General features: G+C 35.8%; 5 protein-coding genes and 1 pseudogene across 7 annotated transcripts; 1 reads left to right on the top strand and 5 right to left on the bottom strand.

Annotated features, from left to right (window-relative positions):
* Positions 1 to 9,210: 9,210 nt before the first annotated feature.
* Positions 9,211 to 11,922, bottom strand: LOC121775469 (protein DETOXIFICATION 14-like). Its single transcript, XM_042172547.1, has 7 exons — positions 11,484 to 11,922; positions 10,583 to 11,127; positions 10,417 to 10,503; positions 10,267 to 10,323; positions 9,954 to 10,192; positions 9,585 to 9,790; positions 9,211 to 9,512 (listed from the first exon to the last, which is right to left on the bottom strand). Exons 1-7 carry the CDS (start codon positions 11,715 to 11,717, stop codon positions 9,444 to 9,446), a joined length of 1,437 nt encoding a protein of 478 aa, XP_042028481.1. The 5' UTR covers positions 11,718 to 11,922; the 3' UTR covers positions 9,211 to 9,443.
* A 6,254-nt stretch (positions 11,923 to 18,176) lies between these two features.
* LOC121774230 (protein DETOXIFICATION 12-like) lies at positions 18,177 to 20,711 on the bottom strand. Its single transcript, XM_042171138.1, has 7 exons — positions 20,478 to 20,711; positions 19,513 to 20,057; positions 19,334 to 19,420; positions 19,202 to 19,258; positions 18,868 to 19,106; positions 18,577 to 18,782; positions 18,177 to 18,461 (listed from the first exon to the last, which is right to left on the bottom strand). Exons 1-7 carry the CDS (start codon positions 20,709 to 20,711, stop codon positions 18,363 to 18,365), a joined length of 1,467 nt encoding a protein of 488 aa, XP_042027072.1. The 3' UTR covers positions 18,177 to 18,362.
* Positions 20,712 to 22,022: 1,311 nt separating this feature from the next.
* Positions 22,023 to 24,805, bottom strand: LOC121775605 (annotated as a pseudogene).
* Positions 24,806 to 30,328: 5,523 nt separating this feature from the next.
* LOC121773882 (aspartic and glutamic acid-rich protein-like) lies at positions 30,329 to 33,022 on the top strand. Of its 2 annotated transcripts, none has more exons than XM_042170806.1 (7): positions 30,329 to 30,446; positions 30,935 to 31,141; positions 31,397 to 31,447; positions 31,914 to 32,155; positions 32,394 to 32,516; positions 32,596 to 32,658; positions 32,750 to 33,022. In XM_042170806.1, exons 2-7 carry the CDS (start codon positions 30,946 to 30,948, stop codon positions 32,816 to 32,818), a joined length of 744 nt encoding a protein of 247 aa, XP_042026740.1. In that variant the 5' UTR covers positions 30,329 to 30,446; positions 30,935 to 30,945; the 3' UTR covers positions 32,819 to 33,022. The 2 variants fall into 2 exon arrangements, with proteins under 2 accessions (XP_042026740.1, XP_042026739.1); XM_042170805.1 differs by having other exon boundaries at positions 30,335 to 30,470.
* A 189-nt stretch (positions 33,023 to 33,211) lies between these two features.
* LOC121773883 (probable histone chaperone ASF1A) lies at positions 33,212 to 35,563 on the bottom strand. The gene is made up of 3 exons (XM_042170807.1): positions 35,251 to 35,563; positions 34,006 to 34,121; positions 33,212 to 33,914 (listed from the first exon to the last, which is right to left on the bottom strand). Exons 1-3 carry the CDS (start codon positions 35,357 to 35,359, stop codon positions 33,552 to 33,554), a joined length of 588 nt encoding a protein of 195 aa, XP_042026741.1. The 5' UTR covers positions 35,360 to 35,563; the 3' UTR covers positions 33,212 to 33,551.
* Positions 35,564 to 38,673: 3,110 nt separating this feature from the next.
* On the bottom strand, positions 38,674 to 47,945 carry LOC121774722 (DNA ligase 6). Of its 2 annotated transcripts, XM_042171595.1 has the most exons (19): positions 45,638 to 47,945; positions 45,414 to 45,531; positions 45,199 to 45,280; positions 44,868 to 44,970; positions 44,673 to 44,769; positions 43,827 to 43,929; positions 43,383 to 43,493; positions 43,168 to 43,215; positions 42,350 to 42,447; positions 42,202 to 42,267; positions 41,562 to 41,721; positions 41,294 to 41,401; positions 40,414 to 40,463; positions 40,093 to 40,127; positions 39,942 to 40,003; positions 39,705 to 39,866; positions 39,520 to 39,608; positions 39,256 to 39,355; positions 38,674 to 39,106 (listed from the first exon to the last, which is right to left on the bottom strand). In XM_042171595.1, the coding sequence occupies exons 1-19, from the start codon at positions 47,925 to 47,927 to the stop codon at positions 38,798 to 38,800; spliced, it is 4,191 nt and encodes a 1,396-aa protein (XP_042027529.1). In that variant the 5' UTR covers positions 47,928 to 47,945; the 3' UTR covers positions 38,674 to 38,797. The 2 variants fall into 2 exon arrangements, with proteins under 2 accessions (XP_042027529.1, XP_042027530.1); XM_042171596.1 differs by lacking the exon at positions 42,202 to 42,267.
* Between the last annotated feature and the right edge of the window lie 24,144 nt (positions 47,946 to 72,089).

Raw genomic sequence — 72,089 nt, 5'->3', positions numbered from 1 at the left:
GGGTATTGACTACGGGGGTTAAGCAACTCCGGCAAAGTATAAATATGATTATTGTTTGGTGTGGGAAGTGCATAATAAATCTGTAATTATGCATTTGTTGGAGTTTATGGTTCAGCCTGAGTTGTATTCTTGATATTGGTTACTAGTCTTTGGGTGTAATACATGTGCGTTTTAGTGTTTAGACAATGCATTATGTCCTATTTTTTTTATTTAATAAACTCAGGCATAATTGTATACTTGCATTATTTATTTTGGACTGTGCATTATGTATCATGTATTTTGCATTATAATGTCTATATTAGGCATAAATACGGGTATTGTCTATGATGTTTAAGCAACTCAGTCTAGATTGAATATGGTTAATACTTGGTTTGGGAATTGGAGTATGAATCTGTAATTATGCATATTTTGTAGTTTATGGCTCATTATGAGTTGTATTCTTGATATTGGTTACTAGTCTTTGGGTGTAATACGTGTGCATGTTTGGGTTTAGACAATGCATTATGTCCTTTGAAATTTACATTATGTGAAGTATATTATGCATTATAACAGGGTATTATTAGTATCTGTCATGCCATTGTGCAACCGGTGTAGGAAACTATTAGGAGTATAGTAAGCACATCAGAGGTGTTGATTGTATTTTTTAATTGCCTCATATTAGAAACTAAGTTTCAGGTTGTTGATTAAATTGACATATATGTTATTTGATGGTAATAAGTGCATTATTTGCTTTGGCATACGCATTATGGGTACTGATTTATACATTATGTGTTCTGACTGAGGCAATATTTGTTGTGATTAATACATGTGAATTATTTTCTTTGTCTAACGCATTATTTGCTCTGTCAAATGCATTATTGATTCTGTTTTATGCATTAAGGAACAAAAAGCTTGGAGATGTTTAGAATCAAGTTTGCACGGATGCTCCTAACTTGTGCGCACAACACTCGAGGTGCCGCAAACCAATCTAAAGCAACAAGGTTTTGGAGGGAGAGATCGGCCAAGTTCAACTTTGAACAGTGGGTCGAGAATTATGGTCTGTAGCGAGTGATGGTTTCTACTATAGGTTGATGGAGGTTAATGAATTCGTTGATTGCATGGTTGACTTTTCGTTTTGAAATTAAAAGTTTTCACAACTATTTAGTAGCTTGTAGATATTGGACAATGATTTTGGGAATATGGATTATGAATGGAGTACATGCCCCTTTTCAGCCGCATATTGTGTGCCTTACGTTTATGATGTTGTGCATTTATTTAAAAGATCCTTATCATATTCCACGTAATGTAAATGACACAGTAAATAATGCAATGTGTAAACCAAATAATGCACTTATTCAGAAACGTATTATGTGCAGTACGTTTATTTATGCAGTGCATTACGTATACATACAAAGGCATTATTTACATAAAACGTGAACCAAACATCGAAACACGACACAACTTAAATTAAATGGGTCAGGATAAATGTTCATTACATATCACAAATAATGCATTACAGAAACTAAACTACGCATTATACTATACAATATGTACATTATGTGTATCAGTAAAAAAAAACATACGCGCTATGAATGTGCAACCCAGATGAATTACTGCAGCTCGTGTATTTGGACAACGTTTTTTAGACTTAGAACATACTACACCCTAGCCCCTAGGCTTGTTAAACCCTTATGGAAAATAAAAAACGTGAGCCAAACATCGAAACACGGCACAACTTAAATTAAACGGGTCAGGATAAATGTTCATTACATATCACAAATAATGCATTACAGAAACTAAACTACGCAGTATACTATAAAATATGTACATTATGTGTATTAGTAAAAAAAACCTACGCGCTATGAATGTTCAACCCCAAATGAATTACTGCAGCTCGTGTATTTGGACAACGTTTTTAAGACTTAGAACATACTACACCCTAGCCCCTAGGCTTGTTAAACCCTTAGGGAAAACAAGAAACGTGCGTCAAACATCGAAACACGGCACAACTTAAATTAAACGGTTCAGGATAAATGTTCATTACATATCACAAATAATGCATTACAGAAACTAAACTACGCATTATACTATACAATATGTACATTATGTGTATCAGTAAAAAAACCAACGCGCTATGAATGTGCAACCCCAGATGAATTACTGCAGCTCGTGTATTTGGACAACGTTTTTTAAACTTAGAACATACTACACCATAGCCCCTAGGCTTGTTAAACCCTTAGGGAAAACAAGAAACGTGAGCCAAACATCAAAACACGGCATAACTTAAATTAAACGGGTCAGGATAAATGTTCATTACATATCACAAATAATGCATTACAGAAACTAAACTACGCATTATACTATACAATATGTACATTATGTGTATCAGTAAAAAAAAATGTACATTATGTAAATCAGGTATGTTTACAGATTAATATATGTAATCGGGGGCGGGTCCGTCGCGGCGCTGGCAGCGATGCTCTCCCTGTCCGACCCCGAGAAGCGGCGGCAGATGCAGGCGGAGGAGGTGGGCGGCGGCGACAAGGAGGTGGTGAGGGAGTATTTTAACAACGTCGGGTTCCAGCGGTGGCGGAGGATTTACGGAGACGACGACGACGTGAACAAGGTGCAGAGGGATATCAGGCTCGGCCACTCCCTGACTGTGGAAAAAGTGCAGAGATGGAGTAGTACGTGAATCACGTCTGGAGCGTGTGACATTAACAAATAACCACCAAGATCTTCAAATGAGGAAATCATGGAAGTTTCCATAACCACCAATTTAGAAATTGCCTATTTTGTCATTTTCAGATTTTAATAGAATTAAATTTAATGATTAAAGCCAATAATTTAGGCCATCGGATGGAGGAAATAAACGGCTGAGATCAAGAAGGAAATAGGAGAAAATATGGAAAAAGGAATATATATATATATATATATATATATATATATATATAGGATTGTATTCAAATCCTTTTTACCTATTAAATTCAATTTCCTTCTTAATCTCCACCCCTTATTTCAGCCGATCTAATGGACAAAATAAGTTGATCCAATTATCAGATTGCATGCGTTTTTTACGTGTGAAGGGTAAAATTGAAATTCTCTCTTCTAGTTAGTTATGGTATGAGGCGTGAATTCCTCCCTCCACGCTGATTGCAGTTTATCAGCAAATCTTTTCCAGATTTAGTTCATTGCGTCCATATCCCGCGTGTAGCCGAGTTCCTTTTGCAAATCGAAGTTTCTATCATTGGTGAACAACTGTTTTGAATCTAAATCTAACGAATACGGTTCATCCCCGGTGTTTCGAGTATCAATGGAAGAAGGTAATATTGCAATTTTCGCCCATGTGTATTGATTTGGTTGCTGTCAATTGTTTTTTGGAAATTCAGCCGCACGACCCAATATGTTTAAATCAGCGAATTCGTGTTTCATGTTTGTGTGATTGGGTACTGATTTATTGAATCATTTTAGTTGTTTAATGGTTTTGTTGTTGCTACGGTTCATTCAAGCTTATAGGTGTTGTTATTTCATGTTAAATTGGTTTTCAATCATTCCCGTAGTGTTGCAGATTTCTTGGCCCAGGTTTGTGGTATAATATGCGATTCCAAACATTTACGTATGTCCGTGAATTGGTGCCATCCGTTTAGTGTTTGATTTAATGTTGAATGACTAGGTATAAATAATTATACATGTAATGTATAAGTATGCTTATGTAATGCACTCGTTTAGGTTATATAATGTAAAGTATATTCTCTATAATTTATCTTTACCTGAACATGTATACTGTGTCGTGTTTGTAAACAGAACGCGTTGTACCTGCATGTTCTGAGCAATTAAAGCCTGTAGTTGGTCAGAGGTTCGAAACATTAGAGTTTGCACTCGCGTTTTATGATGTGTATGCTAGGGCCGTCGGGTTTGACACGAGCAAACAAGGTGAGAGGAAGGTGGACGAAGTTACAACGTGGTATTACGTCGTATGCAATAGGGAGGGCCATAAGAAGTCCATCGACGATGATCAGTTAAATGCACGAGTACGATGTGATGTATTCTATGGATTTAGGTAGCCGGTTTATTTTTTTATATGCGTCTATTTTCCTATTCTTTTCGTCTGTTACATCTTTGTGTTGCATCAAAATTAACTAAACCCAGGAATTACAATTTTATTGAAAGACACTGTTTCACCAACAAATCTACTTTTGGATCAAAATAATGCTGTAATATTAAGCACACGATGAACCAACATAACATAATAATGCATATGATAAGTTCTTATATTCAGTTCTCAGTACAGAAGTCCCATTATGAATAAAAAACATAATGCATTAAAAGGTGCCTATAATGTACATATCAATCAAAATAATGCACACAATATAATGCATGTAAAATAGAAAATAATGCATTATAGTAACACATATAATGTACAATCGAATGTTTCGTGAAGAATGCAGAACGTTATTCATGATGTTTGGTTTACTTTGACGTCCATACATTGCGTATATGTGGAATGCTTGGTTGTTATTTACCGAGTAAATCATCTTGTAACCTAGGTGTCTTATATTCCAATTACTGTTCATTTTTTACAAAATTTTACGACTTTGAATTCATTAATATGTATTCATTTGATATTTTTAAGTAGTGATGTCTGGTAATTTTGTACACGATGTAAAAAACACATAACACTGGCAAAGGCCTTTTGGTCCCAAGAATCATACTAATAGATGTTCGAAGAACTGTACTTTACAAAAAAAAAAGATAACGATAAAATTCACTAGTTTGCTTAAACGTTGCCATTAATTGTCCTACCACCAATCGTATAATGCATACCACACCTCACTCAAGACCGTATTGGTCGACCCAGTTCTCAAATTTGAAGTTTTTCGGGTTCTCTTTCCAAAAACGAGTCGCCTTCTTCTGGTTGTCACCACCTCTTTTGTTGTAAATACACGTTAGGAGAGTCCTTGCATATTTGATGCGGAACATCTCCACGCTTTTAGTTTCACTCGCACTGAGGCCACATTCCCAGTCCTTTTCCCTTTCTCCGAAATAGGTTTCCATGTGCCGCATGACATAGATCCCTCCCTCGTCAATGACGTTGTTGTTCCTCCATGGCATGGTGACCACGTGTGTTTTGCACTTTCGGACTTGGGTTGCCATCTTAGGAACTTTGCACCTCGTGAGTGCTTCCGCAAAGAATTTTTTCTGGACCACCAAACAAAATTGTTAAGTTCTTTTTTCTAACATGAATTATTTAAACCATAAGCCAGCCTATTGTAGTAAGATTATTACTTACCAGAAGAGATGGTGTCTTGCCGTACTTGGCTTCGAAGGAAGCTTGCGGTGTTAGACTCTTCAAGCATGCCAAGAACTCGGCTGGTGTACGCCGACAGTATAAATAGTCATCCTTCCTTCCCTTGTTCTTTTCATCGTCAGACTCGGTTTGCGCACTACTTGTGGATGCATCCGCCAGTCGCTCCCGGAATTTTTGTGCAATTCCAACGGGGAGTAACTCATCTACCGCATCCTCTATGTTCATTCTTAGTTGCTTGGTCCCTGTCAAGCAGCAGCAACTTGCATCATCAATTAGAAACATAATCCAAGGATATGGAAAATAATGCACTGAGATATGAAAATAATGCAGCGTTTACTTGAATTATTGAATATACAAATATCACATTTGTTATCTGCCAATTTATAACAGAAATGACCATAATGGTTTCACATATTAAAATAATGTTGTCACATTGGCAATTAATGAAGACATTACATCTAGTAATGAACAAACAACATTCATAATGTACTCATACGGGTAATTCAATGATACAGGAAAATAATGCATTGACATATAAAAATAATGCAGACTTTATATGAATTAATGAATATACAAATATCTCATTTGTTATCTGTCAATTTGAAACAGAAATGACCATAATGCAATCACAAATTAAAATAATGTTGTCACATTGGCAAATAATGAAGACTTTACATCAAGTAATGAACAAACAGATTTTCTATTTACTTTTTCCAAAATCTAAAACCCCACCACCAACATTCACAATGTACTCATTCAGGTAATTCAAGGATATATGAAAATAATGAATTGACATATAAAAATAATGCAGAGTTTATATGAATTAATGAATGTACAAATATTTCATTTGTTATCTGTCAATTTAAAACAGAAATGACCATATGAAAATAATGAATTGACATATAAAAATAATGCAGAGTTTATATGAATTAATGAATGTACAAATATTTCATTTGTTATCTGTCAATTTAAAACAGAAATGACCATATTGCATTCAAAGATTAAAATAATGTTGTCACATTGGCAAATAAAGCAGACATCACCTCAAGTAATGAACAAACAGATTTTCGATTTACTTTTTCCAAAATCTAAAACCCCACCACCAACATTCACAATGTACTCATTCAGGTAATTCAAGGATATATGAAAATAATGAATTGACATATGAATATGCGAATATTACATTTGTTAACTGGCAATTTAAAACAGAAATGACCATAATGCATTCACAGATTAAAATAATGTTGTCACATTGGCAAATAATGAAGACATCACATCAAGTAATGAACAAACGTATTTTCTATTTACTTTTTTCAAAATCAGAATCCCCACCACCAACATTCACAATGTACTCATACAGGTAATTCAAGGATATAGGAAAATAATGCATTGACATATAAAAATAATGTAGAGTATATATGAATTAATGAATATACAAATATCACATTTGTCATCTGCCAATTTAAAACAGAAACGACCATAATTCATTCAGAATCTGAAATAATGTTGTCTCATTGGCAAATAATGAAGCGTTTAAATAACGTAACGAACAAACAGTTTCTGAATTTACTCTTTCACAATCTAAAATCCAACCAACAACATTCACAATGTACTCACACATTAACAATAATGGATTGAGATTCTAAAAACACAAATATTACACTTGTTATCTGACAAATTAAAAAAGATATGAGCAAACTGCATTTACATGTTAAAATAATGTAGTCACATTGACAAATAATGTACAGTTTATATCAAGTAATGAACAAACAGATTTTATAAACCATTTATCATAACAGGGAATGCACATATACAGATTACACCAACTCCGCGACAACTTCAAACCATCAAAATACACATATAATGTCCATATCCATCACAGTAATGAACACGCCAACATTAAATAATTTTATACAAATACAATCAACCAGCATACGACTAATGGATACAGTAGTTAAATTAATGCACACAATTATGCAAATAATGTACAAATTATGTTTTTCCATGTGGGATTACAAACCAAACATACAAAGCAATTCGAATTGAACCTACAGACAAAAGCTCACCCTCTTGCTGGGATTGCTGTGAATTGGTTGGTCGTCCTCTTTTTGTCATTTTAAGATCTGCGAAGGAATCCAACCAAACAAAAACGGAGATTGATTTTATTAACAAATACGTCGGATTGGTGGTAATCGGCTGAATGGTGGTGTGGGTGTTGTGTTACTAGCGAATCTTGAAGAAAGGGTTATTGAAACACGAAATTAACAATCGGAAAACCCTACCTCTTCTTAAAACTCGGTGGAGTATTGTTAGAACAGAACCGAAGCCTGCAAATCGACTGTAAAACGGCTTGAATTTCAGTTTAACCGGCGAATACAATGGCGGTGGCGGCTAGGGTTTGCTAGTTGAATGGAATTTGAGAAGACGCTTTGGAGAGAGAAGCGGGAGTAAATAGGGTTTCTGATGAATGAGGCGGTAAATGGAAAGTAGTGGGGGTATCCCGCTAAAATCGCGGCTCCTCATTTTCTTCAGATTTTAGAACGTAAAATTACTAATTCACCCTCATAATGCACGAAATAAACGAAATAATGAACTACGGAATGTTTAAGTAGGACTTAAATCAGCGTCGTTCATCTAGCAGATCCAACGATCCAAATCAAATTGGAACTTAAATCTAAGCATAGAAAAGGACTTTAACATGACCCTATATATATATATATATATATATATATATTATTTAGTTTGGAGGTGTAATGTCTAAGTTTGGTGGACATAGCAAATACACCCTCCGTCCCACAATAATTGTCATAGTTAAAACTTTTTCATATTCCGAACCCATTGTGCCCTCGAAAATTCTTTGTCGAGCCATTGATGCCGACACTAAAGTTTTCGATATAAATTTTGTCTACCTGAAATGTCAATACTAATTTTCGAACACACATATCATCATCAGTTTCATCTTCCCTACAAGATGAAATGTAACTCCAATTATTACACGTAGGTTTTTTTATATTCCACGTAGGCAAAATTTATACTGTAAATTTTAGTATGGGAAATTCGCACGATTCGGAAACTTTGTGATATTAAAAACGGATGCAGAAAAGTGACCGGGACTCCTAAAGTGGGACGAAGGGAGTATTTCGTAAAACCTTTAAAAGTGGTTTTAAAAATCACCAACTTTTCGAATCGTGCATATTTCCCGCACAAAAGTTTTCAACATAAATTTAGCCTACCTAGAATGTCGACACTAATTTTAGAGCATATATATCATCATCAGTTTCATCTTCCCCACAAGATGAAATGTAGCTCCAACTATTACACGTAGATTTTTGGCATTCCACGTAGGTAAAATTTATGCCGTAGATTTTAGTGTGGGAAATCCGCACAATTCAAAAACTTGGTACTACTCCCCCGTCCCACTTTAGGAGCCCATTCGAGTTCGGCACAGGTTTTACGAGATGCAAAGGAAAATTGGTGAAAAAATATAGTGGAATGTGGGCCTATAACCATTTATGGAATATTCCAGCTGAGACTCCTAAAATAGGACACCCAAAAATGATAAATTGGACTCCTAAAATTAGACTGAGGGATTAATATTTAAGACCAGTTTTAAAAATTGATGGAAATTATTCAGATTTTATGAAATTCATGATTTTTCTGATGAATTTCTTTTTTTTTAATGTGTTTTTGTTGAGATACCGAGATTTCTACAAATGCGTAAAATAACTTTATTATACTCCCTATTGTTTTGTAATTTCGTTAGGGCGATTAGATTGAATTATTATATCTATATTTAATTATTTTAATAAAGATATATCATATGTATTGAAAATAAAGAAGAATCCAGAAGAAAATCAATACAATCATACCATCTCACATAATTTTTCTCTTAAATATTTAAAACGTGGATTTTCATCAACACATGCACAATTGAAGAGTAACATAAAAATATTTAAAAAATTGAATATCAGTACAGAAATTATAATCGATCTTTTAGTAAAAACTAATGGAAACTGATAACCAATCTAGAAACCCTTTTTATAGAAACCTGAACCCCCAATGCCTAAAAATATACTTCCATATATCTTACTCCATTTACTTTGGAGGTGTAACAATGTCCAAGTTTGGTGGACATAGCAAATAGTAATGAAGACTTTCATACTAAAACCTTTTCATGTCCCGGAGCCGTTGTGCCCTCAAAAATTCGTTGTCGAGCCATTGATGCCTGCAATGTTTTGCAGAAATATTGGGGTACAAAAAAACAGATTGTAAAGGGAGAAAATATAATGTACTAAACCTGTTTCCTCCAGTTGGTTGAACATGTCACCAAGCATAACAACGTTGATTGCACTATCGATCCCATGTTCAGCCCGAGCCATAGACCCTTTCCCCGCCAATGAAACACGAAACCCAAAGTAACCGCTGCTGGTAGTCCGACCAGATAATACGCTCCAAGATTCACGTAAGCGCCCAGATGCTGCCATCCACAACCTCTTGCCACTCCTAGTAAATGCAACACATAATCTAGTGTTATTGTTCATCTCAAATGTGTGTGTGTGTGTGTGTGTGATTTTGGCTATGTTTATCGTACTCGTTGAGTTTCACCATATGTTGCATCGACACGAAAGAGGAGAAAATGCCAAAAACAGAGGAGTTGGGGCTAAACCTGAAAGCACTGCTTGGATACAGTCCATTGCAAGTAAGAGGCAAATGAATGGAACAAGCTCTCTGAGATAATCGACAACTTCTTTCTCGTTACTGAATGCGTACCCCACAATATTACTCAGGCTGAGGAGGAATGTGCAAGCAAGTATCGCCTCAGCTGTCGAAAGAAAGCCTGCAGCATAAACTGAAGCTCGAGCCCTCTCTGGGCGCCCTGCCCCAAGTTCATTTGAAACTCTCGTGCTATAAAAGCATGTACAGTCAGATAGTGCAGCAAACCAGTGAAAATTGCACAGAGTTAGATTCCAAGCGCTAACCTTGCAGCAGCACCAACGGAATACGGGATGAAGTAGTGCAACGAAGCAATCATGAGGCTGTGCAAAGATCAAATGAGATATATATCAGATGTTTAGATGAATCAACTGTCACTCGTTTATTTTCGAATTTTCAATGGATGATAACAGTACCATAACGAAAGAACTGAAGTCTCAAGTTGCGGATTAGGCAAAAGACCAGAGAGCAATACCAATATTTCACAAGACCACCATTCAAGGCTGTATTGATTGCCATTTTCAAGATGTTAGATGCTATCAGATAAAGATATTCTAGACGAAAAACCAATGTTTTTATTACCAGACCATGACAGCGGAAGGGACAGCAAAGCGCGAAAACTCCCTCATACCCGATAAGATGCTTTTATCAAATGGTGCACGGGTTCTCTTGCAAGTCGAAGAGTAGTTGACATACAAAAGAAGTAAAATCACATTGAACCAATAACATAAGCCGATCGCTAACGCTGCCCCTGCAGTGCCTAGGTTAGCCTTGAACACTAAAACCCAGCAAACAGGTACATGGAAAAAAAGCGCTGCGATAGAGCTCCAAACCATTGGAACGATCAAACTTTGTGTTTGCAGGTATCGTATCAGTGCTTGGAGAATAGCATAACCAAATAACGCGGGGATAAGCCATATAGCGTAATGGCCGGCTTCATGAGAAATCGAAGGATCTTGACCGATAAATATCAGCAGTTTTTCCATAAAGATCCACAAAAGAGAGAGTGGTAAACAGACTAGAAGAAGACATACAATTGAAGCATTGGTGTAAAGTCCTAGCTTCTCATAATGCCCTGCTCCAAAGGCCTGCCCGCATAAGGTTTCGAGTGCACTAGCCATCCCAAACTGTTTACAAACACGAAATCAATTCGCTGCGAAATAGCTCTGGTATCCACTATGCTGAAACAAACACTTGAACAATCTATCCAAAAACTTGTAACTCGATCTTCTTATTCAAGAGATCAATCTATTTGAAAATTATGAAGGATTATTGTGATGATCAAGTAGAAAAGGAAGAAGAGCTACAAAGGATTATTTGTTTGATGATTTTCAATTGGAGCCAAATTAACAATTAATACAAAAAAATGAGGTCAACATCAAACATTCCCAAATTTAAGATACTAAATCCAATCATAAATAGGGATGTTAAATGTATAAAAAGGTGAAATTAAATGGAGAATTGAAGAGAAAAAATCTCAAACCAGGGGGCTGAGGCCGGTGACGTTGGCGAGGGAGGTGGCGACGGCGACGGCGGAGAGGGCGAGCTCGCCGAGGTGGCCGACCATCATCATGGAGACGACGCGAGGCAGAATCTGAGAGACGGTGACCACCACCATTGGCAGCGCTATGTAGCTCACCTTCTTCAGCTCGTCCACGAAAACCTCCCGCGCAGGGCATTCGCGGCCGAGTAGCAGCGGCGCCTCCTCCTCTTCCATGGCAGTAAGAAATGAATGATGATCAGATCGAGTGAGAAGTGATGATAAGTAGTAGTCGTGAATGCGGCGTTGGTCTATCAATATCCAAAATCATCAAGCCGCGGCCGTACTATTTATAAATTTTAAATGCCAATTCTAATTTACAGTATGTTATAGAGATTACAAAAACCCAGTTTAAATGGAGTAGATACTCCCTCTATCTTCTGCATAAAGCTAAGCATTTTAGATCTAAAAGTTAGTAGTATTAGTTTGTGAGTTCAATAAATAAAGGGATGTTGATCCTTAAAATTATAAACTTTAGCTAAAATTTGATATTTCTAGTGAATTTTAAAACTGTTCTAGAATATCACAAACTTTGCACTTTGTTTGATATTTCACAAATTTTGTACTTTGTTTGTGAATAGCACATCTTTTTGGGATGTTATTCATTCCAATCATGAAATTTGGTCTGTCTAATAAATTCTTAAATTAGAATTTAAATTATGAAATTCTAATTTTTACTATAGTTTTGTTTATGTATAAATTAATATTTTTTGGTGATGTTAAAAATGGCAATATTCAATAAACTAAGAAAATAAAAGAATAGAAAAAAATATTTATTTTAATGAAATACTCGTTTTGAATAATATTAAAAGACAAACATTTTATATATGTGTGTGACAGTTGAAAAAAGTTAAAATTTTGTGAATTGAATATTCTAATTTTAAAGGCCTATATGATAAACTTCATGATTTAAATAAATATTACTATATTATTTATAAGATATTCCATTCAAAATGATATTTTTACAAATAAAATATTACAACTAGCTGTATTTTATTTTTTTTCATTATTTCTTATTATTTTCTATTTAACATATAAAATAATAGTAATATACACGTACCGGAAAATAATTTTTCGTTTTATTTAGGATGGAGGATATTATATTACCACATACTCCTTCCGTTGCACTCAAGATGGCCACATTCTTGAGTGACACGGGATTTTAGAAATTGTTGTTAGGTAGAATAAAGTAGAGAGGAAAAAGGTAGATAAATATTTTAATAAGGAGGGAGGAGGTTATTTCCAAAATTGGAAAGTGACCATATTGATTGGGAAAAAAAAAGGAAAGATGATCATCTTAAATGGGACAAGGGGAGTACTGTATTTTACTCTCTCTATTCCATATTAATAGTGTCATTTTTCTATTTTTGAGAAGTTCTAAATTAATTGAGTCATTTCTATTTTTGGCAAAAAAGTAATTCTCCATTTTACTTTATTCTCTCTTCATCTTTCTTACTTTTTTTCACTATTCATTTGAAACGCTATTCTTAAACTCCGTGAAAAGAAATGTCGGTGCAAGAACAGCATAGCAAATTAATGGAAGAATGTACTCCCTCTGTCTCGTTAGAAATGAAACGTTTTCCTTTTTAGTCTGTCCCATTAAAAATGAAACGTTTCTAAAAATGGAAACAATGCTCACTCTACTTTTTCTTCTCTCTTACTTTACTCTCTCTTTATTAACTCACAAAACAACATTACATAAAATTTCGTGCTGAAAAGCAAATGTTGCATATTTAATGGGACGGATGGAGTATATAATATTGGTATATATATCTGAAGTGACTGACTCCAATTAAATGATACACATTGAATTTAATGAATGTGGAATACACGTGTCCTCACTACTCCACGCATGTATGTTTGGTAAAAGTGAGCACCATACACATAAACAAATATGGAAATGTAATGCGATATGCTGCTATTCTATTTTGGATGACTTGATTAATTTGCTATGCTGTTCTTGCACCGACATTCTTTGTCTTCACCCTAAAACAATTAATTCAGCCAACTACACTTTCTAAATTCGATCCTTCAATAGCATCTATTTTATCTATTTTTGTATAATCTACTAAGTCTTACATTTAATTCTTGTGTCAACTGTCAAGTGTCACTTTTCTATGTGCCAAATTCCAATCCCAAGGGCATTAGACCATCCACAACGATGTTCCTATACCGTTCCTTAAACTACTATTTGCGGGCCCCACTGTACTTTTTTACTTCATTCCTTAACTAAGAAACGGAACCTACAACCCTCCGTTCCTTAGCCGTTCCTTAACCGTTCCTTAAATTACTATTCATTCAATTTCATTTCTTATTTTTATTTCCAACCCAGCTCAATTAAAATAAACACACTTTATTAAAAAACACACAACATTAAAAAAAATTACAACTTAAACTTAAAAAAAATAAAAAACACACAATTAAAATCCTAAAAAAATAAAAAAACATACAATAAAAAACACACAATTAAACGTGGGAAAATAAAAAAACTACTCCGCCGGCTAATCATCCTCCGGAGGCGGTCGAGGCTGAGGGGGAGTCGGAAGGCCAAGTTGTGCTGCCATATGCACAATTCAGTTCCACCAGGCCGCGAATTGGGCGTACGAGAAGCGGGAAGTGTCCGCCATTGTGGCGGTCATGTACGCCACCATAAGTGTGTCCGAGCCTCCCCGCGAGCCCGATCCCGAGGCCGGCTGGCTTGATTCGCCTCGACCCTTCCTCGCTCTAGCCGCCTTCGCCGCCTTCGTCCCTTGCGGCCGACGGCGCCCACGGCTAGATCCCCCGTATTCGCTGGCCGTACCCGCAAACACCTGCGGTTCACCCTCGCTGCCCTCCCCAATGTCACCAGACGAGTAGTTGCCGCTCGCCGTGTGCTTCGTGCGCTTTGAGGTTGAGCCCGAGCTGGAGCGGACACCGCCGGCCCACCTTTCCTCGTCCTTGACGAGCTGCCAAATATCAACAAATTTGAACTGTAGACCGGTGTCCTGGTGGAAGGCGCGCAAAGCCGCCCTCAGAAGCACTTGGCGGCTGTTGATTCCCGACGATGAGATCGTACGAGACGGTGAGCCAGGCGTTGTACACCGCCTTTGTTTCTTCGTTGCTGTACGGATGCCGGCCCAGATCCTCCGGTTCCTCCTCCTCCTCCTCGGCCGCCTCAGACGCAGCCCTGGAGCTTCCACCGCCTCGGCCTCCTCCCTGGGTGGGTTCAACGGGGATATCCTCCCGAATCTGGGACAATCCCTGAGAAGGCCGCGAGGCGGAGGGTCGAGTGTATGCATCCACATCGAAAGTGGGTGGTTGGTACCCTCCCGGGGGTCGCCGACCCCTGGGTGCCCGGCGTCGACGAACTGGAACCACCAAGTGTGTTGTACATGGTCTCCCAATCGCCGAACGCGTTGAGATCCCACCCACCGGAGCCGCCACCGCCGTAGTTGCCGTGGCCGGACATTTTGTGAAGAGATTGAATATGAAAATTGGAGAGGAAATGAAGTTGATTTAGGAAGAATAGATGTGTAGTTGTGTGTGAAATGAGGATAAATTAGGAGTATTTATAGAATAAGAATTTAAAAATAATTATTGCGTCAGCACGTGACGTCGCCCACTCGCGGGCATGCGAGTGGGCGACACGCACAGACCGTGCCGCGGGTCGTGCCGTCGGCACCCGGCACGGCTTGGGAACGGCTCCTCGACGACACCATGCACCGCAACGCATTCCGCTGCGAAGTCGTTCCGGCGGAACGGCTCGCGGAACGCCGGCGGCCCGCGTTGCCGGTGCTCTTAGCAATGGGGCACCCTAAGGCGCGCCCTATGGCGCGCCACGTCAGCAGTTTTATCCTCCTACCTCCCCACCTGCAGTGGGGCGCCCTAAGGCGCGCCCTATGGCGCACCACGTCATCATTTTTTTAATATTTACAAAATCCATACAAATTTAAAAAAAATTAATACCGCGTGCCATCGTCCGCGTCGATCGTCCGCGACCTCCGCAATGGGGCGGACGATGGCGCGGACGATGACTATCGTCCGCGGCCATCGTCCGCGACAGCCGCAATGGGGTGGACGATGGCCATCGTCCGCGCTATCCTCCGCAACCGAAGTATAAGGCGCAACTATCGTCCGCGCCCTATGGCACGCACCCGCAATGGGTGCGGACGATGGATGGCGCGGACGATGCGCGCCATCGGGCGTGCCATCGTCCGTCCATTGCGGATGCTCTAATTAACAATGTATTTAACATAATAATGTACTCTGATAAAGAAAATTACATTTGTACGGCCTATATGTCCTATAATTTCCAAAAGATTTTTGAAGAGAAATTAGTCAGAAAAAAAAAATCATCAATTTTAGCAAATATTTGGTAATCTTTAAAAGTGGTTTGAAATATTATCTACTTTTCGAATCATGTGTATTTGACAAACTTAGTGATATTTAAGACCATGTTTAAAGGTTGTGGGAAATATAAGATTTTTATGAAAATTATTTCCCTTTTTTGAAATGTGTTTAATATCATATGTATTAAAAGTAAAGAAGAATCCAGAGAAAAATCAATAAAATTCAAACCACCTAACATAATTTTTCTCAAAAAAGCTCATGCGTATTGCGATGGTCAATTGTGTTTTTTCATGAAATACGTACATATTTTGCATTTAACCCCTCGATTAACTTTATCAAAACTTTAGTATTAATTTATTATAGATTAAAAGATCAATTATCTGAAATTCCAGAATTCAAATGTCCATTTTATAATTCTTAAAATTTTATTCATTCATTAGGTGAAAACCTTACGAGTTAATTAAGACAATAAAATAGACTAGTAAATACATCGTTTTAAACTAGCTTATTATAAAAAATTGTAGCTCAATTATATTACATCTCTCTTTTTAAATTACGAAAATACCGAGAAAGGTTATTCAAGATTAATCGATGTATGCTCAAAGATAGTACTTCTCATGTCCTAACTAAGTTGAGTCATATTTTTTTTCTGGGATAACTAAATTGAGTCATGTTTTTTTGACAAAAAATAAAATTTTCAATCACTCTTATTTTATCACATCACATACTTTACTTTGTCTTTATATAATTTCCTACTTTATTCCTCTCTTTTATTTTTCAATATAAATTTTTAATTATGTATATCCAAAAGTTTTGATTCGAAGGAGGAAGTAATAATCAGATTGTGAATTTGATGACTAAGCCATCAGAATATATGAATGGCCATCAACGAGACTTCCTTTCGTATAGTCACATGCATCGCACTCCCCACTATAGATATTATGAATATTATGATACATATATATCACTACTTTTGTATATGATTGAACATACTAATAAAGTTTGATTTGAGAACATCCAATCCCAAATCTTACTTAACAACTAAATCTTGGGCTTTTTTAAAGGTACTTAAAATAATCGAGATCTCGAAGACGGTGAAAAGTAAAATACTTATGTATAAATATAATACGGAGTAACATTGATTAGTGGAACTCCACTTGCATTCCTGATTTTTAAGGTTGATATTAGAATTTATAAGTTAAAGTTGTGCATCACGCAGAGTCATCATTAATATACATAAAGTTTGAGACGATTATCGTCTTAATCATGAATTTGACATATTTTTCAACGTTACATTCAGACCGTTACAAACAAGCATCCCATTTTCCGTATTTACAATTGATTGAAATAATTGCTTTAATGGACTTGACGATAGTTTTGTTGTAAAGAAAGAAAACCAGAATCAGGACAGGCATTATTTTTAAACATATAAAAGCAATATTTCCATGTAAGTATAGATACTAAAAGCCTATGGTAAGGGACTCGGACTCAATGCAAATAATTAAATACCTACTTCCTCCGCGATTAGGAGTTCCTAGTCTATTTTAGTTCATCCGCGAATAGGAGTCTCGGTTCATTTTTACTAGAGACCCCATCTACTTATTCTACTCATATTTCAATTAAATACTCTATCCGTCCATGAAAAATATGAACTCTTTCCTTTTTAGTCTGTTACTTTCTAATATTAAAAACTCATTCCCTTCTAATGAGGTGGGACCATTCTCCCCTAACAATACTTTAAAAACTTTTTTTCTTTCTACCTCTTTTATTTTACCAATTATACATTAAAATTTATGTCGAACTAAATGTTCATACTTTTCAGGAACAGTGGAAGTACTATATACAAGTGAAACCTATATTCTAATAATTTTTTTCACTAACTTTTTTTAACAATTCTTAAAGCTCGTGCCTAAAGAAATGAAAGATCTAATGACACAAAGAGAGAATAATATCAAATTAATACTAACTCAGAAATCAGAATACAGGAACTATTCAGAATCACAGTTAATTTGGGGAACCAGGTAGTTTTTAATGCGATTATATATTTATTTAGACACATTTCACATATTAAGCAATTATTCAGTTATAGATCAAATTCATGATGTTTCGTAAACCAATTTGTGGTAGCTGCAGATATGCATTATGTGAGTTATAAGTATAGATTATTTCATAAAATAATTTGACATGAATATTTTAAATTGGACTGTTACACCTAAGCATTTTGGACTATGAAAGATCCATATATATGTTTCCAAATCAAGGAGAGGAGTAAAAATAATTATTCCACACGGGCTATGCTGAGTTGAAATCAATAATCAATAATAAAAATAAAAGTAATAAAGAATAAAAGAAGTAATTACCCCACGTCCACGTCACGGCTTCATGACGATTCAGTATCATCCAAATTTTTCCTTCACTGATTTCTCTAACGAAGTTGAGTGACTACTATACATATGCAAACATTTAATTTGCTTCCAAAAACAATGCTTCGTGTCACAACATCTCCACCAATTTTTCTTTTTCATGCTTCAATATCCCATCATTTTCAACTGGAAATTCCTCCGAGAAGATCCTCTGCCGTGCTTCAATTGCCTGTAAAATGAAGAAATCAAAGCATTAACTATGCATGAAGAAATCATTTTACTCCACATTGATCAAAACACAAAATGGACACACAGGGTTTCATGTCGATTGATAGATACTGTACCTTCTTTTCCCAATTTGTAGAGGCCGTTAGAAGAGAAAGCGCGATAGATTGAACCGTTGCTCCTGCCACGAGTCCGCTCCAAAGGCCAACCCCTTTCAGGTGTACTAAAAAGCCAAACAACAGAGCCACTGGGATACACACCAGATAATATGCCCCTGCATTCACGTAAGCCCCTATATGCTGCAACCCGATGCCTCTCACTACCCCTGCACAAATATTAAGCGCTGTGTTGGGTATCAACGATCAATCTGTTTCATCGGAGAATTTCAAGTGAGTCGACACAAAATGTACCCGAAAGAACAGCCTGTATGCCGTCCATGACAATGGACATGCTAAGGAAAGAGGCCATTTTCTTGACATAAGAGATTACTTGTTTATCTGCACTAAATGCGTATCCTAAGACGCGGCCTGATGACCCAATGGCGAAACCAGCTGCTAGGAACTCTGTGATCGACAGAGCCAACACTGCATGTAGAATGGCTCTGGCTGCTTCCGGCTTTCCTGCCCCCATCTCGTTTGAAATCAGCGTGCTGAAACTCCACAAGGAAAACAGTTAAATATTCACAAAAACATGTACTATGTAAGACATTATGCAGTTAATAGTGAGGCAAAATCGAGAGTAGACCTTGCAGCAGAGCCGAAAGAATATGGGACGTGATAGTGCAAATACGAAATCGTGAAGCTGCAAGTGAAGGAAAGTAGACACTTAGAAATCTATGTACATATAAACAGTGTGAGTTATTCAATAAAAGAATACCAAATAGAAAGAACTGATGTCTCCAATTGTGGATTTGGCAACACTCCTGACAGCAACAGTATTAGCTCAAAAGACCACCATTCCAAACTGTATATAAACACGATATCATTCAAAGCTACGAAATTTAAGACAAATCCAAATTTGGAAAACATTAAAACAGAAAGTGAACTCAAACTCACCATACCATGGCAGCAGATGGTATAGCAAGGTGAAAGAAGTCCCTCATGGTGACAAGCACATCCCATGACAACGGAGCTCGTGTTACTTGGCAAGCAGGGGAATACATGACATAAAGCACGAGGAGAAGAACGTTGAACCAAGAGGATATGGCTATTGAGATAGCTGCTCCAGAGTTTCCGAGATGGAATCTGAATATGAAAGCCCAACAGAGAGGTAGCTGGAAGCAGAGAGATGCTAATGAGCTCCAAACCATGGGGAAAATCAAGCTCTGGATCTGAAGGTAACGAACAATGCACTGGAGAAACGCATAGGGGAAGAGCGTTGGGATGAGCTGGATGGCAAACTTGCCTGCTGCAGCTGATATTGAAGGATCTTGGCCCATCACAAGAAGCAGCTTCTCGGTCAAGATGAAAACGAGAGAGAGAACTATGCACACCATAAACAGCCATAACATTGCGCCATAAGTTAGCGTTCCCACTCTTTTATATTGCTTAGCACCATATGCCTGTCCGTATAGAGTTTCCAGAGCACTAGCCATCCCAAACTGCATACCATGATACCAACATACACTATCAATCAGGCAATACATTCTGCATATGGAACTATGTTATGTATAAATATTTAGCAAGTGTGATACGAATATGCGGTCGATAGATTGAATTGACGATTAGATGATGAGAAGATCATACTAATATTTTACATCTATGCTACCACACATAGTAAATGCCTAATATATAATGCTTTGGTTCAATGGTTTTGAATGGAGAATTAATAAGTGTTGATTGAGCTAAATTGTCAACATCATTAGGCAGAAGAGAGTTTTTAATGGGAATCAAATTAGGTTGAATGGTCGTCGACACGATTGTGAAGAGCAAGGTCAATTTCCAACAAATTTCTTAATCATATTCGGCAATTGAGCAAAAACGTGGACGCAATCAGAAATAAAATTGAAAATGAAACTTACAACGACACTGAATCCGGTGACGTTGCAGAGAGAGGTGGCGATGGAGGCGCTGGATAGGAAGAGCTGGTCGACGTGGCCGAGCATGAACATAGGCGAAACCCGAAGCAGAAACTGCGACACCGTCACGAAGATCATCGGCAGCGCGATCCAATTGACACGGTTCACCTCCGCCGTGAATGCGATTTTCCTCGCCGACGCGGCGTATCGCTTCGCCACTAGTGTCTCCACCTCCATTTTCTGGCGACTCCTCCTTACGTAACAACCCAAACATTTATATTCATAAACTCTACTTAATCCTTTTTTAAATAACAGTATATTAAATGGAGAAATTGCATTGATGATTCGGCGTTGCTTAATTTGAATTTACTGATTAATACTCCCTCTGTCCTACATAATTTGGGACACTTTGACCGGGAACTGGTTTTAAGAAATGTAATGAAAAGTGAGTTGAAAAAGTTAGTGGAATGTGGATCCTACTTTTATATATTAGTTTTATAATTAAATGTGAGTAGTAATGAGTTAGTGGAATGTGGGGTCCACTATAAAAAATGGTAAAAGTGAAATAGGTCAAATTATGTGGGACGTCCCGAAATGGAAAACTGTGTCAAATTAGGTGGGACGGAGGGAGTAATTTATATATCTTGAAATGATTAGGATGTTACACTTTTCATTAGGATCATTTTTTTAATAATTTAACATAAAGGCATTTTTTATGTCAGCTGGAATGATTAGGGTGAAATAAGTTTGAAACCTGAAAAATCACAGAAAAACTGAAGTTCAACATATGTTTTGATTATGTTTGTAGTGGTTCGGATATTTTACTTTGTATTTCGGACTAACATAGCAACCTTTCGCGATAGTTAGCCAAACTAATCTAGGTTTTGAAATTTTTCCTTCTCTTTTGCAAAGCATTGCATAGAACCGATTGTAGTTACCTTAAAGTGGACGACGCCCACTAAAACATCTTATAAATACACAAACAAACCCAATGTAATAATAATACTGATTCTATTCGTGCGAAACTGCTCGAATGATACTGGATCAGGTTAAAAGTGGATTGTAGAGTTTTTGTATACAAGCAAGATACTATTCGTGCTCAAAACATGCTTTTAATATACCAAACCTAACAATATATTAGTAAAATTTGTTTAAATATACTTCCTCCGCCCACTAATAATTGTCTCATTTTGTCATTTTCATCCAACCACCAATAAATATCTCATTTGCATTTTACTATGAGTACTTTTGGTAATGAACCCCACATTTTACTAAACTTTTATTTAAATTATTTCTTTCATTAACTTCTGATTAATTCTATAATTATTAAATTGTAGTAATATAAAATAACAACTTTTTAACTTCCATAATGATAAAAATTGAAAGAGATATGACAATGTCGAATATATGATATGACAAGAGTGGAGTTTTTTTTCTTTACTAAACGGCTTCATTATATTTTAAGTGTTAGTTAAAATATGTTGATATATCCAAAGTGGAGTGATGCACATTCATGTTGTAAAATAGAATTGAATAAATGTAAATACATAAATGAAAGAGCAATGAAGAGCTTCAAGCTATATTAGTAGTATTAGATTGGGTTGTTTTACAAAATATTACGTGTATCTTCTTTTATTTTATAGAAGAATGCATATTTATTGGGTAAGTCCTATTTGCATATTTGGGAAATTTTGACTTCTACATTTATCTTACTTCAATTGATCCTCCACACATCATAAGATTTCACTTTTGTTCTTTTTCTATCTTCTAACAATGCAAACATTTAATTTGCCTCCAAAAACAATGCTTTGTATCACAATATCTACACCAATTTTTCTATTTCATGCTTGCTTATGGCATCATTTCCAACTTGAAATTCCTCCGAGAAGATCCTCTGCCGTACTTCAATTGCCTGTAAAATCCAGTCCAACCACATTTCTTGGAACATATTTGTGTAAAATGAAGAAAACAAAGCATTACTATGCATGATGAAATCATTATACTCCACATTGATCAAAACACAAAATGGACACACAGAGTTTCATGTCGATTCATAAATACAGTACCTTCTTTTCCCAATTGGTAGAGGCCGGTAGAAGAGAAAGCGCGATAGACTAAACCGTTGTTCCTGCCACAAGTCCGCTCCAAAGGCCAACCCCTTTCAGGTGTATTAAAAAGCCAAACAACAGAGCCACTGGGATACACACCAGATAATATGCTCCCGCATTCACATACGCCCTATATGCTGCAACCCGATGCCTCTAACTACCCCTGCACGAATACAAAGCACCGTGTTAGGATTAAACAATTAATTTGTTTCATTGGAGGATTTCAAGTGAGTCGACATAAAGTGTACCCGAAAGAACAGCCTGTATGCCGTCCATGACAATGGACATGCCAAGGAAAGGCGCCATTTTCTTGACATAAGAGATGACTTGTTTATCTCTACTAAATGTGTATCCTAACAAGTGGCCTGATGAGCCAATGGCGAAGCCAACTGCTAGGAACTCTGTGACAGACAGAGCCAACACTGCGTGCAGAGTGGCTCTGGCTGCTTCCGGCTTTCCTGCCCCCATCTTGTTCGAGATCAGCGTGCTGGACTCCACAAGGAAAACAGTTAAATATTCACAAAAAACATGTATGTAAGACATTGTGCAGTTAATAGTAATACAAAATCGAGAGTAGACCTCGCAGCAGAGCCAAAAGAATAGGGGACGTGATAGTGCAAATACGAAATCGTGAAGCTGCAAGCAAGGAAAAGTAGACACTTAGAAATGTATGTACATATAAACAGTGTGAGTAATTCAATCAAAGAATACATATAGAAAGAACTGATGTCTCCAATTGTGGATTTGGCAACACTCCTGACGGCAACAGTATTACCTCAAAAGACCACCATTCCAGACTGTATATAAACAACATATTGGTCACAGCTACGAACTGTAAGACAAATCCAAATTTGGAAAAAATAAACAAATAGAAAGTGAACTCAAACTCACCATACCATGGCAGCAGATGGTATAGCAAGGTGAAAGAAGTCCCTCATGGTGACAAGCACATCCCATGACAACGGAGCTCGTGTTTCTTGGCAAGCAGGCGAATACATGACATAAAGCACGAGGAGGAGAACATTGAACCAAGAGGATATGGCTTGGAGATAGCTGCTCCAGAGTTTCCGAGATGGAATATGAATATGAGAGCCCAACAGAGAGGTAGCTGGAAGCAGAGAGATGCTGATGAGCTCCAAACCATGGGGATTATCAAGCTCTGGATCTGCAGGTAACGAACAATGCACTGGAGAAACGCGTGGGGGAAGAGCGCAGGGATGAGCTGGACGGCGAACTTGCCTGCTGCAGCTGATATTGAAGGATCTTGGCCCATCACAAGAAGCAGTTTCTCGGTCAAGATGAATACGAGAGAGAGAGCTAAACACACCAAAAACAGCCATAACATTGCGCCACAAGTTAGCGTTCCCACTCTTTTGTATTGCTTAGCACCGTATGCCTGCCCGCATAGTGTTTCCAGAGCACTAGCCATCCCAAACTGTATACCAAAATACACTATCAATCAGGCAATGCATTCTACTTATGGAACTATGTTATGTATATAGATTTAGCAAGTGCGATATGAATATACGATCGATAGATTGAATTGACCACATGATTGAGTAGGGATTAGATGATTAATACTAGTATTTTACATCTATGCTACCACACATAGTTTTGAATGGAGAATTATTTAGTATTGATTGAGCTAAACTGTCAACATCTTTAAATAGAAGAAAGTTATGAATGAGTATGAAATTAGGTTGAATGGTCGTTGACACGGTTGTTAAAAAGAGCAAGGTCAATTTCGCACAAATTTCTGAATCATATTTTGTGATTGAGCAAAAACGTGGACGCAATCTGAAATAAAACGAAAATGATAACTTACAACGACACTGAATCCGGTGACGTTGCAGAGAGAGGTGGCTCTGGAGAGGGAGAGTTGGCCGACGTGGCCGAGCATGAACATAGGCGAAAACCGCAGCAGATACTGCGATACCGCAGCGCGATCCAATTCACACGGTTCACCTCCGCAGTGAATGCGATTTTCCTCGACGCCGCAGCGTTTCGCTTCGTCACCACCATTTTCTGGTGACTCTCACAAACATTTATCACAAACTCTCCTTTGGTTTTTTGATTCAACTACCAAAATAGTCTATGGGCTTTGGGGTTTGGATTTTAAACTTTAACTAGCAGATTTCGTAAACTGTCGAACTATTTTTAAATTTTTTTCCAACTTAAATGCCCCAAGTTATAGAGGATAGTCCTCTTTTTATCTCACAAAAATGTCACAAACAACATCTAATTTTAGGAAATTTTGTTTAGTATATTAAGAAGGGAGAAAAAATATAATATTTATATTAATATGAGAAACAACTTTTGCAAGGAATAAAAATGTAATATCTTAAATAGGACAAACTAAAAAGGAAAGTAAGACATCTTTTATGAGACGAATAGAATAGTATTTTTGTATATATAATGGCATCCACGGATTTTCCACTCTTTGAAAATAGTACTCCCTATGTTCTAGTAAAGTCATCTTTCATTTTGGGCGTTCCATAGTAATAGAGTCATTTCTTTTTTTTATTGAATAGTATTCTCTTCGTCCCAATTAAGTTGAGTCGTATTCTTTTTTATGATGTCCCAACTAAGTTGAATCATATCATTTCATTTTTTGACAAAAAACAAAACATCCAATCAATTTTACTTTATTTCATATTTCATCACATATTTTACTCTCTTTTTATCTTCCTACTTTATTCATCTCTCATACTTTTCAAAACAATTTCTTAATCTGCGCGCCCAAAAGTTTTGACTCAATTTAATTAGAACGGAGGGAGTAAGACATTTTCTTACTCCTATTTTTCTCGCTCTACTTTATTCTCTCTACATTTCCTTTCTTCTACTTTATTATCTTTTTATTTAATACATTGCACATATTTTTCTTAATCTTAATATCGGAAAGAAATATCTCCACTATAGGAAGTAACATAAATAAATTAATTCTTAGTAACTTTTAATAATTAGATGTTGTGATTATAGCATATGCTTTGCTTTATAATGGCAGCCACGGATTTTTCCACTCTTTGATTATAGCATATATGCTTTTGATATATAGTGGCAGCCACGTATTTCCACTCTTCGAGTGTAGATAGGTGTTTGTCATTTCCTGCTACTCTATATTTATAATTAACTAGTATTACAATCGTATTGTCTGACTCATATTATTTATATAAATTTATAAAATATTATTTTAAAATATTAAACAATATCCTTATATGGATTTAAAATTTTAAACATATTTAATACTTCATCTCTCCAATAACAAATGTCACATTTCATTTTTTTCACTCATTTTGAAGAAATAATAATAAATAGGAGTAGTTAAAGTGGAGGGCTCTTACTTTATTTTCTCTCCACTTTAACTATTTATTATCATTTCTCCAAAATGAGTGAAAAAATGAAATGTGGCATCTGTTATGGGACGAAGGGAGTAATAAACATATACTTCATTTGTCCTCTATTAATTGTCCACTTTTGCCATTTTTGTCTATCCCCCATTAAATATCCATTTTCACTTTTATGATAAATGTTAAATAGGCTATACATTCCATTAATTTATTTTATTCACATTTTATTATAAAATTAATATATAAATGTGAGACTCAATTTATACTAACTTTTTAACTCACCTTCATTTACATTTCTTAAAACACATTCTGAAACTAAAGTGGACAATTATTGGAGGATGGGGTGTACATTATTACTACATTTGATCAAAATAGTTACTTTTATTAAAATAAAGTTGTGATGTACTCCCTCCGTCCACGAAAAATAAATCACATTTATAATTTTTGGTTGTCCACGAAAAATAGACAAAATTTGAAAAAGGACATCATATTTGCTACCTAACACAATTAAATACGAGTACTAATAATATAGACCCCACATTCCACTAACACTAATTCTCTCTTACTTTTTTTCCATTTTCTCTTACCTTTTTTTCCCTTTCTCTTACTTTATCAATTCCATATTAAAATTTGTGTCATTACAATGTGTCCTATTTTTCGTGGACAGAGAGAGTACAAAATTATGAATTTAGTACGATTTGTGTAAAAAAATTGAGAAGAGTAATTTTGTAATATAATGACAGTATCGACGGTCATTGTAGGGTTTTGTCGGTGGCGGTGTGTGAAATGAGAGAGAAAAAATTATTTGTACTCTGTTTATTGTATGCTAATTACGTCTTATGATTCTAATTAGCCGTTGAAGTCAATTAATTTAATCAAATCTGGGAGAGGAAGTATGTTGGGCGTATTACGAGTTATGTTGTGTTTTGGGCTGAGAGTATACTTTTTTGGGCCATTTTATACATATATAAAGAGGTTGCATTTTAATTGAATAGATTTGCACCATATTTTCAGCTTTTTTGTGTCCCATTGATCATGAAAAATCATCGTTTTTGTGATGTAAATTTCTTTAATCTAATTATTCTATAATATTTTAAATTTAATTATTTTTTGTTTGTGCAGCTAATGTTGGTGGATCTATTCAGAGTCATATATTTATAAGTGATGTGGTTCGTGATGAATATACTTCGGTAATGTGAGCAGTATCGATTCATCGAGTTTAACTCAGGATCGAGGTGTTTGTTATAATGATATATTTAATATTATTCTTATTATTAATATTATAAGCTTTTTATAATGGTATTTTTCTGAACCACAATTTTATATTTGGTACGTTTCTTGAAATTATTGTACCTCTATTACGTTTTTATATGTTTGAAATATAGAATGATTAATTAAAGTTTTAATCCAATATAGTTTCTGTTGTTGTGATTTTGATTTTGAATTGGATTTTTTATTTTTATTGAAATATAATTTGGATAAATGTTTGAATGTCTATTTTTGTTATCATAACTTTGAAATTGAATGTTAAGAGATTGATTATATTCTTATTGTTCCTTAATTTATGATTTTAGAACCTATCACTGTTTTTTTCGAAGAAAATGTTTGAATTTAATTGTTGCTTTTAGTTAAAGTGTACATTCGATATCTATGTTATACATCCTTGAAAGGGTAGATGTGAATTAGAGCTTTATATGTCTAAGGAGATTAGAACTTTGATTGTATTCTTAAATAATCTATAAATATTAAGTTATTAATTTTATAAAGGATCTCAATTTTGAGTTTTATGAATTTGTATAGATAATTAAATTTAATTAATCAATATTTTTTATCTCAAAATTCTTGATAATTTTATTTCATTTCATTCATCTTATTTATATATGTTTGTTTATTTATATTTTTATATTTTAAATTATGTTAAGTTTTGTTATACTCCCTCTGTCCCGCTTTAACAGTCTCAGTTACTTTTGTGCACTTGTTTTGTAAAAATGATAATAAATAGTGAAAATAGAGAAATGGTAAAATAATTGAGAGAATAATATAGATAAGAATCTTCTCTACATTATTCTCTCTCTTACTTTATCATTTTTCCACTTTAACTATTTAATCATTTTTACAAAATGAGTGCAGAAAACTAACTGGGACTGCTAAAGCGGGACAGAGGAAGCATACTTCATCTTTGAGGCTTAGTACGTTTTCCTTTGTTTGTATATCTTTTTTTTTAAAAAAGAATTATATTCGGTCATGACACCGTATCACTTGGCAAGCACACTTCTTGGGAAAAGTCATGAATATAAAGTCTCCTCAAGTCGAATGAAAAATGGTTGGAAAAAATTATGGTATTCTAAAGTTACACCAAGAATTCGACACTTTTTATGGACACTTTTTATGGAGAGCATGTGTAAACAGCTTGCCCACTAAGGAAAATCTTTATCGCCGAGGCATTGATGCGGGATCTATTAACATTTGCAGCTTGAGTTGTGAGTCAAGTGATTATCTATTGTTACATTGTACTGAAGTAGCTAATATTTGGAGGTATGACCCCCTTTGTTTCGACTCCCATCTCCTTGATAGCTCTTCGTTTAAGCAAGTAGTTTGGTCTCTTTTGGAAATATCACCCCATGAAGCCTTTGCACTTTTTTCTTGTACTACATAGAATATTTGGAATGAGAGAAATGAATTTTACTTCGGGTAAAAAGTTTTTAACTACAAAGAAATCTTGTCATTCGCGCACAAAAATTGGATGAAAATTCTTAACAATTTTGAAAGGATCAATCGGGCCGGCCCACCGGGTTTCGGGAAAACCCTACTCGGGTTGCGGGTCAATCAGGTGCAGGCTAATCGGATTGAGATTTTTTTGGGTTATAAAAGTTCAACCCTAACCCTAAACGCTCGGGGTTCGGGCTGGCCGAGCGGCTTAATCGGTTGCTACCGATAAAATTAACATGCGATCAATCCAATAAATAATGACGAAAATTAGTTATATTTATAAAATATAAATATTTAATTATGATAAATTTGAGATATATACTTAAACTCAAATACAAACATGATCAAATACTAATATTTGAGATTTGTGTAAAATAAAACATAAATTTAAATATTTTAAAGCATGTTTTAAAACATGTTTTACAAATTTAAATATTTGTTAATGAATTAGAAGTTTCTAATTTATTCATGTATTATTATATTAATAAAAATTTAATATTTAATTTATATATTCAATATAAAATTGAATGTTATTTTTTTAGTTATCTATATTATAAAAATAATCAATGAAATTGTCCGGAGTCAAACAAATAGAACAATAGAAATTTTATCGGGTTTTTGGGCCAGCCCATCGGATTTTTGGGTTTGACCCTAACGGGTTGCGTGTTGATTTATAATTTTATCGGGCTAGAAATTTTCAACCCTAACCCTATAAATTTCTATTATTCGGGTGCGGGATAATTTGGGTCAGCCCACGGGTTGCGGGCTCCATTGACATCCCTAGGTGTAAATAAGACTGAACATTGTAGTTTGCTAAAATGGGAACCTCCTCCATCGGGCACTCTTATGATGAATAGTGATATAAACATTCTCCAGAAAGGTTGAGTTGGACTGAGTGTGATCTTTAGAGATGAAAAGGAGATGGTTGTCTTCGCATGTAAGACTGAACTTAGAGTGGCTGGGTCGACAACATTGATGGAATGTATCGCAATTCGACATGGTTTAAATAGGGCCCTTTTCAGAATATCTCTAAAGTATACGTGTAATGTGATAACCGAAATTTGATTAGGGGACTATATGGTGATCTGAACCTTGATACCTACACCGAGGTTGTGACATCTTGGCTATTGCAAGAAGAGTTTGACGTCATCAATTTTTAATTCATCCCTAGAGCTTGTAATCATGTTGCTCACTTATTGTCCAGAAGTCCAAACTTTATAGGAGTAAACTTTATTCCAAAAAGTATTATATTAATTATATCCGAAAAGACACCTTAAATTTACTCCCTCCGTCTCCCAATAATTGTCCACTTTGATTTTGGGAAGGATTTTAAGAATGTGGGTTGGAAAAGTTTGTGGAACATGGGTCTCACTTTTATATATTAGTTCTTTAATAAAATGTAAGTGAAGTGAGTTAGTGGAATGTGAGGTCTATTTACTATTTATGGTTAAAGTGAAAGTGGACAACAATTAAGGGGAACGAATAAAAATAGCAAAAGTAGACCATTAATATGGAACGGAGGGAGTATAAAATAACCTTATTTTTAATAAAAATCATATTCTAAAAGGAAAAAAGTAAAATTAAGATTTAATTTATCTGTATTTTCAAAAGTCTAAATGGTTTTTCCGTTTTTGTAGGGTGTAAATAAATAAATTTATGTGTATTTTCATGTTCTAAATAAATTTCATGAGTCAAAATGAAGTATACATTCGTGTAATAGGTTTCAACATTTGCGGGTGCCGCTGAAACCAAAACCCTCCTCCCACCGCAACATCACAAGCAAGCAGCCCTTTCCGCCGCCCTTCACGGTTCTCTCTCTCTTTCTCCTCTTTGTATGTATCTGTATGTGCTTGTAATTTTGCATTTTATAGGAAATGTCAGTTATTCTGAGGAAACCAGAACTTTTTTTTTCCTGGAAATTTTGCTAACTTGGATTGACAACTAGTGAGTTCTATGCAATCTCTGCGGAGGCGTTTCTTTGTATGATTAGGCATCTTATTTTCGGCTCCTTTTCCTATTTGATTGTTTGCCACATGAAAAAATAAACAGGAAAGCGTGATGAATTGAAATTGATTGAAATTTGCGGTTAAAGAGGAATTGGAAGCACTTGGTAACAGTTGAGCAGGAGAGTATAAAATTTTGATAAACAGCTGTGAATTGGCATTGTCAATGTGATGCTTGTAGATAGAATGCTGTCAACTGAGTAGAAGATATTGTCGTAGTACTTGCTCTTTTGATGCTCGGATTTCTTGTACATTTAATTTGATGCTCGCTGCTCATTTCTTCATTTCTGCAGAGGATATAATTATGATAAAAAGGCGATTCTATAGGTTTGAACATGGTGATAAGGATGCTGCATCAGAATCTTCCTCGTCTTCGTCAGGCTCCGAAATGGAGGCAGAAGCTACTGACGACACTGATATTGAAGAAGAAGTAGAAGAAGAAGCAGAAGAAAATGTTGCTGATGATGTGAGAGAGGGCGGAGAAGCTTCTTCTTCTTCTGGTGGGTGATCTTTTGTTGTGTTGCTATCTTTTCGAAGCATTTAAAGTCTGTATGATTTTGGTTATTTTACCCTTACTGACCAAGTATCTGGTAGTTAGATGAGTACTACTTCAACAAACATTGCTTAATTTATTATAAATTTGATTTAATCACTTTTTACTCTTCTTCTTACTGCCAGTATATATGGTGTTCTAGGCTCGAGTTGGAGCCCGTGCTTCTGCAAATATGTTTTGATGCATTTGCTTTGATCTTCAGGTTATGAAAGCGAGGACAGCTCAGTCAACGAAGTTAATCTTGATTCATCAGGTTTGAATTTTTATAGACCAGAGTTTGTAAAGAACATTATTTAACAAAAGCACATTTAGGTTCAACCAGTGTTTAGATCCAATCTTGTTTTTGGCATGAATAGTTTATTGGTGTGTGGTGCTTATAAACTTATCCTTCTCATGTATTTTGACAGTTTATCCTATTTTTGTTCTTTTCCATTTGACTTATTTAATGCTGAAATTATCAGCAATTATCGTGGTGTTAATGCTACAGAGTTATTGCGGCCCATCACCCATGTGTTTGATGCTTATGTTATGCTCATTGCTCATTAGTGGTTATGTTATAGTGACACTAGTTGTATCTCATTGTGCAATATAAATTCGACTGAAAAGTGGCTAACCTGTTACTCAACATTTTCTTTTCTGAAAGTTGCTTTCTCTAAATCAAGAGCACTGATTTCTACAACTCTTTCGTCCTGTTTCTACAACTGAATTGATCCTTGCAGGTTTGCCTACTAGTGATGAAGACACCGCTGCTCAAGTTGGCAGCCAAAACATTATAGGAAGTCTTTCTGGTGGAGAAGGAAACAGTTTACCTAACATAGCTCTGGACAGTCCCAAGAAGGATGAAACCGACTTTGAGACAGCAGATTGTATTCTAAAACACAAGTCAGTTTTTAAATGCAGGCTTTGTCCTAGGATAGTCTGCTTATCAGAGGAGACTTTAAAGGCTCATCTCATCTCCAAGGCAAGCATGTTTATTGCGGCTTATCTTATTAGCAGATGAGCCTATAATGTTTATCTTAGATTTTTTGTAGCTGAAAGCTTTGTCTTCACATGTCTTTGCATCCTAGCCCTTTAACTTGTTCCTCAATCATGTTCTACTTTCATCCCCCAATCTTACATTGTGTTGTGTTCTGCTCGACTTTAGTGAGCCCTATACATGCTCTTAGTGTTGACAGACCATAACTTTTTGTTGTTTCCAGAAGCACATCCGCTCTGAGAAACTACTTCGAGAAGGGAGGCTGAAGCTCATGTTAAATGAGAGAGGAGAAATTGAGGGCGAGGCGTATTCTGAGCATGATGCCCCAATTACAGCTTCTCGACAGGTACACTGTTCTTCATGGATGTGCTTTATCTTTACAATCTTTGCCTAATTTAACATGCTAAACATAACGATCCTAACAGAAATCAGAGAAGCCAAATAAAAAGGGCAAAGGACATTTGAAACAGAAGAAGAGACCTAGACAGGTGAAGAAAAGCTCCCTAATACTATTGCAATAGAATGGTTTTTAGATTCTCCGGAAGTAGTACTAACTATGATTCGATTTCCTGAGCACAGGATGCCGAATCTAGAAAAGCAAAACGATCAACAGAGAAGCGGGAGAAGAGGCGTAAGAATGAGGACTGAAGACAGCTAATTTTTCTATAAATGACTGCAGTTTCCAATAGACAGAAGTTCAATCTCAACAAGAATATCCTAAAAACAAGTTTTTGACCTCTTTGTTACGTTTTTATAAATTTTGTTTGGATTCAGGATAATGGATAAGTTGTTTGTAACTGTTCATTTTATAATTTCATTAGCTTTACAAGAAAGAGTGAATGCAGGGTTCAATATATAGTCTCCTTTAATCATCAATAACATTGGGGTTCTTTTAACATAGCTTAACAGCATGTTATCAAGTAATGTTGAAACATTTTTCTGATATTACATTTATAAGGTTATGACAATAATCACAATAACAAAACTCTTAAGTAACAGGCAAAAAAGGCAGCCAAAAATGGGCTTCTTAGCTTCTAGAAAAAGGGAAAAAAATCAAAGAATAAAATTTAAGAAAAAGAGGATCCTAGCTGCAAGTTGAACTGGCTGGACACTGTACAAATCCTTGAACACCTTAGAATTTAAAAGGTTTTAAAACAACAAATATATTTCAGTAAGAAGCATAAGAACCAGATGTGCATGGTATTGAGCACAGCAGCTGGCATTAACTGACGCAAGAACCAAAAATGACAGAAAATAGTAGCCAGAACTTAGTTGAGACCTAAATTTAACTAACAATGTCAAATGCGGAGAGCCGGATATCAGGATAGCACAGCACAACATGATGACTAAAGAAGCCACGGAACTGGAGAAGTTAGTAGCGTCATGTTTTAGGCTCATCTTTATCAGAAATATTATTTGTTGAGGGGAGCGTCTCTTCTTCATGCTTATCTGCTTCAGCAACGTGATCAGGGGAAGGTGCTTGTTCTCCGTTCTCACTGTTTTCCGGATTGAAATTAATGGGAAATTTGGTCACTCTTGGCTTGTCAGATAATATGTTTCTCTGAATCCTGTCAATCATGATCTTCTGGGGAGGCTCCTCTCGGAGCTGCTCATCACCATAGTCATTATTGACATAATAGCCCACACGAAGAAATTCTTGACCCACGTAAGAGCATGTCAATAAGAGAACTGTAACACCTATAATGTCTTCCTCACGAATTCTGGAGGGATCTGGAGGGTCTGCCTGATATTAAAAATCAAAAGAGAATATAAGATCTTGAGAAGCATGCATAGTAGTTCAAGTTTTAAATACGTAAGTATACTATAGCTTTTACCTGCAAAACAAAACGATAGTTTCCTACATTGACTGGGCCAACAAGAACACTTTCCAAAAGTTGGTCATAAGTTTCATCTTCAGCAGATCCTACGTAAATGAGTTTCCACTCCAGATCTGGAAAGCACTTAGTTAATACAAACTGGAATAGGCAGCATAGTTTTCTTATAGACTATACATTATCGTGAAAATTTGATATCTATGTCAAGTCAATGATCCAAAGATCTTCTTGAAAACTGAAAAAACCTAACCACCAGTATTTTTAAAAAAGAAAAATTAATTGTATTTGGGCAAGGCTTAAAATACATTTCCAACAAGCAATCAGATCCTTATTTGCTACTTCTCCCAGGGGAATATGAAAGAACGGTGGCTTCAATGCCATTACCCTCGTGCTTTTTCCTTCTCTACATCCTTTATCTACTATGAGGGTTTCTAAAGTCAGTAACGGCTCCATCCCAGAATACGGGTGGAAGTGCCATCCTCATAGTCATGGCGCACTTGTTTACTAATCATGAGTTGTTAAGTCTAATTGCAGAATTAACCTCTTATAGAATGGACATGCAAGCAAATGAATATACTAAAACATCATTTTCATGGTCTGAAGCCATTTTAGTGAACTTGTTTGCCTAGCACATTGTAGAATGAACAATGTCTTCCGGTTATACAAGATAATGGGTTACCAAATAAATTATAATCGTTTTCAATTTATTGAATCAGTGGAATTTGGAATGATCTCAATCCTGTCCTATATGATTGAGTGAATATTCATCAATCCTGTCTCAAACAATTTTACGTGAAATCTAGGAGAGGTCCTAAATAGCCAAACAGAGTCTAAAAGCATGTAGTCCATGAATGGTTAGCATGATGTAGATTTTTCCACGCCTTCTAACAGGTTTCTACCTAAGCTCCACGATTTCTTTCTGCCAATCTAGTAGTTGAGGACATCAATATTTGTCGAAATCCTATTAAAGGCTTATCAATCATAAACCCTAATTCACCATTAAAAACACCCAAATCAACTATTTTCCTTCATCACTTAATCGATACATTTCTTAGCTAAACCGTTTAAATTTCACTATCAAAATCAACTAATACTGCGAATCAATCAACAAAAAAAACGCCAAAAAAAGGAATAACTCCGACACGCATAACCTAGAATCAAGTAGCCCTAAATGTGCTAATAGAGCAGATTGATATGTAATTCAAGTGAGCACTAAAATTACAAAGGAAAATGGTAAAAGATTACCGTCTTTGAGAGAAGTAACGCATTCGTAGGAGATTTCGAACTGGAAAGGGGACAAAAAGGAAGCCGGATTGTCGAGCACAGCGACGTTGGTGATGTTCACCGCACTCATCGGAGGGGCAAGGATGATGAGAATTGGGCAGAGTTGGAGTTGCGAAATAACTCCGCCGATCAAGCCGCGGGCAGAGAAAACTTCAAGGAAGGGAGGGGCAGCAGAATTCGTTGTGAGAAAGGCGCAGAAAGAAGAAGACAAGCGCAGCGAGAATTGGATGTCACAACTCTCACATCAGAAGCGGAAGAGCGAGCTGCTTACCCCCAAAATCCAACACTACTAATTTTATTATGAGCTTCTCATTTTACTATTTATATAACTGACTGCCTACTGTCTTCGCAACCGGATATAGCCGGTTTTGGAATTTGGCGGGAGTTTCTTTCATTTTGGGCTTATGTTTGTTTCTTGCAAAAAAAACTAAACAACTAATTGGGTTGGAGGCACTTCAAAAAACAATAGTTGAAAAACTAATTGGGTCTTAGTTGTTTTAGAGCATGCGCAGCGGTGGCGTCCATCGCCACCGCCGTCCGCGCCGCTGGCACGGACGCCATTCGCCGCCGCTACGCTCGCGCCGCTGGCACGACGCTGCTCGATGTATCGAGCACGTCCGTGCCAGCGGACGCACACGTGGCGCGCTCCCATTCGTCAACGGCATAGCCGTTGTGTTTAAACATTTTTTATTTTTTAAAAAAAAATCGGTATTTAATTTAAATAATGCTCAAAAATAAAAAAAAAATATTTTCCAAATCCCAAAAATATGGCCGTTTTTTCCCGTTTTTTCTGAATTTTTTTGATTTTTTTTATTTTTATTTTTTTCCCAAAATCATCTATAAATACACACATTCATCACTCATTTATCACATCAATTCACCTCTCATTCATCTCTCATTCATAATTCTTATACAAACTATCAACACACTCAACATTCACTCAAAACATCAAATGGATTTCACTCATCTCATGGCGGAAGCGGAGCGCGAAGAACAAGAATACTACGAACAACATCGTGCCGCTTACGAAGCATATGTCGCGGCGAATACCCCCGCTCATCCTCCTCAACGCACTAGATCAAATCGCCGCTACATCCATCGTGACCGGGAGGGAGCCCACGAAAGGCTCGTTGCCGACTACTTTGCCGACCATCCGCGGTTTCCGGCAGATTACTTCAGGCGCCGTTTTCGCATGTCAAAGCGCTTGTTCATGCGAATTGTCAACACATTGTCCGCACGTGTTGAATACTTTCAAACAGGTGTAGATGCAGCCGGTCGGCAAAGTATCACGGCGTTGCAGAAGTGTACGTGTGCCATCCGACAACTCGCTACTGGGCAAACGGCCGACATCTTCGACGAGTATTTACATATCGGTGAGTCCACTGGAATCCTTTGTTTAAAGAATTTTTGCGAGGGCGTTCGTTCTGCTTTTGGGGATGAATTCCTTCGGGCACCCACCACCGATGATTGCCAACGGTTGCTTCGTCTTCACGAATTAGTCCATGGCTTTCCCGGAATGCTTGGCAGCATTGACTGCATGCATTGGAGGTGGAAGAATTGCCCGACTGCTTGGAGGGGGCAACACTTAAGCGGTCACAAAGGCGGCGGCCCAACACTTATCCTTGAGGCGGTCGCCGACTATCGCCTATGGATTTGACATGCATATTTCGGCGTTGCCGGATCCAACAACGACTTGAACGTGCTCTATTCTTCACCACTCTTCAATGATGTGATGAATGGTGTAGCACCGGCGATCGACTTCACCATCAACGGAAATACATACCGCATGGGTTACTATCTCGCCGATGGTAGCTACCCAAGGTGGTCGACGTTCGTGAAGACGCTCCACAACCCGCACGACCCGAGACGGGTTCTTTTTGCGCAGCGTCAAGAGTCAGCGCGGAAGGACGTCGAAAGAGCCTTCGGGGTCCTTCAAGCTCGATTCAACATTGTGAAGGCCCCGGCTCGGCTGTGGTACGTGAATAATATCGCCGACATCATGTTCACGTGTATTATATTACACAACATGATTATAGCCGACGAAGGGCCGAGGGCGGCTAGCTTCTACGACGAGGACGAAGCCGGAAGCTCAACAGCGAGGTCTCCCCCACGCCGAGGCGAGCATACGACGGTTGGCCAGAGGATCGAGACAAGACACACAATGCGCGATACTCGAATCCACAATCAACTACAAGAAGACCTAATCAACCACATGTGGGCGAAATTCGGCAACGAGTAGTGGTTTTTTTAATTTTTAGGATTTTAATTATGTAATTTTTAATTTTTAGGAGTTTAATTATGTAATTTTTCATTTTTAGGATTTTAATTATGTAATGTTTAATTTTATTTGTCATTTGTAATATTTATTGTGGTTTTTAAATGAATTTTAATATTATGGAAATGTTATTGTTTAATTGAATTTTAAATTAATTGTGCTCGTCCTTGCGGAAGAGCACAATTGTGGGTGTTGTGCTCTTGCCAGAGAGCATGCATGAATAGTACCGCCCAGGCCCACAACCGTGCCGCTGGCAAGAGCACGGTTGTGGATGCTCTTAGTCCCAAATAATATGCACTTTGAGTTCGACACATATTTTAATACAAAATTAGTAAAGTAAGAGAGAGATGTAGAGAAAAAAAATAATTAAAGTATGTTATTGGAGAATGGGTCTCACCTCATTAGAAAAAAAAAACTTTTCAAAATTCGAAATTGCATATTCTTGTGGGACTAAGAGAGTAGTATATAAGTGTGTATTCAGTTTTTCAGTTCGATTTTATGCAAAATCGAATAGAAAAGCCAGAATTTTGAAAAACTAAAACCATATTGAACCGAATTATCCTAAAAACAAATCCAAAAAACCAAAGTTGCAAAAATATATCCAAAAATATCTGAAACCTAAAATCTAAATTCCTAAAAACTAATCCAAAAAAACCAAAGTTGCAAAAATATATCCAAAAATATCTAAAAACCTAAAATCTAAACGAAAAAAAAACTAAACCCAAAAATTTAAAATTACACAATATATCCAAAAAAATGAAAATCTGAAAATTAATGTTCTGTGACTAACACAATTATATCGTATCAACCAATTAGCACATCAAAACAACTGCAATCTTTATAAAATCTAAATATTATTACATTTATTAATATAATTTAATACAAACATTTTTAAATATATTATATTATACATATTGTATATTCAAAAGAAATTTGATTTTTCTGATTTTTATACATCTGAACCAAATCGGATTGAACCAAAAATCCAAAATTTATCAAAAATTTAAACCGAACAAAACATAACTGAATTTTAAATTTTATTTTGGTTCAGGTCGAATATTCAGTTTTCGGTTATTTTGCTCATCCTCAGTTTTATAGTTACTGAATAATTGCAAAAAAAAAATCGATAGTGTGTTTACCAAAGATCACAGCTGGAGTAAGGCTATGTCTCAAAAAATACTGTACAAGTTTTTACAAGAACAAGAACCCTACCCTTACCCAACTGCATCTCCCTCATTTTTTTATTCCTACATCCATTTTTCTGGTCTGCAACCTGAACATATCAGCTATATCACAAGCTGTGCTGCAATCTTCAGGCTTTCTGTCCGTGACAGATCGAATAAATCTAGGAAATCTAACTGAAATACCACGCGATGGATGGACTAAACCAAGGGCAGCATGATGAACCGGTGAAACCGTGAAGTCTGCGCCCTTTATCTGCCACACGAGTTCCGCAGAAAACCACATGTCGGGTGTTTCTGCTGTTCCATAGTATGATGGCTTTTTCGAAAGAATTCTGTCTCCAGTGAAGAAGTCTTTCATCTGCAGAATTTAGTCACAACTAGTTATCTGTTGACATCCATCTTAACTAACAAGTACTACAGTGAAAGTTTCATCTTTGCTTAATGTTAAAAACTTTTAGCAAAGGCTCAACATAATCCAATTTCGTAGAGTTTAGCTTTTCGACTTACCTCTTTGTAAAAAGCATCTGAAAATCCTGACATGACCCGGCAGACGCTCTGGAACTCTTCAGTATCGGGATTGTAGCACGCCATTTGAAACGGACTGAACCTGGAAAACCATAAATGCAGTTTTACATGCGTGAAACAAAGATTCTTCTCGTTCTTCCCAGGAAGCCGTGTAAAAAAGACACTAGCATCGTGACTACACCCAGCACAGGATCAATTACTGCCAGATTGATGCTTAGTATCGTATTCATAGAGAGTATTATTTACCATCCTGCTTTTCTTCCATTCCCATACCAAGCACCTATAGGTACCAAGTCCAAGGAATCACTTAGCCCTTCAACATAATCTCTTTTTACCTGCAAGTAGAAAGGATGATTTGCTCATGGAGTAAAGCATTACACACCCCTTCATAATAAAATGTTCTAATAAAAAGATTCAAACGTATATAACACCTTCAACCAGGCATCGGAACGCTTTGATGGAGCATACCCAGAATCAACATCAAGAGATTTAACCATGATCCCTTCACATGAGGAGTGAATGGCGTCTGATAGAAAACTGCTCATCCTATCTGTTGTAGCTTCATTATTTGAAAAAGCATCTTGGGATTCGATCTAAAAGAGGTTGGTTATTTTGTAGGAACAGTGTAAACTCATTGACTCATTCATCAAAAAAACAGAGAAACTTACAGTCATTTCTTTAGCATATTCGAAATAACCTGGTCTCTCTTCACCAAATAAATCCTGCAAATCTGGTTCCCCAAAGAGAATGCGAAATTAGGCCACACACTATTTCATCCAGGACAACAGTAAGAAATGATCAATAAAAGGAATTCCATACATTTCCGCCTTACACGCAGGGGCCGATCCAATAACCTGCATTTAAAATTTTGTATGGATTGAGCAAGAAGTTACAAATGGATGCTTTCATAATAACACAACAAATTTTTCTAACAAAAACAAGAAAATGAAATCAGGAGCAAGTTGTGCACAAACCCAACCATTAGGTATGAGCATCTGTATGAGAGTTGAATGCATCTTTAAACTAGTTATCATCTTCATATGTATTCTTCTTTTAATTTTATTTTTCCTTATTCTCTTTGCGTATATGTAGTTTTGGGGTGGAGGTGCAGATTGTTAAAGGGCAGTAAGCAACACTTACTGCTCTCCACTTGCAAACATAATGTCAAAGACAAAAACGCATATGTCAACCTGCGAAAACAGAAGAGGTCAGATACAATAGTCTCCCCTCCAACAATAACTAGCTTCAGCACAGACCTACAAATATAGTATAGAGCTGGAACATGTAAGAAAGAGTTTGCCAGACCTGCTTATCTTAGGATATAGAATTTTAGTTTTTATGTTCTGATGTATATACTCCAGTATATTTTTTGTAGCTGCTATACATGGAGCCACAGTATACTAGATTTTCAATAATTCATGAGTTGATCTGTTGTTCCTTGAATCTGATTACTTTTCTCAGCGGAGGACTTAATGAGTATTCCGAGTAAACATATGACCCTTAAATGATCTTTATACTCATCTTCATATGAATAATGCCTTTTTAACTTTGAAGTGAGCAATACTAATAAATTTATTAGAAACTAAATGGCATGCCCATATTTCCATCGAAAAGGTGAATTTAGTAGCTTTCATCTTAGTATAAATTTTTTTGGTAACAAGTAGTCAGAAAAGTGGTTACTTTTATCCATTAAAGGTGACCAAATTGAGAGAAAAGAAAAAGAAAGACAATAACTAAAGGAAAATTACATAGTTAATAAAAAAGATTTGCAGGTTTCCATTTTTCAAATACAAACTCCAAAGTCTTCAATCCAAACACATAAGGCAGGGAACGCATGTGTTTAAAGTCAAAGTAAAATTTTCATAGATATATGACCTCTCTTGGATTGTAAGCAGAGATTCATATCATAATATAAAATGTTAAACAAACTTATATAATAACCTTTTTTTTTACTTGAGCAGATCAAGTCAAAATCATTTCCATGATCAGTTTTAAATTTTAAATAGTGACACTGTATAACCTTGATTTTATCTACGTCAACCATGGAATCCTTACTCCCTCTCTCCCTGGTTGATAGCTCTTGAAATGACATTAGCCTCCGATCATTATTTCGATCAATTGCAACCACCTGAACTCAATATAAATTATGTGTTGCTAACTTATGGTCCCTGTAAATCTGAAATCAAGCAATGAACAAATGAATTTGTAGATTGCTAATTTTAGGCGCATCTGCATCAGAATGCAAACAAATAACAGAAAAATAAAGAGAAGGAAGAGTGAAGATTGACCTCAGCATCCAAAATAAATGCTCCAGTAGCAGGCACACAAGAGTCGACGACTATCTGAACTAAATCTGGGAATCTTGATGTAGTTTCATCACCATTCCTCGAGAAGACACGTATAGAACCGTCTGCAGATCTATGAATTTGAGCGCGCTGGCCATCATATCTAGAAAACACAACGGAAATGAAATGTTCAGCCATTTCTAAATTGAACTCCATTACAGATAGCCATGCTACCAAGAACTATTCAGAGGGAAAATGTGCTCTCTTGTGCAAATACCATATAATTTAGGAAAAAATTGAAAATCCCAAACTTGGAACATTTCAACATTCTCTTGATGCTTAGGTCTTAACTAGACCAAAATACTTGCACAATGACTAAGCCGATAAGCATCGCATTCAACAAATTCACATTGCCCCAATACTTAAGCCAGAAACCATAATTCAGTAAAGAAAAAGCCCATTTCTGATGGAATAACAAGACTCATAAGTTCTGAAGAATTACTATGCCGGCGAGAATTGGAACTGAGTACTAGTTGTATAAATTACAAGAGCTAACTAGATTTCCTGGCCGCTTTTAAATTGCAATTAATATAACCAAAATTCAAGAAAGCAAATAGTTATAGCAAGTATCTATAGAACTGACTTATATTCACATGTGAATGCTCTGTTTTGGAAGATTTTCAGCACCTCCAGCACTCCATTATTGATTCTGAGATTATATACCATGAAATAAGGAGGCATACATAAAATAATCAGTTTTACATCAAACACAAAGTAAGTGGTCACAATACTTTGCAAGCATTGGCTTGATTGGTATGCCAGGCACCATTGATATGGTTGATGAAGAAAACTGGATCCCTTTTTCCACCAGAGATGGGATGAGTAAATCCTGTAAAAACAACAAGAAGAATTAACAAGTGCATAATATCTCAATCACGAACAACTCTCTACAAGTACCTATCAAGACGTACTAGTAACTACATGTGTTTGTGTTCGATCAACAAGATATAATTGTTGAAAGGAACAACCTTGCCACAAGGGACTCCACGAAATAATTAGGGCAATCATAAGATAAATAATACCTTACATCCAATATAACGGAGTCACATTTTTTGTTGGAATGAATTCAGAGGCAATACCAAGTTTCAGAGAAGATAATATAGTAGATCATATGCACTACTATACCACTATGTATACTCCAGCAAAAGTGTCAAGATTAGCTGATTTAGAGAAAGAACTAAATCCAGATAAGGAGATATTAATCACATGGAAAATAATAAGGAAAAGAGAGGCAAATCTCTTCTCTGTGAAAATCATTCAGCCATCCACGCACAATGAAAGGAGTAAAGGCTTCCCTTGAAGAGACAAGCACGAGAGGTGCTTGAATAATAACTCACTCAACTGTGTTGCAAACAACCTCACACATTCTCCACTAAAAAGTATGCAGGCATCTTATCTGATCTAATAAAGTTCATTTAAAGACAATAAATGGACAGTTCAAGATTTCATCTGTTTCACAGATACCAATCATATTCAATGCAGAAACAGAGTGTACTGATAATAAAAACAACCAACACGAGTTAGGCAGGACGACGGAATCATAACTTACCAAGTTCGGAACTATGTTGTATGCTTCAACTACAGCACTTGAGAGACGCTATCAAAAAACAAGGAAAAGCAGATAAATGAGCTAAACTGCAGCATTCTACTCATTGAACAGTTGATTAATTAACATAGCAGGATATTAAGGAGTATAACAGAATACAGAGCTTGATACCAAACCAAATGTAAGACAGCACACATAGAAACTCAAACTAAACAAACCTGAATGTCTTCCTTCAAGTTTTCAGCTGTTCCTTTATAATGCATTACAACGGCCTGGGCTAAAGCAGGAAGAATAGTTCGCATCATAGCTCCAATTCTTAAGTTCCTAACCTACATCAGTTAAAATGTGAAGTCACACGCACCCATGGTGTAACGCTACCCAATGACTAACAAGGAGGTAAAATAAGTTACAAGAGGGTACGAAGAAAAGTTTTCAGGTTATTTTTCAATTCTGTTCTCAGCTTTAGTTGAGAGACAGCGGAGTCTCTCACCATCTTTTTCAGCCAGGCGATTTCAGATCTCAAGGAAGATACAATGCTTTCATATCTTCTTTTATTTTTGTAAATGTTCATGTTTCCCTGTAACTGCTGCATGATCTTTTTCTATAGCCTTATATTTTGGTTTAAAATAATCCAATTACTAGCATAATCACTTTCACCGTACCAGAGTTCTGACGAGAAATTTCATCTCCTTCTCTCTACATGAGCACATGAGATTCACAATGAGGCTTTTCTTCCGGCTTGTACTGCCACTACCTGTTTGTACACTGATGAATTCAATGTAAAGGTGAAAGATGCTTACAGAATACAGTGGAAAGGAAAAAATCATAGCTCATACGATCGCCTGAACATGGAACACATTACTAACATACAAAATAATTCGACAAAAAACTCTCTAGTATCGTAACACAAAATTTTCAGTTCATTGAAAAAGTTATTGCCCAAACCAATTTAGAGCCTAACAAAAGAGCACATAAAAAATTTAGCACTTCTCAGCTGTGCCGTACTTGTTATAAAGTAGTACTTGCATTCAGGATTTATAAAACCAAATTTTGCCTGAACAGCAGGCAAAGGTACCAAAGTAAGCATGCACTTGAAAGAAAATGAAGAGAATGATAACTAATCTGAAAGCTATAACTTCTGAAGATCAATAATACATTGACATGTTTCCCATTGGTTGATCAATTAAAAATAGTTTCAAGAGACAAAAAACCACTAACATAATAGAAATATATTGGTATTTACTAGTAGAAGATATACTACATTATAAAAAGGGGAATACATAAAACTTAGCATGACATAAGTAAATGCAATATTTTTCATCAAAACCTTGAAAAAAGAACATTAGTTGATACTATATTTCATGGCCTTACCACTCCACATAAGACACAGCTCAGATTCATGGAAATACATTTTTGGCCTTGTTCTCATGCAATTGTTTGAGGCCATGGACCAAAAGATAAATGAGTTGTCTTTCTACATACAAAATCCATAACTAGGATATCCATACCTTATCTTCCGTAAGACAGAATACACTTGCCGGATTGTAAGCGCTGCTGGAGGAGAGAGTAGTGATTGTGTTTGCCGGCAAAGCTGAGCAACATCACCTGATAGAATATAAGTTACTCAGCAACAAAACAACCCACCAGTGCCACAGATAATTGTACAACATAAGGAGAAAGAATTCAAACTATATTTTGTGTACCAAGATCACCAAGGCTATCATAAAGATTCTTTATTTTTGATTTGTTAGTCCCACAAGCCTCTTCAAGGGCAGAAACAACAATGCCACCACCAATATTCAGTTCCTACAACATCACATACAGAATAAAGGATTCCAGAACAGAAATTTGATGTGTAATGTAAATAAACTATACATGTACAGCTAGATAGGTAATAAAACAAAGGATAGAAAGAATTTTATCGGGTGGAATTACATTTCCAGCTCTTGTATTTATATTGAACTGTTCCAGTACAAAATTTATATAAAAATCTAGAAAGAATGTAATGAAAAACAAGATTGAATATAATATTACCGTATTTTCATGCTCAGGAGCAATCCTATTTGTGCACAAATACATAGCAGGAAGAACATCCTCTGGTGAAAGGGCCAATAAACTACATAATGAAGTATAATGGATGATAAAAAATAATAAGGCCCAGCCCGATCAGTTGGAAAGGGAAAAATTAAATACTAGCATCAAATGCATATAACAGACTCATTTTTTATATCAAATAAAAGAAAACCGACCTCCTAAACATGTTACACATCATTGATATAGCTTTATTCCTGCCCTTTTCTTCTTTAACCAAATCAAAAGTACGGGCTATATGAATGTATGGAGCAGGTTGTCCTTTCCTCCAGCATGCTGGAAAGATTCTAACCCTTTAATAGCGTGCTACTGAAGCAATAATCTCCAAAAATGAGACATACAGTAATAATTTACACAGTCAGATGACCATAAATTAACTAACCATGTTCAATAGGGGAATAACGCTCAAGTGGCAGAGATACACAATCTACAGAAAGATTGTCCTTTGATAAATTAGGGAAAATAATATCAGGCTTGATTTCAACAGTGTTCCTCTGTTCAGCATGACCTTCCATGGAGGAGATTCTACTTGTACACTCAGACTCTTTGAATTTATCATTACCCAGCAAATTTTCTTTACTGTCATTGGCAGTGCTAGCATGGTTATTGTAATATGTATCCAGAGCCATATTGATGTCTCCTTTGGTCTTCTCAAGAAGTGATGCTGCATAGCTTCTTAATGATTCACCACCATCATTCACAAGCTGAATAAACTGATCCACCTCATCTTTGTACAACTCAGTAACCTCAGCGGGAAACTTTTTTTTATCATTGCAACAATCACTAAATTCAACGTCAACTTTGGTCTCTTCAGAGACAACAGGCAATTTGTTTTTAAAGAATTTGGTTATGGTAGACTGTTTTGAATCATTAATATTCCGGGTTAAACCAACTCTTGCTTTCTTTGTACCCTTGTTATCAAGGTTTCTCTTCCTTTTGCCTGGAGAATTAGCGGTTTTCTTTATACTCTTAGGACTAGGTAATTTAAAACTCTGACTCAGAGGAACAGTCTCCGAGTGATCAGTCTTGACAATAGATTTAATGGGCGAAGCTGGTTTAGTTTCTGGACCTTCATCAAAAGCACAAGAGACCAATACACCAGGACGGACCTGTTCATGAAATTCCGTTTCATGCTCATAAAAATTAGAAACTGCTTCAACAACATTTCCACCTGAACTTTCAAGTAAGTCCAATATCTGAGATAGAGTGACCCAACTGGGCAGGCAGTCCTTCATATCCTGTGCAGATTTCTCCAAACAATCTTTTCTGATATCTTCTGAATCACTTTGCTTATGTTCCTGTTGAGGACACGGAGATCTCCTGTCACTCTCCTGTTCCATGTCAGTACAACAATGTGATGCAGAGGAAGGGGCATCCTTTTTTTCTTCTATTATTACATCATCAGACCTGGAAGGTATATCCTTCCCTTCATCCACTGCCTTCGCCCCACCACGAGCAAAGCTCATCAAAAATTCCTGCTTGATGGCCATTTCATCAACCAAACCAGCAAAATGCTTTTGCATTGCATTGGCATGCTTGATGTCAATTTTTTCAACATCAGCACCAACTGTGGGGATAACACGCTTTGGCTTCAAAAACTTCACATACTCTCTAAGCTCATCATAGTTAGAATGCTCGCTATATGGAACTAGATGAATCTCAAATGAGTCCTTAGTTCTCACTGAGAATTTATTTCGCTTGAGTTCGTACGTCCACCCAGTCGGAACAAAGCCTACAACCTTCGAATAACCTCTCTCACTCATAATCTCACCGATCTTCGTGAAGTTAGGTCGAAAATATGGCCATGTCTCGCCCAACACATTCCAACCAACGACATGAACATCGCTCTCAGACTCATCCAGTGTAAAAACTCCCGTCTCTCCCAATTCCAACGCGCGTAAAATTGCCATCTTCCTCTCATTCACATGAATCTTCCTCTTACACCTCCGAGAAATCTCCAACAAAATCCTCTCCTTCCCAATAACATACGTAGCAACCAAAAACAGCACATTCTTCGCATTCTCAAATCTAAGCCTCTCAATCACCCCAATAATATAATCAATCGACTCCTCCTGACTCGGAAATACAAATTTCGGATTACAATAGGTCGTATCCAGAAACACAGCATCAGCACCAATAAATTCAGAGATCGCATTTTCGTTCTTCATTTCCTTAGAATACCTAAAATCACCAGTGTGCACATACCTAAAATCACCGCCGCCAGAGGTGGTCGGCACCTTGAATAGGAACTGAACTGCGCCGGGGCAGTGGTTGGCGTCGACGAGGTAGACTTCGGAGCCATCGATTAGTACTTTTTGGGCGAGAGGAAGGGGGGAAATCAATTGGCGGGGAATGTGGAGGATTTGGTGGAGGAGCGTGGCGGTGGTGGCTGAGCAATAGATGATTCCAGTGGTCCAGTGCGGGGATAGGCCGGTGTAGTGATCGGAGTGGAAGTGGGAGAGGAAGTAAGAGAGGGAGAAATTGGGGTCGGCGTGTTTGAAGCCATCGACGATGAAGCGGGAATGGGGAATGAATTTGGAGTAAGGGAGGGAAGCTGGGGGAGAGGTGAGGGGGCAAGTAGGGGGTGGCGGGGGCGGAAGAGAGAGGGAGGATAGGGCGGCGCAGTGGAGGGCGGCGGTGGTTAAGTTGAGCGGTTCCGGCGGTTTGGACATTGCACAATTTTGAGCGGTTCTCTATTTTGCCTCGAATCTAATTGAATCAGTTTCTAATTTCCCTATATTCGAAAATAACAAAATAAAAAGGCAAATGGCACCCCACTTTGAATCGTTAATCTCGCAATTACACTACTCCTACTATTCTTATTTTGGCTCGTTTAATAAAAATAGACTGATAATTTTATAAAATTAAAATTTGAAAATTTATAAACTGAAAAAAATTCACAACCCAAATGAGTAAATGACCATAAATTGAATATAGCCCGCAACCCAAAGCCCTATACAGTGGGCCGAAATGGTTATCATTATTTTGTCTATTTTCATTACTTTTTTAAAAATAAATAAAACTTAATTATATATTTTGTTTAAATGTACGTTAATTCACCATTCAAAGTTATAGTAATGGTACTATTTTTTTTTACAATTATTATAAATTAAAAAAGTTATACTACTACTTGTTGGAATTAATGCGAAAAACTAAAGAAGATTGAGCTGAGAAACAAGAAAACTCTAAGGCCATGTTTGGTTGCCAGGATTCTGTCTGGGAAAGTAATCTGATTCCTTAAATTTTAAAATCCTGTGTTTGTTTCCGTTTTTAATCAAACTGGGAAGTAATCAAAATCCTGAAACAAGGAAAGTTAGTACAACTTTCCAGGATTCTGAATCCTAACTTTTCTTAGGTATTCTTTTTCCCAGTTTTAGGATTCTTACATATTTAATGCAATATAGTATAGTTTATTATTATTATTATTATTATCATCATCATTATTGTTATTATTTATTATAATGTTTTAAAAATAATTTAAAAGTATAAACTATACTTAATTTCAGGATAATAAATAACTATAATTCAAATTATCATAATTATAACTATATTATTAATATTTATTTTTATTTTTATTATCATAATAATAATAATTTATTAAATAATTAAATATAATTATAATTATATGATAATATAATAATTATTAATTTATAAATTAGTAATTATCAATAAAATTGTAGCGAAATTTTAAATTATAAAATTTATTCAATTAAAAATTAAGTAAATATAATGATAATAATAATAATAATCTTATTTATTATTATATTATTATATATTATGATGTATAATCCATATTTAAACTATCCGTCGTAATAATAAATAAAATAATATTATTATTATCATTTGTAATTAATAATTTATTAAATAATATGTTTTATTATTTTTTATAAATAAAAAATGATAAGTATATTTTTAGTTTAGTGTTTAAATCAAATATATACTTTCAAATCTTGATATTTTCCAAACACGGGAAAGTAAAGTTATTAGAAATCATATTCCCGGGATTCGTTTTTCCATGAATCATTTTCCTTGCCAACTTTACTTTCCCGCCAACCAAACATGGCCTAATTGACTTTTTGCGGAATCGAGAGGATACAACTTGAGCTACAATAAAAGACTCAACAATTCTAAACACACTTTATACATTCACTTCAAACACACCAGTCAGAAATGAAATCGACGACCCAGATTAAAGATCCTAAAACTAATCTAATCTAACAGCATCTGAACACTCTTCACTAATGATCTTTGATTTAGCTCCAACATAGCTGATCCATCAAATCCCACACTAATAATTTAGGGAAAATGATAATTTTTAAAAAATGAGTATTTCTTTGAGTTAAATATTTTAAGTTAAAATAACAATTATTTGTATGTGTATGAATTTATTATAGATATAAAATTATTAATTGAAATATATACATTAGGTAAATATATTATAAAAAAAATTAACCCGATTGACATGACGGGTTAGTCCGAAACCCGATAGTTCAAAATAGTTGAAAATTCATAACTCAAAAAATTCATAACCTGAATAGTCCGGCAATCTGAGCGGATTGACCTGAACCCGAATGGTACATTAACTTTGCTATAATATCATATGCGACCTCTGTTCTTTAAAAATATCGACATATCTCTAGACTTTGATGCTATATCTATGGAAGAACAATTACATTTTTTGAACTAATCAAAGTGTCCTTAAGCCCTTAAGTGCTACACATGCATAAAGGAGATAGAAATCAAGAGGTTGTTACCGGTTTCTGCCTGACTTTAATGACCGGTATGATGGAATCCAACGTGAAATCTTCAAAGACGAGTCGAAACCCTTAGTCGAGTAGACTTAATCCTTGTATACATCATATCCTTATATTGACCAATAAATTTATACAGTATATCTTATAAAATTTTTATGATATAAGTAGTTTACTAGTACTTTTTTTGTTATAAATAAAGATATATGGATATAGTCATATTGATAAGCAACTGTGTGCGCGTGTTTTCGTTGCCAACGAAACACAAACTAAGAGGCTAAAACTAATATTTAATCAATTATGTACATTACATTATTTTCTGACAAAATTGTCGTTAATAATGAGCGTTACACACAAATGATTGATTAAAAATTTAAAAATTTAATTATATTAGAAGAATAGTTAAAGGAATGTAAGTTGTCGACGCGGAAAGAGCACATGATGGCTTCCAGCTTTCTTCGAGGGCCATTTGAGTTTATATGTCAAACACAAACCTACCATTCCATCAACAATTTTCTTATCCCAAAAATATCAAATTAATGATATCCTTCAAGTAAATCTCAAGACTCGATAACGTTTATGCTTTATACAATCGTCGTGAATGTATTTGCATTGTTCTACACTTCTATGCTACTTAAAGATATTTTAGCTTAAATAATTTTGCAAAAGTTTCTGTATAGTTCTTTAATTATGATACGATAATTATGATACGAGAATATCTCTACGAATATATTCACATATCTCTATTATTTAGTTTAGTATTTAGCATGTATTTCCCATATATTATTAAGATCTTTATTTTCTTGTTCTCTAAATCAGAGTAGTCTTATAAATATGAGGCATTGTATTCTTTCCATTGAATTAGAAATACAATTATTATTTTTATGCTTTTATTTCAATTCGGTATTGTTCTTGGTTTAATCGACGGACAAAGCTCCCGCGACTACCTCGACTACCTTTTATTCCTCCGCCGATAGCAATCACGACTTCGGAATCTTGTTAAGGGAAATTATCCCTTAACAAATTTGAAGGGAGGGATTTTTGCACGTGTGTCGTGTGCACGTGTTCCTCCTTTCAACAAGATTTATAATTTTCCCACTATTGCAACAAATATTACGAAGTATAAGCGGCAAGAGAGGGGTCGAACCACAGAGACTAGGGACCTACTCGAGATTATTTCTACGACACAATCGGAAAAGTGATCGGCTGCTGCCACGCATTCATTAAGGGCTGAGTTTTAACTACTAGACTTGAGAATTTAAACCTAATCTATTCTATCTACTGGATCCAGAGAACTGGCGGTGCTTCAAATGTAATTGCAATCATGATTTGAAACTGAAAATTAACTTTAGATCATTCACCAAATTTCCTGGGTCAAGCAAATAAGTTTCCTAAAACAGCCAGACAGCAGAGCGTAAGAAAAGCAGCATAGCAGATTCCCCTAAATAGCTACTCACAAGAAAGCTGCAACTAACAAACTAAAGAAGATTTGATTCTAACTACCAGCAAACTTCATCTTCTTCATGAATCCAACGGGAAATACAAAACAAAATAGGGCATTAAACATCATGAAAACAGAGCAATCTCAGATCTAAATTTAAACATGAAATTAAAGCCTAAACTAACAGATCTACACTACTGGGTCTAGTAGAAAGCGGAATAAACACAGATTAACCTTGCATGCATCACCTAAACTAACAGATCTCAGAAATCGAGCACGTGAATAACTAGATCTTAACCTCTAAACTACTGGAAATCATGTAAACATCATGGATCTAAGCATTTAAGCCACCAATTGCGAAAAGCATCCAAGAAACATGAGTAAATAGCATCATCAATATGAAAATAAACACCAAAGCTTCATGAAACCAGAAATAGGTCGAGATCCAAAGGCGGAGTCGTCAATTTCACCGTCGAAACTATTGAACTAAGCTAAGAAATCAGCAACTAAACTAAACTAAACTAAGCTAAGAAAGCGGTGGCATTAAGCGCCTATGAGAGTTTCCTACCTAAACTACGAGAATGGTAGCGTTAAGCGCTACCGAGAACTTCCTACCTAACTACCATAGCGTTAAGCGCTCCCTTCTTAATTCATGTTGGCCCCTTTATATAGGAAGGCTTCAAGCTCGAATCCCTAGGGTATGCTCTTCATGATTTGACGTTTGTACCCTTAAAATATGATCTTTTAAATCTGCTCCTTTCTTCACTTTTTTCTCCTCCATTTTCCCCGCCCCGGGTAATTTGTGTGCTGTCTTGGGTCCGGTAGATTTTTTTACGCACCTGCTCTTCTGATGATTCTCTTTGACCTAGCGGATTTTTGACACTTTTTACTCATTTTCTGCTCATTTTGCATCTGCTCGGTCAATTTGCAGCATCTACTTGACCCAGCAAATATCTGCACACTTAATCTCAAATTTGCACATTATCTCCCCAAAAAAGCATGTAATATCACCAAAAACCAATGCATGAAATGAGCCTTATCAAACTGCTCACACTTAAACCATGCTTGTCCTCAAGCATGAAAGACAAGAAAAAGAAATAAGGCAAGTTTCAATGCATGGTTATCAATGACCGACTCTAAAACGGGAAACAAAAGACTCCTAGACCTAGACGCAAAAGGGACTTGGACAAAGAAAACAGACACGAACACACATACAAAGACAAAACACATTAACGCATAAAATGGTATTTTTCCTAGCAACCATCCCCACAAGTTTAAGGTTAATCCAAGCATCTACAGCCTCAGATTCTTCCCCTTCCCTTCTTCTATCTAGTCAAGCTGTCAGTTCGTCAAGATAGCCTTAAATTTTACCTCCTGTTGGATTCACTCGATCACTGTAACACCTCGAAAATTTGTGACTTATATTATTTTATTGATGTGGTTGTTGAATGAGAAATGCTTTTATGAAATTTAATTTCTATGTGATTGAGTTAATTATGTGAAATTAGTTGTTGTGAGTTGTGTGAAATAATGTAATTAAATTTCCAATGTGTGAATTAAATTAAATGGGATCATGCATAATTATTCTAGCCATTTTATTTAAAATTTTCGGCCCTCCTATTCATTGGAAATAATACTTTCATTCTTGGATTTAATTAATTGTTTTGGGATATTTATCCAAATTAAATCCAATTAAATCTTACCATATCTTGCCAAATCTTTTCATGGCCTATTTAAATTAGGATTTAAATTATTTCCTTGTGGAAATAATCCCCAAATTTTCGATCCACCCCTTTTTCTAAAGAAATAAATATTTTTTTCCTATTTTATGGGATTCTTTCTTCCCAAGTAAATTTGAATTGCACCATATCTCTATTTAATTAGTTAATATAAAAATCCCACAACCATATTCCCTCAACTACACGCCTATTTCCTTTTTCCTCTATAATTCTTTCACATTTTTTTTATTTGTTTTTTTTAAGTGTGGGTTTAATCCTAGCCTATAAAAAGGGAGAAAACCTAACCCTAGCCCCCATATTCTACACGCTTCCCTCCTCCCTCACCTCTCCCACACGTTTTTCCCTTTCTCCCTCTCCTTCTCTACCAATCCTTCACAAATTCTCCAATCTTGCTTCGTTTTGGAGTTGGAAACTCAAGAATCATTGAAGAATCGAGCCATTCGTTGTTTCTACAGATTGTTTTTCAAGAGAAATGTATACTTTGATTCATCCTTCTCATTCTTACCTTTGAATCCATAGTTTTTTAACCTCTCATGCATATAGTGAGTGTAGAAATCGTAGATCTAAAAATTAATCGGTTGGGATTGATGGTTGCATGAGAAAGTATTTTTATATGCGTTTATTGATGTGTATGAATGAGTTTGTGGATGATTCGTTGGTGAATACTATGTGAATATATGAGAACATGGTTGTGAGATCTTTCTGAAGCATGATTATGTGTTGGAAGCATGAATATATCTGTTTGGATGAATGTTAGATAAACCCTAATTCGAATTTGTGAAGCATGAAAACTGTGGTGTTCGGACAGTAGATTCCAACGTGTGTTTGACCAACCAAACAATCTTATTTTGGCACGAATTTTTAACTGAGTAATATTTGAGATGTCTTCTGTGTTATGTATATATTTCAGCCTTTTTTGACGAAAGATGAAATTTTAATGAATTTTTGAAGTTAACTGCGCAGTTTTGTCAGAATTTGTATTCTCGTCCAGTGAGTTTCGTTTTTTATTTGACGAATCTAAAGATGTGATTTTGATGTTAAATTTTAATTGGATAATCTTTGATGTGTCTATTGTATTGTGGTAAAATTTCAGCCCCAACGGAGGTCGGATGGATGTTTAATGATTTTTACAAAACGACCGCGCAGTTCTGCCAGATTTCTGTCATGTTAAAATAATACTTGTTTTCAAGTTTTGAGTGAATAAATGATACATGTGTGATTAAGGAACGTATATTATGGCGTGGTTATGTGTTATACGTTGAGGTATACTATGGGGTGTTTCCTTATGTTGGTGAACGTTTGGGATGTGTAATTTAAGAAAACGATGAAGAGAACAATAGGACATGCATGATAAATTGTATTGATGGAAGACTGATTGTGTTGTATTATGTGGTTATGATGTTGATAAGGGTTGTTGTGCGTACGTGGGTACGAAGAGCATGGATTTCAATAAAGTTGTGAACCGTGTTTGTAAGCAATCGAGGTGGGCTTTCTTTTACTAAAATTCTTTTATATTTCGAAATATGATTGTGGAGCTATAAGGGTGGTTTAAAGTGTTATGTCATGCCATGATTGTTTTGATGTTGAGATTGTGCTTGATGCCTAGTTCGTTTGAGTTCGCTCCATTAGGCTATAGGGCTATGATAAACGAATTCGGGTCTGAGTAGGGCCGCAAACCCTATCAGGCTGTACACAGAGGGGATCGTGAGCCGTCCTTGCTAGTCGGCCGGTCTCGTGGGGGAATAGTGTGGCCACACTTTCGTCGCACTATGGTTAGAGGATGTGATTGATTGATTGACGAGAAAATGGGGAGATTGTTTTGTCTGGCCAGACTATGAAAATGTTTTTGTGTTCTCGATGATATTTCTTAACTATATGTAAAACTCGAGTTCACTGGTATGGATGACATAACTGTTATAAAATATTTTCGGCATGAGCCCATTGAGTACAACAAGTACTCAGCCATGCATTTCTTTTTAAAATTTTGCAGGTTGAGCGGGATGTTGTGATGGATGTTGAGTGAGCTTTAGGAATTCTCGGATGCGTCGTGTCTTCATACATGGGCGTCATCCTATGACTCTCCTTTGATACTTATTTTTCCGCTGCCTTGTTTCGAATCGTTCTTGATAAAGTCTTTCATTTTTCCCCACACTACGTTATGACATTATTTACCTTGAGACATTAATCCGTTGTTTAACTATTCGATAGACCAAAATATTTCTTTTTGAAGTTAATTGGGTTTTCATATTCAATCTCGTCCTTTATTGTTGTCTTTCATTGCGTCCCCCTTTTCTTCCCCGCTCCTTAGTCCCTCCCCTCGTCACGTTTTCCCCGTCTTCACTATCCTTAGTAAGGGCGGTCGTGACAATCACTCATTCCTCACCAGGGATGTTAGGATCATTCACTCTTCAGTCATTGCCACACCACTGATGCTTCGGGTTATGAGAGTTTCTCTTTCCTACAGCTTTTTCCTTTCTTCCCCGGGTCAGGTTATTATTGCTTCCTGCCCTTAGATTTTTCCTTGGACTTCGTCCAGCTTATACCTCCGAATTTTATTTTATTTTTTCCACTGGACTTCGTCCAGCTTATACCTTAGAATTTTATTTTATTTTTCCCCTATTTTCTCCTTTTGACTCTTCTCCCTACACATCCAGTGGCGACCCTCTTTTGTATATGTTAGATCAAAGTGTTAAGGCTCATAACTCACTTATATAGTGGGGCTTCACAGTTAGTTTAAATTAAGGCTTTTCTATCGTTCTTACTTCATCCAACTGACTTTGATTTATTAAGAGAAAAGGATTCACAAATTGGCATGTATTCTCTCTTCAATTACTCTCCCTAAGGGGCTTTTGCTATTTATTATACCAGTTATGCATACACCAACACATAACCTAAAAAAAAACTACAGACTCTTAGACCTAACAGATTATTTACATGCTTGACTCTAACTGCACTAACTGTTCTCCCCCTCCCACTTCATTCATGCTTGTCCCCAAGCAATCCCAATGAGGTGGAAAGCATGGCAGTTAGTGGCGACAACAAAACAAAGATCACAGACACAAAGAAAACACAAACTTCTCACACTTAGACCAAGAATTGGGCTAAGTGGGAGAAGACACAAACATAAACTAACAGAACGTATATACACAACAATCTTCTCACACTTAGGCCAAGCAATGGACTAAGTGGGAGAAGATATACACAGAAACACAAATAACAAACACATGCTATATTAACAAAAACTTCTCACACTTAGACCAAGAATTGGGCTAAGTGGGAGAAGGCACACAAAACATACATATATACAGACACAACAAAGCATGCACGATAACAGAAACACAACATGCATAGCAGACATCTTAAAAAAACAAAAACTGAAAAATAAAAATTACTTGGTCATTTGGAGTGGTTCAATTTTGCTTCTGGCACCTTTTGGAGTCAGCCTTCCTGGGGTGTTGGTGGTGCTTGCCTTCTTGGTCCTCCTGCTGGTCATGGGGGTTGCATCTTCTTTGGGGATTCCTTGCTCTCTTGTTGGTACATCAACATCGACAGTTCTGGAGTTTGTAGAGTAGATTTGGCCACCCTTGCTGGGCGGAATCCTCTGTTTCCCCTGTTTCTGACTTGCCATTCTGCTGGGCCAGGTAGTCGTCTTCCTTATTTCCTGAATTGGGAGCTTCATCATTGGAATTCCTTGGAGGTCCCTTGTACTCTCTTCCTGACCTACGAAACTAAAACTTGAAATTCTTAAGGAAACTGGTCAAGTGGATGTAAGATCCAAATGTTTTTTATTTTTTTTCATTTTCCCAGATTTACTTAGAATTTCAAAAATATTTTTGGGATTAAATTTTTTTCTTTATTTGGATTTTAATAAGGAATTTCAGAAAAAACATATTCACACTATGTACAACTTTTGCTAAAGTATTCTTGGGAGTATAGTATACTGGTTCAGTCCAAAAATTTTTAAATTCCTTCCTATCTACCCGACCCAGCAGATTCCCGAAGAGTACTTAGCAAACTGACCCGCTAGGCAATAAAAAGGTGCATGCGTAGTGGAGTTTCTTCCATTACGCGTAACTCCGAATTATCTCTAAATTTTTTTATTTTTTTTTTGAAAATAAATTTTTTTATAAAACAAACTTAATTAGAAAAAGGGATTTAAAAAAACTAAAAATCTTTTTGCAATTTTCTAATTTTTTATTTTATTTTATTTTTTAAATTATTTTATTTTTAAATGTTTTTGGATTTTTCTTGGAAAACTATTTACAAGAATTAAAAGTCGATTAAAAGTATTTACAAAATGAGCTTCTAAAGTATCCAAGGATCATATATGCAACCATTAATCATGAAATTGAAAGAACAAGAAAACTCCCTGACCCCATAGGCATTCTTTCAGCCACATGTAATCGGAGAGCTTTCATTCTCTACTTCAGCCTTGATTTTTTCAACCTTGGAAAACACCTTGGATAAGAAGTCATGCCTGGACAAAAGAAAACGATCAAAAAACAGAAAATTAAAGAAAGCCGAAAGCGATTTACAGTGTCATAGAAACAAAATCAAGTAGATAACGTCATAGTCCCCGGCAACGGCGCCATTTGAAGGGAGGGATTTTTGCACGTGTATCGTGTGCACGTGTTCCTCATTTCAACAAGATTTATAATTTTCCCACTATTGCAACAAATATTACGAAGTATAAGCGGCAAGAGAGGGGTCGAACCACAGAGACTAGGGACCTACTCGAGATTATTTCTACAACACAATCGGAAAAATGATCGGTTGCTGCCACGCATTCATTAAGGGCTGAGTTTTAACTACTAGACCTGGGAATTTAAACCTAATCTATTCTATCTACTGGATCCAGAGAACTGACGGTGCTTCAAATGTAATTGCAATCATGATTTGAAACTGAAAATTAACTTTAGATCATTCACCAAATTTCCTGGGTCAAGCAAATAAGTTTCCTAAAATAGCCAGACAGCAGAGCGTAAGAAAAGTAACAGAGCAGATTCCCCTAAATAGCTACTGACAAGAAAGCTGCAACTAACAAACTAAAGCAGATTTGATTCTAACTACCAGCAAACTTCATCTTCTTCATGAATCCAACGGGAAATACAGAACAAAACAGGGCATTAAACACCATGAAAACAGAGCAATCTCAGATCTATCTCAGATCTAAATTTAAACATGAAATTAAAGTCTAAACTAACAGATCTACACTAATGGGACTAGCAGAAAGCGGAATAAACACAGATTAACCTTGCATGCATCACCTAAACTAACAAATCTCAGAAATCGAGCACGTGAATAACTAGATCTCAACATCTAAACTACTGGAAATCATGTAAACATCATGGATCTAAACATTTAAGCCACCAATTGCGAAAAGCATCCAAGAAACATGAGTAAATAGCATCATCAATATGAAAATAAACACCAAAGCTTCATGAAACCAGAAATAGGTCGAGATCCAAAGGCGGAGTCGTCAATTTCACCGTCGAAAGCATGTAATATCACCAAAAACCAATGCATGAAATGAGCCTTATCAAACTGCTCACACTTAAACCATGCTTGTCCTCAAGCATGAAAGACAAGAAAAAGAAATAAGGCAAGTTTCAATGCATGGTTATCAATGACCGACTCTAAAACGGGAAACAAAAGACTCCTAGACCTAGACGCAAAAGGGACTTGGACAAAGAAAACAGACACGAACACACATACAAAGACAAAACACATTAACGCATAAAATGGTATTTTTCCTAGCAACCATCCCCACAAGTTTAAGGTTAATCCAAGCATCTACAGCCTCAGATTCTTCCCCTTCCCTTCTTCTATCTAGTCAAGCTGTCAGTTCGTCAAGATAGCCTTAAATTTTACCTCCTGTTGGATTCACTCGATCACTGTAACACCTCGAAAATTTGTGACTTATATTATTTTATTGATGTGGTTGTTGAATGAGAAATGCTTTTATGAAATTTAATTTCTATGTGATTGAGTTAATTATGTGAAATTAGTTGTTGTGAGTTGTGTGAAATAATGTAATTAAATTTCCAATGTGTGAATTAAATTAAATGGGATCATGCATAATTATTCTAGCCATTTTATTTAAAATTTTCGGCCCTCCTATTCATTGGAAATAATACTTTCATTCTTGGATTTAATTAATTGTTTTGGGATATTTATCCAAATTAAATCCAATTAAATCTTACCATATCTTGCCAAATCTTTTCATGGCCTATTTAAATTAGGATTTAAATTATTTCCTTGTGGAAATAATCCCCAAATTTTCGATCCACCCCTTTTTCTAAAGAAATAAATATTTTTTTCCTATTTTATGGGATTCTTTCTTCCCAAGTAAATTTGAATTGCACCATATCTCTATTTAATTAGTTAATATAAAAATCCCACAACCATATTCCCTCAACTACACGCCTATTTCCTTTTTCCTCTATAATTCTTTCACATTTTTTTTATTTGTTTTTTTTAAGTGTGGGTTTAATCCTAGCCTATAAAAAGGGAGAAAACCTAACCCTAGCCCCCATATTCTACACGCTTCCCTCCTCCCTCACCTCTCCCACACGTTTTTCCCTTTCTCCCTCTCCTTCTCTACCAATCCTTCACAAATTCTCCAATCTTGCTTCGTTTTGGAGTTGGAAACTCAAGAATCATTGAAGAATCGAGCCATTCGTTGTTTCTACAGATTGTTTTTCAAGAGAAATGTATACTTTGATTCATCCTTCTCATTCTTACCTTTGAATCCATAGTTTTTTAACCTCTCATGCATATAGTGAGTGTAGAAATCGTAGATCTAAAAATTAATCGGTTGGGATTGATGGTTGCATGAGAAAGTATTTTTATATGCGTTTATTGATGTGTATGAATGAGTTTGTGGATGATTCGTTGGTGAATACTATGTGAATATATGAGAACATGGTTGTGAGATCTTTCTGAAGCATGATTATGTGTTGGAAGCATGAATATATCTGTTTGGATGAATGTTAGATAAACCCTAATTCGAATTTGTGAAGCATGAAAACTGTGGTGTTCGGACAGTAGATTCCAACGTGTGTTTGACCAACCAAACAATCTTATTTTGGCACGAATTTTTAACTGAGTAATATTTGAGATGTCTTCTGTGTTATGTATATATTTCAGCCTTTTTTGACGAAAGATGAAATTTTAATGAATTTTTGAAGTTAACTGCGCAGTTTTGTCAGAATTTGTATTCTCGTCCAGTGAGTTTCGTTTTTTATTTGACGAATCTAAAGATGTGATTTTGATGTTAAATTTTAATTGGATAATCTTTGATGTGTCTATTGTATTGTGGTAAAATTTCAGCCCCAACGGAGGTCGGATGGATGTTTAATGATTTTTACAAAACGACCGCGCAGTTCTGCCAGATTTCTGTCATGTTAAAATAATACTTGTTTTCAAGTTTTGAGTGAATAAATGATACATGTGTGATTAAGGAACGTATATTATGGCGTGGTTATGTGTTATACGTTGAGGTATACTATGGGGTGTTTCCTTATGTTGGTGAACGTTTGGGATGTGTAATTTAAGAAAACGATGAAGAGAACAATAGGACATGCATGATAAATTGTATTGATGGAAGACTGATTGTGTTGTATTATGTGGTTATGATGTTGATAAGGGTTGTTGTGCGTACGTGGGTACGAAGAGCATGGATTTCAATAAAGTTGTGAACCGTGTTTGTAAGCAATCGAGGTGGGCTTTCTTTTACTAAAATTCTTTTATATTTCGAAATATGATTGTGGAGCTATAAGGGTGGTTTAAAGTGTTATGTCATGCCATGATTGTTTTGATGTTGAGATTGTTGCTTGATGCCTAGTTCGTTTGAGCTTGCTCCGTTAGGCTACAGGGCTATGATAAACGAATTCGGGTCTGAGTAGGGCCGCAAACCCTGTCAGGCTGTGTACACAGAGGGGATCGTGAGCCGTCCTTGCTAGTCGGCCGGTCTCGTGGGGGAATAGTGTGGCCACACTTTCGTCGCACTATGGTTAGAGGATGTGATTGATTGATTGACGAGAAAATGGGGAGATTGTTTTGTCTGGCCAGACTATGAAAATGTTTTTGTGTTCTCGATGATATTTCTTAACTATATGTAAAACTCGAGTTCACTGGTATGGATGACATAACTGTTATAAAATATTTTCGGCATGAGCCCATTGAGTACAACAAGTACTCAGCCATGCATTTCTTTTTAAAATTTTGCAGGTTGAGCGGGATGTTGTGATGGATGTTGAGTGAGCTTTAGGAATTCTCGGATGCGTCGTGTCTTCATACATGGGCGTCATCCTATGACTCTCCTTTGATACTTATTTTTCCGCTGCCTTGTTTCGAATCGTTCTTGATAAAGTCTTTCATTTTTCCCCACACTACGTTATGACATTATTTACCTTGAGACATTAATCCGTTGTTTAACTATTCGATAGACCAAAATATTTCTTTTTGAAGTTAATTGGGTTTTCATATTCAATCTCGTCCTTTATTGTTGTCTTTCATTGCGTCCCCCTTTTCTTCCCCGCTCCTTAGTCCCTCCCCTCGTCACGTTTTCCCCGTCTTCACTATCCTTAGTAAGGGCGGTCGTGACAATCACTCATTCCTCACCAGGGATGTTAGGATCATTCACTCTTCAGTCATTGCCACACCACTGATGCTTCGGGTTATGAGAGTTTCTCTTTCCTACAGCTTTTTCCTTTCTTCCCCGGGTCAGGTTATTATTGCTTCCTGCCCTTAGATTTTTCCTTGGACTTCGTCCAGCTTATACCTCCGAATTTTATTTTATTTTTTCCACTGGACTTCGTCCAGCTTATACCTTAGAATTTTATTTTATTTTTCCCCTATTTTCTCCTTTTGACTCTTCTCCCTACACATCCAGTGGCGACCCTCTTTTGTATATGTTAGCTCAAAGTGTTAAGGCTCATAACTCACTTATATAGTGGGGCTTCACAGTTAGTTTAAATTAAGGCTTTTCTATCGTTCTTACTTCATCCAACTGACTTTGATTTATTAAGAGAAAAGGATTCACAAATTGGCATGTATTCTCTCTTCAATTACTCTCCCTAAGGGGCTTTTGCTATTTATTATACCAGTTATGCATACACCAACACATAACCTAAAAAAAAACTACAGACTCTTAGACCTAACAGATTATTTACATGCTTGACTCTAACTGCACTAACTGTTCTCCCCCTCCCACTTCATTCATGCTTGTCCCCAAGCAATCCCAATGAGGTGGAAAGCATGGCAGTTAGTGGCGACAACAAAACAAAGATCACAGACACAAAGAAAACACAAACTTCTCACACTTAGACCAAGAATTGGGCTAAGTGGGAGAAGACACAAACATAAACTAACAGAACGTATATACACAACAATCTTCTCACACTTAGGCCAAGCAATGGACTAAGTGGGAGAAGATATACACAGAAACACAAATAACAAACACATGCTATATTAACAAAAACTTCTCACACTTAGACCAAGAATTGGGCTAAGTGGGAGAAGGCACACAAAACATACATATATACAGACACAACGAAGCATGCACGATAACAGAAACACAACATGCATAGCAGACATCTTAAAAAAACAAAAACTGAAAAATAAAAATTACTTGGTCATTTGGAGTGGTTCAATTTTGCTTCTGGCACCTTTTGGAGTCAGCCTTCCTGGGGTGTTGGTGGTGCTTGCCTTCTTGGTCCTCCTGCTGGTCATGGGGGTTGCATCTTCTTTGGGGATTCCTTGCTCTCTTGTTGGTACATCAACATCGACAGTTCTGGAGTTTGTAGAGTAGATTTGGCCACCCTTGCTGGGCGGAATCCTCTGTTTCCCCTGTTTCTGACTTGCCATTCTGCTGGGCCAGGTAGTCGTCTTCCTTATTTCCTGAATTGGGAGCTTCATCATTGGAATTCCTTGGAGGTCCCTTGTACTCTCTTCCTGACCTACGAAACTAAAACTTGAAATTCTTAAGGAAACTGGTCAAGTGGATGTAAGATCCAAATGTTTTTTATTTTTTTTCATTTTCCCAGATTTACTTAGAATTTCAAAAATATTTTTGGGATTAAATTTTTTTCTTTATTTGGATTTTAATAAGAAATTTCAGAAAAAACATATTCACACTATGTACAACTTTTGCTAAAGTATTCTTGGGAGTATAGTATACTGGTTCAGTCCAAAAATTTTTAAATTCCTTCCTATCTACCCGACCCAGCAGATTCCCGAAGAGTACTTAGCAAACTGACCCGCTAGGCAATAAAAAGGTGCATGCGTAGTGGAGTTTCTTCCATTACGCGTAACTCCGAATTATCTCTAAATTTTTTTATTTTTTTTTTGAAAATAAATTTTTTTATAAAACAAACTTAATTAGAAAAAGGGATTTAAAAAAACTAAAAATCTTTTTGCAATTTTCTAATTTTTTATTTTATTTTATTTTTTAAATTATTTTATTTTTAAATGTTTTTGGATTTTTCTTGGAAAACTATTTACAAGAATTAAAAGTCGATTAAAAGTATTTACAAAATGAGCTTCTAAAGTATCCAAGGATCATATATGCAACCATTAATCATGAAATTGAAAGAACAAGAAAACTCCCTGACCCCATAGGCATTCTTTCAGCCACATGTAATCGGAGAGCTTTCATTCTCTACTTCAGCCTTGATTTTTTCAACCTTGGAAAACACCTTGGATAAGAAGTCATGCCTGGACAAAAGAAAACGATCAAAAAACAGAAAATTAAAGAAAGCCGAAAGCGATTTACAGTGTCATAGAAACAAAATCAAGTAGATAACGTCATAGTCCCCGGCAACGGCGCCATTTGAAGGGAGGGATTTTTGCACGTGTATCGTGTGCACGTGTTCCTCATTTCAACAAGATTTATAATTTTCCCACTATTGCAACAAATATTACGAAGTATAAGCGGCAAGAGAGGGGTCGAACCACAGAGACTAGGGACCTACTCGAGATTATTTCTACAACACAATCGGAAAAATGATCGGTTGCTGCCACGCATTCATTAAGGGCTGAGTTTTAACTACTAGACCTGGGAATTTAAACCTAATCTATTCTATCTACTGGATCCAGAGAACTGACGGTGCTTCAAATGTAATTGCAATCATGATTTGAAACTGAAAATTAACTTTAGATCATTCACCAAATTTCCTGGGTCAAGCAAATAAGTTTCCTAAAATAGCCAGACAGCAGAGCGTAAGAAAAGTAACAGAGCAGATTCCCCTAAATAGCTACTGACAAGAAAGCTGCAACTAACAAACTAAAGCAGATTTGATTCTAACTACCAGCAAACTTCATCTTCTTCATGAATCCAACGGGAAATACAGAACAAAACAGGGCATTAAACACCATGAAAACAGAGCAATCTCAGATCTATCTCAGATCTAAATTTAAACATGAAATTAAAGTCTAAACTAACAGATCTACACTAATGGGACTAGCAGAAAGCGGAATAAACACAGATTAACCTTGCATGCATCACCTAAACTAACAAATCTCAGAAATCGAGCACGTGAATAACTAGATCTCAACATCTAAACTACTGGAAATCATGTAAACATCATGGATCTAAACATTTAAGCCACCAATTGCGAAAAGCATCCAAGAAACATGAGTAAATAGCATCATCAACATGAAAATAAACACCAAAGCTTCATGAAACCAGAAATAGGTCGAGATCCAAAGGCGGAGTCGTCAATTCCACCGTTGAAACTATTGAACTAAGCTAAGAAATCAACAACTAAACTAAACTAAACTAAGCTAAGAAAGCGGTGGCGTTAAGCGCCTATGAGAGTTTCCTACCTAAACTACGAGAATGGTAGCGTTAAGCGCTACCGAGAACTTCCTACCTAACTACCATAGCGTTAAGCGCTCCCTTCTTCATTCATGTTGGTCCCTTTATACAGGGAGGCTTCAAGCTCGAATCCCTAGGGTATGCTCTTCATGATTTGACGTTTGTACCTTTAAAATAGGATCTTTTAAATCTGCTCCTTTCTTCACTTTTTTCTCCTCCATTTTTCCGCCCCGAGTAATTTGTGTGCGTTCCTGGGTCCGGCAGATTTTTTTACGCACCTGCTCTCCTGATAATTCTCTTTGACCTAGCGGATTTTTGACACTTTTTACTCATTTTCTGCTCATTTTGCATCTGCTCGGTCAATTTGCAGCATCTACTTGACTCAGCAAATATCTGCACACTTAATCTCAAATTTGCGTATTATCTCCTCAAAAAAGCATGTAATATCACCAAAAACCAATGCATGAAACGAGCTTTATCAAAATTAATTACTCAAAATTTCGAGAATTTATATTATTAAATGAGAAAGGTTGGAAATAGGAAAAAGAAAAGAAAGCATAAAAGAACCGGACCGTTGGCCGGCCCCATACTCAGGACTGTATTGATAATGGTAATAAAATTAAAAGAAATATGTTATTTTAAGAAAAAAGATACCCTAAACCCTTTTTACAAATTTTTACTTTTAACATCTACTTTGTTTATAACTTTGTAATTTGAACGTTGTAGAAAGTTACTATATGCAACTTTGGAATTTTATTTCATGTTATACATTAGAACCGATTACAGGTAGCCGTTTAATGAAATTCTATTAATTTTTAAATATTCATGTATGGGGATGTACTTCAAAACAACCAATTTATTCATTGGTGTGGTCAAATAATTAATTAACTATAATTCGTGATATGATGTATTGGTGTGGTCAATTTTTCTGCATATGAAAACACAAAGAAGTACTTAGGTTGCAAAATATAAGATCACTCATAGTCGGTTGACAAGTAATATAACTTATTTATTTATGAATAAGTGAGGCAATATTAATATCAATACATTCCATTATATTAGAATGTTTTTGGAGGCGATGATATAATTAGGAATTTAGGGATTAGGAGTGACCGAGTGAGAGGATCATTACTTTTTAATATTTTTGGGGGTGGGGTGGAAAGGATAATCTTTTTCAAATTTTCAATTGATAATTGATAATCCTTGATAAGTTAAAGTTTGAACTTAATACCTCATTTTTGTTACATGCACGTTAGTCCTTTCAATCAAACTTTATTATAAATGTAAATTCACGAAAATGTTCCACGTACCCTAAGTTGAATAAGTTCCAACCAATCATTATTTCTCTATCATTCTTTTCCGTATTTAAGAGTTTGAATTTATAATTGAAAATGTAAAGTCAACTATTTTATTTGTTAAAAAATTAGGTTTCAGATAGCCAATCGAAATCGCTGATTTAATCTAAAGTTATCTTGAAATTACCATCTACTCAAATATTAATTTAATATTAATGGTCGTAGGTTCTATACATTACCATAAAAAATAAAATTAAATCGATGATAAATCCAAGCGATAGTACTATACGGACTAGTGATTAAGTATTCAAAAGTGAATTATTGGTTTCAATTGCCGAATCATTTTCACTATCACTACGAAAACAAACTAAAAATCGATGCTCTAACTACTAGACCATGTCCAAGCATAATTTATAAGTTCATAAAATTTAGGAAATATATTATTGATTTTATCCAAAAAACTACCACTTTCATGATTCATTAAAGGTTTGCATCAAATTCGTGGATATATAAAGAATCATGCCTTATTTTTGGGCGAAATACTATGTTTTTTCCTTTTTTTTCTTTTAATTTGTCATAATAATTCAAACACTCATATAATTTTCATAACAATTTTATAAATAATAGAAATGGATAACATATCATAACTTGTATTTAAAGTGTTAATTTAAATTTAAACCATAATAATAGTATATATACTTCCTGCATCTATCAATACACGTCATGCTATTTGCGGCACGGGTTTTAAGAATGTAAAAAAATTACGGTTGGAACAAATATGAATTTTATGTATTAAATTTATAATTATATGTAAATGAAATAACTTGTTGGAGTGTGAGATCTATTTATTAAATATTGTAAAGGCGAAATGAGAAATGTAATGGTAAATTAGATGTCCAAAAAAATAGCAAAGTAAAAATTATAATGGCAGTCAAAGAGAATAGAGTATAATACAGTGTATGATTTTATGAAGTAATTTGACATTTCTTTCTTTCTTTCTTTCTTTTGTAGTACAATATTTTTCCTTAACTTATTTCCATTTTTTTCGTTAGAATTTTGAAAAGATATGTGATGGGGAATAAATAATAAATAATAGTGAGATTATATATTTTAATTTATGATATTTAAAATATTTTTCACTAAGGAAGGATTAAGCATTTTTTTTCGTTTTGAAATTGGAATTGATAATATTATAAATTCATCCCTTAATTAGCGTGGTCCTTGAATGGTTACTCATGTAAAGTAAAAACCCCATTAAAATGTAACTAACCCAATGAAGTTCGAATATCATGTTAATTGACATAATTATCCATATGATGAATATACTATCTAAATTTATCACCACTCTTTCCAAATTCTATTGATAAGGAAAAAACAAAGCAAAAAAAAGCAAGAGATCTGAATTATTTTTGTAACGTCAATATCATAGACGTCTAAACCCTCCCTCACCAAATATGTGTTAGTACTTAATATTAATATGTAAATTGTTGTTATAGACACACTTATTAAATGTAGTAAAGTAATGGAATGCCCGCACGGGCTTAACTCAGTTGGTTCCTGGGTGGTAGATTGTCCCTAAGCAGACAGGATCGAATGCTGGCAGCCGCAGTGTGGGAGTTTCACCACTGTGGTGGCTCCTTGTGTGCTGGTTACCAGTGTAAGTTCCTCCCACCTAATGGGCCGCTGAGGTACCGTGTTTGAACCCCTCCATAGCGATGTCGGGCCGGATTATGGGGGCGCCTGGGGTGAGCGAATCACCTTTTGTCCCTAAGTAAAGTAATGGAACTCTGGCGGAGAAGGGGACCCACGCGCATATAAGTACCACTGTACCAGAAGCATAAATTATTGCCTAACCAAAAACAATATTAAAATTATTTAAATTGAGTTATAACCAACTGGAATGTGCGCTTTACCAACAAATTTCCGCTTCTCCAACTCGTATCTACTTTACTAGACGCGGATGATGCCTCCAATCTTATTTAAATTCCATCTCCTAACTCTTTTTATTTATACATTTTAGCTTCTATTGTGCTATAAAATTAATATGTCATGCATTTTACCTAAATTTATATAATAACGCACTATCAAGAATACATGGAATTTGCCTTTTAAAAAAAAAATTGAATCAGATTACTTGATTGGAACAGTTAATTCACTCCAACTTATCTCAATCTAAAAATAAAAAGATTTCAAGGTCAATTCAAGACACGCAAATTCATTATAATGTGTGCACATTTATAGTAACTCTCCACTATGTTTTTTAACAGTAAGTTTTTTTAAATTCAAATTGATTCAAACCACATAGTTACTTACTTGAACGTGGACATGGAATACAAGTTCTTAAATTTCATGCTTTATCTGTCATCACATAACAAAAATTGAATTACTACATAAACACAAAGTATTATAATGATAAAATTTTGAAATCCAAACTAATTTATCCCCAACCCCACTCCCTAAACATTCCAATATTCACCAAATTATTTTGATCACATTTCCATTAATTTGTTGAATCTTGACACTTCAATACAACTGTCAAATAAATATTTTATTTAGATAATTTGAAATTGACTTTTTCCCCAAACACTATATATACACACCTCTCATTTTTCAACTTCATCAAATCCTCACACGCTTTTCTCTCTCCAAATACACAGCAAACTACAGGCTTTGAAGCAAAATACCTATATTATCCCTCAACAAATGGGAAATTACGTCTCATGCACTCTTTCGGGCCCCGCCGGGAAAGGTTCGAGCAGGGCTACAAAGGTCATTTTCCCCTCCGGCGAGCTGCGGCCGCTCCACGAGCCGACGAAGGCGGCGGAGCTCATGCTGGAGGTGCCGAATTCCTTCGTCGTGAACACCAAGTCTCTCCAGATCGGGAGGAGATTCAACGCGCTGAATGCGGATGAGGATCTGGAGATGGGGAATGTGTACGTGTTTTTTCCCATGAGTAAGGTTAACGCGGTGGTGGCGGCGGCGGACATGGCGGCTCTGTTCCTGGCGGCGAACTCCTCCGCGAAGCGAATGTCGAGGGGGAGCGTGAGGATCCTGCCATGCGGCGGCGGCGATGTGCAGATCGTGAAGAGCGTTGCTGAGAAATCGGCTGAGCCGAAGCTCAATTTCGACGATATTGATGATTTCTCGGTGGCGGAGTTCAAGCAGAGGGTGTCTTTCTGCAGATCGAAGAAGCCGTTGCTGGAGACCATTGCTGAAGAACCTGCTTTTGTTAGATGAGGGATTTTGATAAAGGGAAAAAGAGAAAATATTATATAGATATATTTTTATATTTTTTTAAGTTTGCTGTTTCAAGTTTAGGCGAAGAGAAAACTTATTATTAGTATTAATTTTTTTTAGTTAAGCTGGGAATGGGATTATCTAAAGTTAGGAAAGGGATTGAAGAATTGTAAACGTATTAAAATGTACTAATTGGTTGCACTCTTCTTTTCGATTCATTTGATCGATAATAGGCTATTACGACGCAATAAGAAGGTTGTTTGATTAAAAGTTAATCGTTTTCCAAATACTACATGATGCGGGTGACAAATCATATGAGTTGAGTTATTATTGAGTTAACCTGATAACATGATATATTAAAAAAAAATTCTCAACACGGACACAAATTCGACCTGTTAACTTCAAATCCAAACTCGATCCGTACATGGCACCGATCTGTTAACAACACAATGTAATATGGATTGACACGACACCGTAATAATCTGGTAACGATCTAAACCTAATTTACATGATTAAAACCCGATATTATATGGTAAAACATGATTTATATGATTAAACCCTGATATTATTTGATAAAAACATGATTTACATAATTAAAACTTATTATTAAACAATTTAAACATGATTTGTACAGTAAAAATCTGATTTACACGAACCTAGATAATAAAACTAAAAAATTTATTATTTTATAAATAAAATTTAATGGGTCATCCAAAATTAAATCAATATTATCGGGTTCAATGGGTTAACCCAATAATAAACACGAATATAATAAAACTTGACTCAAACTCATTAATTTTGTGCATATTCATGTCATATTTTTATGTCGTGTCAAAATTTCTCAGGCCTCCTAGTAGACTATTTAACCGAACATAATTGATCTATATTGCACAACTGATTTAAAATGAAAACTAATCGAAATGTATGTTATTTTGAGTTGTAAATCAGTATTTAAATTATTCAGACCAATAATTTTTTCAAAAAAAATATTCAAACCACAATAAACATGGAACGGGGTAATTATTAGATCATGATGTGAATTAGGAAAGATTGATTAAATCCCAATGCGACTACGGAATTAAGCACCAAATCTCACAAGTCTAACTTTGATTATTTACCTAGCTTATTTTGCAGATTTGGTTCGATGTTTTCATTAAATTATTTATCCATTGCACCACAAATATCATCTTAAATATTTTCTATATGGGTGTAAGATACAAATTAGGTACAAAAAGTAGCTGGCATTTGCTAATCATGATTTGGTGATCTTGGAAGGATGCGTAGCTATTCGCCATATCTCAATGGGTTCTTCAAAAAAAAATCAATGTTTTGGTTGCGAGTGTTTTCCGCTAAGTATGAATTATGAGTTGGAAGTAAGACAATAACCTATGCTACTTAAAAAAAACCTATGCTTATACTTAGGGACAATCTCTTGACCTATTAATCATAAGTTTATACTTGGGACAATTTCTTGCAAATACTAATCAAATACCAAGCAATATTCAATATTCCCTATGTTCCATTATAATTGAGACATTTCATTACTTTATGGAGATTAAGAAAAACAAAATGATGGTTAATTTGTTAAGTGGGGAGATAACCAAGTAAAATAGAGTATAAAGTAGAGAGAATAAAGTAGAAAAGAAAACAAAGTACTACTACTATGAAACAATACAATTATGCATAGTGGAACGTCCCTATTTAGGGGGAAAAAAACTCAACTATGATGTTACGATCGTACGAGTATAATCGAGTTCAAGCATATATAAATTCATGAAATCAATTTGGTTTGATTTTAGAAAAAAAAAAAGTATAACCAAATCCCAATAGAGTAATTTACTACTTTTGTAAGTCTCAAAATATTCCGGGCCAATTTTTTGGGCTTGAAAATACATAAACCAACCATCCTTATTGGTCTCATACCTTTGTTCTCATACATTTGCATTTTAGAGAAAGTTGATGTGATTTTGAGGAGGAATTTGGTCAAAAAAATACTCCATTAATTACGTGAAAATATAATTAACAAAAGTTACATGATTTTGTGGGGTGAACCCACACTAAATTATTTTGATCTTTGTTTATTGTTAAAACTGAAATATAAACATTTAAGTAAACATACATACTCCATCCGTCTCATAAGAATATGCACTATTGGTTGGGCACGAGTTTTAATGCATAATTAGTAAAGTAAGAGAGAGATAAAAAAAAGTAATTAAAATATTATTAGTGGAGAATGAGTTTCACCTCATTTGAGAGAAAAGAATTTCTAAATTAGAAACTGCATATTCTTGTGGGACGAACTAAAAAGAAAAGAATGCATATTCTTATGCGACGGAGGAAGTAATACGGATAATATTAAAGCTAGGAAATATCGTTTTCACACAAAACGGCAAGTATTGTGAAATAAGAAAGTTAGCTAAAATTAAAATTATTTTTAAACTGAGGATGCTTGAGATGAGATTGAAAACAAGGTCTCCGTAGTTTGGAACATATGGTGTATGATGGAGAGAGTGGAGATCTGGTATGCTTGAAAAGTCTTCCTAGCATGCT

This window comes from Salvia splendens, chromosome 17 (genome assembly GCF_004379255.2).
Source record: "Salvia splendens isolate huo1 chromosome 17, SspV2, whole genome shotgun sequence".
Classification (NCBI taxonomy): domain Eukaryota; kingdom Viridiplantae; phylum Streptophyta; class Magnoliopsida; order Lamiales; family Lamiaceae; genus Salvia; species Salvia splendens.
The sequence above is the reverse complement of the archived record's forward strand: the minus strand, read 5'-3'. Positions and strand labels throughout refer to the sequence as shown.

Coding starts and splice junctions, on each gene's coding strand:
- LOC121775469 (XM_042172547.1), bottom strand. CDS start 11,717: ATGGAAGAGGAGGAGGCGCCGCTGCTACTCGGCCGCGAATGCCCTGCG. Junction 10,504..10,582: donor CCTTCCGCTGTCATGGTCTG/GTAATAAAAACA, acceptor CAATCAATACAG/CCTTGAATGGTGGTCTTGTG. Junction 10,324..10,416: donor ACTTCAGTTCTTTCGTTATG/GTACTGTTATCA, acceptor ATCTTTGCACAG/CCTCATGATTGCTTCGTTGC.
- LOC121774230 (XM_042171138.1), bottom strand. CDS start 20,711: ATGGAGGTGGAGACACTAGTGGCGAAGCGATACGCCGCGTCGGCGAGG. Junction 20,058..20,477: donor TCACCGGATTCAGTGTCGTT/GTAAGTTTCATT, acceptor CATGGTATGCAG/TTTGGGATGGCTAGTGCTCT. Junction 19,259..19,333: donor ACATCAGTTCTTTCTATTTG/GTATTCTTTTAT, acceptor CTTCACTTGCAG/CTTCACGATTTCGTATTTGC.
- LOC121773882 (XM_042170806.1), top strand. CDS start 30,946: ATGATAAAAAGGCGATTCTATAGGTTTGAACATGGTGATAAGGATGCT. Junction 31,142..31,396: donor AGAAGCTTCTTCTTCTTCTG/GTGGGTGATCTT, acceptor TTTGATCTTCAG/GTTATGAAAGCGAGGACAGC. Junction 32,156..32,393: donor AGGCTCATCTCATCTCCAAG/GCAAGCATGTTT, acceptor TGTTGTTTCCAG/AAGCACATCCGCTCTGAGAA.
- LOC121773883 (XM_042170807.1), bottom strand. CDS start 35,359: ATGAGTGCGGTGAACATCACCAACGTCGCTGTGCTCGACAATCCGGCT. Junction 34,122..35,250: donor CGTTACTTCTCTCAAAGACG/GTAATCTTTTAC, acceptor AGTGCTTTCCAG/ATCTGGAGTGGAAACTCATT. Junction 33,915..34,005: donor ACTATCGTTTTGTTTTGCAG/GTAAAAGCTATA, acceptor TTTTAATATCAG/GCAGACCCTCCAGATCCCTC.
- LOC121774722 (XM_042171595.1), bottom strand. CDS start 47,927: ATGTCCAAACCGCCGGAACCGCTCAACTTAACCACCGCCGCCCTCCAC. Junction 40,128..40,413: donor ATGTTTGCAAGTGGAGAGCA/GTAAGTGTTGCT, acceptor TTTTAAATGCAG/GTTATTGGATCGGCCCCTGC. Junction 39,867..39,941: donor AATATGCTAAAGAAATGACT/GTAAGTTTCTCT, acceptor AACCTCTTTTAG/ATCGAATCCCAAGATGCTTT.